Here is a 72,089-nt window from a genome sequence, read left to right on the forward strand (position 1 = left end):
AATCTGTTCAGGGCACGCGCGTCAGTGTATCGCTATTTGAATAATGCGCTTGATAAATGGAGCTACAGTTCGATATCTCCTTAGCCCTCATCAAAATTCGTTAAAAATTAAGTGGCATCGATCCCGTATTAAAGTTCTTGTCCCCTATTCAATATTCTTCTAGTAAATTTCGAGTTACGTGAAGCTGGTATCCAACGATTCCAAACGCGAGAAGAATAGCGGTTGTTGCGAAAAGGGTTACAAGGCCTGGCAGTCCACGATCCAAGAAGAGTGTCCATCGATCGCGAAGGAGCCCGGGACAATCTTCTCGGACGGTCTCCACGAATCGCCAGGATGTCCCCCGCGCGTCCCCCCGTCCGCGCTCATCCGTAGTTTTGCATTATCCCCATTACTGCTGATTCACACGTCCTCCTTTGTGGGCTTTGTGCGCGGCGACAATGCGGGACGGGGCATCTCTTCCTCTCTTTTTCTCGCGCTTAGAAAATACGAACGGCCCCGTAAGAGCGAGCCGGATGACAAACGACGCCCTGGCCGTACCCCATCGACCTGATACAATATGCGACTTCGTCCTGGATAGTCCTCTCTATCGCTCGCCTTTCTTTTCGATCGCCTCCGCTATTCCCAGACCATCCGTCCTCGAATTAATTGTAATTAGCGACGTTTGTTCGCGTTGTAGTTGCGAGGTGATAGATTTAGACGTGTCGCTTCTTTTGGGCATTACAGGGTGAATTCGTACTTCCACCTCCGAAACTGTTGTATCTTGAATGGCTTTTAACTGTAAATTCGTGAACAGAGAAGTCGATGGCTTGGGAGTACTTCTCAAGGGTCCACCTTCTGTCGTCTCTTTCGAACGGTACAGAGCGAGAGTTAAACTTTTGGACTCGAGGCCTTTTCTTCTGGTATCTACCGGCATTCTATTGCGACGAATGCTAAGCTTGGATTGACTTCGAAAACGAGATCGCTAATTTGAAATTTGAGAATCAGGTCGCCTTTGTCTCACTCATTTATTGACATTTCGAGTCGTGAAGAAATTAAACCTAAGCAAACATTATTGCTGGTTGATTTGATGCGTTAAACCTAGTGGTGACTTAGAGTCACCTCTCGAGTGCAAAGGGTTAAGAGTTAATTAAGTACAACCCAGTGGACCTCGCAGCCCTTCCACCATCGTTGTACATATGTCGAACGTCTCCTAACTGTAACCTCGTGAACGAGCAAGTCGACGCCTCGAATCAGCTTCTCAAAGCGTCCATTACCGCCCGAGGGTCCCGGTAGCCGTCTCGTTCCCCGTACAGGTGGTCTTGCTGGGCAATTTCGGGCGAGGAATCCCCGACAATCGAGTATCGTTAAACCCTGGATTCGATCGTCATCCTACGAGTTCCGTTTCTTTAGCGCGGGGCTTGTTTTGTGCTCTCCCGCGCCCATAATGACAGAGGGCACCCCTTCGCCCCTCTGGTACCTTCATCGTTGCTCGTCCTCCCTTTACCCCTGTTCATTTTCACCGTCGGCCTATCCGCCGCTCCTCCGAGCGATCGTGACTCCGCGGTACGATTGTTCCCGGTTCGATCGCTCCCAGGTGGCCGATGACTACAAACGATCCGCGTTTACGCGATTACACCCCGCCACGCCGCGAAAGAAAGACACCGAGGGAGAAAGTTTTCGTTTACGGGCTCCTTCTGGCCCTTTTCCAGCCGGTAATGAACCGCGCTACCGAGAAGGTAGCAGGAGGAGCGCCATGTGGGCTACAGGAATCCCCGCGCGAAACTAATTTCTCGTTTCAACGTTGCGAGACGTTGTACTTTCTGGGAGAATCGCGCGGACGCATCGCTCGGATCCTCTTCGAGGAAGGGGGAGGTTTAGATTAGCACGGGAGCGGGGACCACCCACGGATTCCGAGTGCTAAGAATGTGATACGAATGGAGACTCTGTTGACTAGGGTGGTTGAAACGAAAGCGCAAGAGGGACGTCACCAAATGCCACTTCGATGGTTATGGGGCACTGTTGTGCTTAATTTAGTTTCGCTGTAATTTATAGATATTCAGAATTGTATAAAAAAAAAATACTTCACTTTAATTTTCATAAGATGCAAAAGCACGAAAGTACGAAGGGAGGAGCCCCGATCAACCCGATCTATACTATTTGGGAGTTCGTTCTAACTCTGTATTCATATAAAGGGGTACGAATTAATCCAATTTATTCCAATTCTGAATTTAATATAACACGACTCCCGTGTAACATTCTAGAGCCAATCCAGCTCTTTTCTTTGACCGTAGCCGTCGGTTTTGGTATTCCGCGTCTCTCGGGATGAAATGAAAGCCGAATAACACCGGTGGCCTTCGCTAGACACCCACTGGGAGTTATTAAACGGTTCACAATGCTTGTTGCACCGTCACCCATCTCTACTGGCATCCGTACGAAGCCGCCACGGCACCTTCAGAAGCCGTAATCAAATTCGTCGGTCGATAATTCGTGGCGGGGATCGAAGAAGCGCAAAGGATCATTCGCTTCCCGCTGATCACGTTCCCCGGCCCCCATTGTGGCCCCCTCTGCGAAAATGGGCTTCTGTTTCTGTTCCGGGGCCACAATGAGACTCCTGATACGCCGATAGGTGACGAGTGGAATCGCGCTTGGTAAATTAACGCTTGACCACTGCCGTGGAACCAATGAACGATCGCGTTTCGAAGCGTTTGTTAGCACCGACGATTGATGGATTGGAATTACTCCGTCGAACGGACGGAGGTGGGCTACTTTGCTTGTTAATAGAGGTCGGTGCTGGACCTTACACGTAGGATCGATACTGGTTACCTGCGGGCGCAAGGAGAATTATTTAATTTGTTTATGACTAATTCAATTGTTCATTTAGACGGAATTAACCCTTTGGACTCGAGAGGTGACTCTCAGTCAGCGCTAGGTTTTCTTTAGGTTTAATTTCTTTGGAACTCGAAGTGCCAATAAAATGATTGTCGTTGAGGCAAAGGTGACTTGAATCTTAAATCGTAAATTAGAAATCTCATTTTCGAGGTCAATATAATCTTAGCATTCGTGGCAACCAGGAAAAAAGGCCTCGAATGCAAAGGGTTAATATAGGTAGAGAAGAAATATTTACCTAAGTAAACATTTGTAGCAATAATTACCAATAAATCGTCTGTGATATTAATATCAAAAGGCAATTTATGTTACTGGTTATAAGAGACCATTTGCACCAATAATTATTAAAGGATATTTATGTTGTTAATTATAAGAGACCATTCAAGTAAGAATTATAAGACACCATTTATCACCGTGACTACAAGATTACCACTTACAACGATAATTCTAAAAGACCATTCACGCTCAAAAACAGCATTCACGATCAAAACCATACCCGAAACATCGAATTACCACCGCGTTTCGGTTCCTCGCATCGGAAACCAAGCTTCGAGCATCAATTAGTCGAGAACGAGGCGAAGTCGACCGCCGTTCTTGGTCCCAGGCGTTCGTTTGGCAGCGAAACGTTTCCGTGGCGCAGCAAACACGCGCCATTCACGATAAACACAAATTTTCAATGCGTCTACCCTTCGAAAATTCGTTTTCTACGAGCCAACCCCCCCGGGCAGATATCGTCGCGTCGGTGCACGAGCGATCGAAAGGAGGGTGTCATTGTTGCAGCCCGTGCGAGCAGCTTTTAAATCGCGAAAGGGCCTGGCTGCGAATTCAATAAAGTAACGATTCACGCCGTTATCTGGATCCCGCAGATTGGGGTTCCGCGCGTTGATCTGCTCGATACGTGCGGCCGGATATAACGAGATCGCGCACTTACACCCCCAACCCCTGTCGTCTCGAAACAAAACTGGGGAAACTTTGAACATGGGACGAGGAGCCTGTTCACAGAAAAATGGTAGACGTGTCCTTGAAATAGCTACTTCTAAACAGTTTAGGAGATAGAAGCGAGCAGTCAGTTGCTCCAAAATAGAGTCTCCTTTGGGAATTAATTCCAAGGAAGCGAATGCAAATTTCGATTGTTCCTTTTACGTGATGCTTGAATGTGCTCTGGAGATCAAGAAATTTTTGTTTCGGTTATGTATGTAAGGGTTTTAAAAATGATCCGGCGCTATTGTTCACCTAAGGGACATTTTTAAGCAGCCTTGTTGGTTTTTCATCGATCGGAGCTTTAAAAGCAAAGGTATTCAGATTTCCACGGAGTAACAAAATTTGCTTAGTCTTCGAGGGACATACGAACACTACGCAAAAGGGAAAATCACGAGCTGCATTCCTGAAGAAGACTCAAGCCAATATGCTAAATAAAAGTAAGAATATTTTATGAAGTGTAAACTTCATATTTGCCTCCTGTTATTCGATACGTATTATTTAATACGTACTGCCTTCAAGAGAATGGCTTATAATAATGTATCGGCCACTATGGAAGTGTTCACCAGTTGGATCCCGACTGGAAATACCTGAATAGAAATGATCACGCCAGGTCAGTTTGCAACGTCACCTCGCGGGACGTCGATTAAAGGATTCCGAAGGTTCGTGAATTCTAAATCGAGTATCGCGTCGGTTCTTTCGCGTCGACTAAGCCAGTTCGTTTGGACGGTCACGTGCGAGGCATCGATCCCTCTTTTCAATCCTTCATCCCCCGGCAACGAGCGATCCTTCGTGGATGAGTCACCGCGTCGCGATGTTCGATTCGTCGTTGCCGCTAGTAATCGACTCGACAATCGATCGTTTAATGCGACAGAACGGCAATCAATAATCTACTCGACAGGTTAAAAAATTCACCGTAGAGAGAACCACGGCCATCGCGAACCCAGGACCGCCATTGTTCGTTTCTCTTGTAGACGAAATGTTTAATACACTGCTGGTAAAAACAGCGGTTTATCAGGTTTACTAAGCGTTGATTAAATCGAATTCAGTCCTGTAATAGAGGAAAACAGAAAATGTTGAAGCACCTAATCGAATTACATCGACGGACAAAATGAAGGTGCCAGGGAGAATATTTTTCGTGATCCCCAACGCCACGAATTAATTCTATCGATCGTATCGATCCGAAATCTACATGGATCCACTTCTACGCGTTACATTAATATAGATTCAAGGTTCGTGTGCCTTTGGAGAACCTGCTGCATTGTGCAGCTGCATTCCACCAGCGGAGGCCTCTTCGCGTTAGTCTCTATCCACTCGTTTCCCTTCGTACTTTCGGCCTCGGCGTATCTTAATTCGACTGTCCATTTAGATGGGAATTAATGTTTCGAAAAAAAAAAAATATTCTGTCGTCGTATTTACGACACAATTGGCTCCTTTTCGTCGACCTGGTTGCGGAGTTTCGTGTTATTTTAACGAGCGAGTTGATACGGGAACAATGGGATTAATAAATGTTATAGATAGATTTAAATATCCCGCGTGAAATGTATCGCAGATACAAAAGAATGTATGCGAAAAGACGAAGAATGCGGCTTCGCGTGTATAACGATCAACGAACATCGTACCTTATTGAAAATACTCACGTGGGATGAATTTACACTCCATACATAACGATAAAGTACGATGAAAATGAGGATTCTTTACGAAATAAGGCGAATCTACATATTTCTAAGTGATTTTTGTACTTGTACGTTGTTCTCGAAGATGAACTATCTATGTTATATCGACTATCTTAATGTTGGACGATACACATATTACATATTTGTACGTGGAATAAAAATTAGACGAATTGGACGTTTGGGAAATGTTCGAAGTCATCAGACAGTGAAATACTGTTAGAGGTTTCGCTATGCTCTGAGATATAGTGATTTTACTAATTTCAAAGAATAGTAAAAGAGAGTTTAATCGAAAATAAGTATAGTGGCTCCTAGGGCAATCAGTCTACTTATTTATGAAATATAGAAGGCAGTTCTTTCGTCGAATCTGTTCCACGTTTATTTAAAATCGACTCCTTGTTTTCGTTGCAGTTTCCATCAAGGTCGATTATAAACGCCATGGAAAACGGTCTTCGACGAGAGGAGCGACAAAATGAAAGGACTCACCTACGAATCGCGGTGGGACGTCGCGGTGGATGGGATCCACGTATGAGCATCCGTGCAGCGGGAGGCCGCGACCAGGTGTACGGGTGTGAATAGGCCACTGGCTAATTTACATACACCGAAACCGGCGTGCCAGCTTCTCGATGGCCTGGAATTCCCGCCAACAAAGCTCCTCCGTTTTATCCAGCGGGCGCATCTCGCCCCGCCGTCTGGAAAAGAACACTACCTGTTAGTTTCGATGAAAAAACGTCGAAGGCTTACCCCTTTCGACAAACTTCCGTCACGATTATAGTACTCGAGGCTTTTCGAGCTGTGGAAGCGTAATGCGAATCGAAGAATTATAATAGTTACACATTTTTATACTTAAATCCACGAGAAAGCTGTGTTAATAATTATGTAACATGTTAAATTTAATGAAATGTAACAGGTCGATAAAATTATCAGGTGATTCTGAGCAATATCTGATCGAATTCATAAATACTAAAGACAATTTTCAGTCAATAAATTCCTCCCATAATTTTGATTCTCCAATATCTGTCAACTGAAACTCGACAAAAGAATTCGTTAAAAAAGATTTCAAGAAGAGACTCTTCCGAGACACGTACCGGCAACCAGAACTGTTGCGCTGCCTGAAAAGAAATGGTTGCGTGACGAAAGGTTGTACGAAGCAGCAAATTTTCGATCCGTCAGGCTTTTGTTATCTGCGAGAAGAATGGGATTTCTTCCTGGATCAGGTGGACGTTGGAAGTTCGCGGGCATTGGCACCCTTTTTTCTTTTTCTTTTTTTTTTTTTTTACGGACGGTTCACGGTCTTTACTTAATTCGAATTGTCACGCACGTGTCGGGGATCGCCGCCATAAACCGCAAGTTCAACACACTCGTCCGATTGCAGATACGAATGCAGGATTATGCAAATGCGCTCCAAAGATAAAAACTTTCCACTTTCCATCTCGATATTGCATTACGGCTGTCAGCTCCATTAACTACTGGTTCAACGAAAAATAAATGTGATCGCGGGATGCACCGTGCCTGGATAAATGAAGATTAACAGCTTAGTCATAACAGCGAGCAATTTATTTATGTTTCGACGGTGAGTGCTGGGTTATGTTCGGGATAATAATTATCGGCTCGAATTTCGAGTGATATAGGAATGAATGCAATCTAGTATTTATAAGAAAAGCATTAGAAATAGAATTTATACATTAAGTTGTAAGAGAAATAAAAATTGTACGATTACGAAATTTTCTGAATTGATGATACTAATATCCTTTCTAATCTTTCCATATTCAATTATACTCTAGCATAGACAAAGGATAATTTTTCCTTTTCTTCTCTTAATTTCTAATCATTTTGTCCATATTGTTACAAGACGTTTTGTTCCTTATTCCCTTGTAGTATAATTAAAGAATAATTCTCTAATCATTCTTGCGTCATTGTTTCATTTGTTATATGTTTAGAGAGGAACGAGCACAGTCAGTAACTACCGTTGAGTGCACGAAACACATTCGAGCCTCGAGTTCTGCAACAACATAGCTGGGTGACAGGTTGTTCGACAATTCTACGTTTCCTTACGTAGCATTTTGGCGCACAGTAAACACGACGTTAAATACAAGTTACATTGGCGGGTCTGGTTACTCGTAAGAAGACGTAACGCGTTGTTCTTCGCTTATTAATTATTCACGCGTCTTACAATGTGCCAGCTTTCCCCATGGAACACTCCAACCATCTCCAACGTTCGCTTACTTGCCTCGCGTTCCTTTTGTTCAGTTTAAATAATTACACTGCGCACAATAACTAGAGTATTTGGAGTTTGGAGTTTGGAGTACATACGCTATTTAATTATATTCCAACTAGATTATAACTAGAACTGGGGACTGATAAAAAATTTCCTCCTCGTTAACATTACTATATTAACGAAGAGTTAAATATCCTTGATTTTTATTTTTTTTAATTCTACGTGACTTTACGAAAGATACATTTAAAGAACAAAAGAAACATCAGAGGAAACTAATGAAATAATTAAATACCTTTCGTATTACGTAGGGGTTTAGGGGTTTAGGGTAGAGGAATTAAAATTAGAAGTAATTTTAATTGACCCGTAAATAACAATGGTTTGCTTCTGACCTTTCGTTAACAATCAATTATTCCTGAAACGTATCGAGTCGTCATCGATTCGATGGCGTTCATAATCGATGTGCGCAAACGTCCCAGGGCTCGACGTCGAGCGACCAATTCCCTGGGTTACTATTACTGCCGATTACGGGCGGCGAAGCGCGGTTATGGCAAATGTTTGCCCAGCAACGAGCCCGCGACCGCGTCGCTGCCGCCAGCGACGATTGACTCGCATAAACAACCCCGAAACCGACCGCCAACTCTGCGGACCACCTGCTCGAAATAATTACACGGCAAACAACCGCCCCTGACGCTACGCTTTTGCCGCGATTAGGCGATAATTCGTTAAGCACGTCTCGAGTATCATTGCGGTATTGTTGACTGTCTATTCCCTAGGAGGGAATTGCTGTCGAACGATGATTACAGCACAGTCGCGAGAATAGTCGAATGATATTTTTAAGTGGTTAGATCCGTGTTATTATAAAATACGGTGCGAAGACATTTGTGGATAACTAAAACCTGCATTAACTCTTTTTTTTTTTTTTTTATTGGAATTATATAATTAGCAAACAAAAAAACGATTCCGGTGAAAGTTCAAGGAATTTTTCATAAATTCTTGTGAGATAGAAGGACTGAAATTCGAGAGTTTCGAGAGGATGAGATAATTAGAAGGGAAAACCGGCGCACGGGGGCCTCCTACATTGGATAACACTGTCCTAAACTAGAATATATACGCTTAGATCTTTTAATAATACATTGACTACCACGTTGGCCATTCGTGACTGGCACTGTCAATTTATAATATAGATAACAAACTCTAGCATTTACAATCTTTGATGTCAGGTTACTATCTCTACATATGCCATCAAGTAACGATTCGATGAACTATTGAATCTACTATAGCTTAAATAAATATAATGGATATCGTCAGTAATCTAGGAAAAACTCGTATTAAAACTCCAGTTACCTCTACTTACATCCACGACGGAAAATCGAAAATCAAGTTGCGCCCTCTCGAAGAAAAGGGCGAACCACGACCTACGCCACCGTGTTCTCCAGGCTCTCCAACGTGCAATACCGTGGATGTAATTCCTTTCGGTGCGTGGCACCCCTGGCACGCTGAAAGAAACCAGAAAACATAACGGGAGAAGGAGGAGAGGAGCCCCGTTCGAGTCGATTCACGAGTAGGGGCTGAATCCGCGCGACGAGGTTCAGCCCCGGCGAACAATCATCAACGATTAATTATACCGTTCGCGGCTCGTATCGAGATCGCTCGTGTAAAACGACGCACTCGCGCCGCTACGAAGCGCCAATCAAGAAATTACGCGAGCAAAAAAGGGTGAGCGATTCAGCAGCCGCTTTGTCGATCACCGTGCAGCCTGAAACGGAAGGAAACGCCTCGCCAATAAATCTTAGGGCTGATTGCCAAGGAAAAATGTCGTATCGGGGATCCAGCTTCTTCCCGTGGTCCGTGCACACTTGACAATTTTCTAGGGATGTAATTATTAATATTAGTTCATTGCTTGAGTCTTGATACGATTTATTATTCATATTCGGGTTGATGTTTGGCAATGAAAATGATTCGTCGATCAAATTACATAATTCTTTTCGTGACTTATGCGACGACGTTATATAATTCAAGACCTCAATCATTAACATTTTTGAAACAAGTACTTTCAAAAATTCATAATTCGAAAGATTCATATGGTCCACCTTTCATAGAAACTTATCAAACTTACAATTTTGGTCCAATAAGTAGAAGAAATATAAAAATATAGTGAATATATGTAAAATATATGTCAACTACACTTCCGATCGAAACGATAGAAAATGAACCAAGTCAAACGAGGTCTATTTCACGTACCAATCGCTAAAAAACAGATCTTCATTTTATTCCGTTTACAACTGTGACGTGGAAAGCTGTAACCCCAACCGACCCGATCGTCGCGTTCCCTTCCAACGACGATAACATGTTTCAGCTCGTAATTTCAGTTAACATAATTGCTCGGTTAATTTCTAGCGGCGCGTTCGACGGCCAACGGTTTTAAAATAATTTCCCCCGCGCATCGAATGGCAAGAAGAGAGGGCTTTAAAGCGCCTAACACGATTACGATTATAATTTTCCATCTTGCTGATAGCTCTCGAAGACAAAGGTGTTCCCGGCGTTTAAATTGCGCGATCTCGAAAGTAATTAATCCGTCAGAGCGTCGTGTAGTTCGGGTCGCGAGATGGGAAACGGGACTGCGGGCGGAGAAAAATCGTCGACCGGAAGTAGAGATTCGTCAACGCGGTTGCCACGACGGATGAGGACACCGAAAGGCTCGAGATTCCGATGGCGGAACCACGCTAATGAACCCGCGAGGTGCTGGACCAGCAGCGACTGATTTACATTCCGGTTAAGTGATTTCAGCCAGCGTCTCTCAACCTACGCCTTCCTCATCGACAGAGAAAATTGTTTGGTGGACCCCTGGAGTAGATACGATTAAATCAGGGACGTGAGTTTAATCAGAGTTTCTCAATCCCTTGTGTTTATTGATAAATGACTATTTTGAGGGTTAGTGGAGGAGTATAATTAAATTATGTGATGTAAGCCAACACTGTTCTTTTTCATCTTCATCGTTTCCTCCTCAAGAAAAATTATTTGGTGGACCTCGACAGTAGATGCAATGAAATTATGTAACTTAAGTGAGAGTTTCTCGATGTACACCTTCAAGAAAAAAATCTTTAACTGACCTCCAGAGTAGGTATTAAATTACGTGATTCAAGGGAGAGTTTCTCAATCCCTTATTTTTCTGGGTAAATGACTATTTTGTGGATTAGTGGAGGAGTATAATGAAATTATGTGCCATAAGCCAACACTGTTCTTTTTCATCTTCACCGTTTCCTCCTCAAGAAAAATTATTTGGTGGACCTCGACAGTAGATGTACACCTTCTCGATCTACACCTTCAAGAAAAGAATGTTCGACTGACCTCCAGAGTATGTAGGTATTAAATTACGTAATTCAAGGGAGAATTTCCCAATCCCTATTTCTTCCCTTGATAAATGAGTTTTTGTTAGGCACTTGCACAATTCAATTATTATTTGTTCGAAATTAAGAAAGTAATGGCCAAAGTAGTAATTTGTATTAGAAACGTGATTCTACTTTCACAATTGTTGGAGCATCACCACTCCTCCGGTTTCCGAAGTGTTTACCTATTGGCCTATCGAGTCCATTCCCTCGTGTCTTACATTATTGTTGAGGTGTACCAGAAAACCCATAGATCTAGAAATTGTGCCCAAAGCCGAAGCAAGCGGTGACTTTCTTGAAGAGCTGGTGAATCCCCTCGGAAGACCCCCGGGATTTGAGAAGCACTGAATTAAGGTAACCAAACGAAAGGCACTCGTTCAGCTCTTCTCGTTGCTCGTCGTTCTATAATGAATTTAATGAGAGAACCGTCCGCATCGTCTTTCTGAAACGCGAATGGAAGGGAGGTGGAGTACCTGGCTCCCGCGTCGTTCGACTTCGGTCCCGGCCTTCGGGGAACTGACAGGACGTATAATTAGTAATTAAATTATTCGTCGTTCGCGCCGAGAGCACCGGTAGCCGAATTCTAGACAATCAACGGCGATTTATAGCGATTCATAACGGGAGGAAAGTGAACGGCTGCGCGTTCGATTCGGGAGAACCTGTTCCGTGGACGATGACGTTGTCGCTACATCTGCTTTGTTACTTTTCGGCTGTTGGCTTCTCAAGGACCTTTACCACGGATGTCTTGTTGAGTGTTGTAACTTGTCTCGATAACCTGACAGACTAGCACGAATGATTTAAGCGGTGTACTGGGTGACTCGTGAAGTAAAATTAAATGTTTTCGCCGGTGGCAGCTCGTTCTCCACTTGGGGAAGGTTGTGGGGCGCACCTGTGTTTCATTTGCTGTCGAGGTGTGTCGGATACGATGTACGATTTTCCCCCAAAAAATTGTTTTCCGTTTATGTCACGGCGAGAATTTTTGTAGGATATTATTGTTATCATAATGGAACACTATGTATAACATTAGAATTATCGTTTATATGAAGTTTGAAACAGAAGACATTAAAAGTACATCCGAAGTGAAATTTTTCTTGTTGCAATAAGTATTGGATGCTCTCAATAATAAACAATAAGATTTTAACTATTTGTATCCGCAATTGCTTCAAATTTTTTTAGTATTTTTGTTTTCATGCAAAGAATGTAATGATACTTCTGAGACACGCCGTGTATATCATACATATGTATTTCATCGTAAAAGTGACAGCCTCGTTATTTTGTTTCTGCTTTCTCGTAGCAATAATTTGCTTCCAGATGAAACCGAAAGACATTGTACAAGTTTGTCGTCGTACACCTGCAAAGTTAATTGGGTTCGGTGTCGCATTGAGCGATGCCACTGCATTTGTGATATGTCATTTCTGATGTTATCGTTTGCGTATCGCTTGCACCAGCTGTTCTTTGCGTGACATTGCTGTGAATCTTTGACTAATAGGTATGCAGCGAAGATACGTGAGGCTACTATTCATTGGTTCGGTTACCTTGATTATAACAAGAACTTCGATTATCGTAGGAATCGTCAACCCTGGACCTGTAGTATCTACGACATTTCTAAGTCTTAATGACCTACTGAGCTATAAGAATCTCTTTGTTACCTCGTAGAATAGTCTTCCACTTTGATTTGAATTATATATATCAGATAAAACTACACAACTTCAAAGATACGCGAGGAGGATCGAGGATAAGTCGACGATTTCGTTCTTATAGTATACAATCGTCCATCGGCATACTAAGAATGATCAAAACAGACAAATTCATTACACCTGTCGTCAAGCACCCAGAACCCAGCGTGTCCATCTTCGCGTCTTCTTCCCTTTAACGAGACTCAGCATTGCTCCTTCGACAACAAAAGCCCCCCTAAACCCTCTCGATCAAATCCCTATCAGCCATTCACGCCTCCCTCTGAATCTTTCTCAGCTAGGGGAATCAGGAAACCCAGAAAAAACGAAATCCACCGGTGGCCAGCACCTCTGCGGGTCCTCTAAGCGGAGCATTCCAAAGTCAGCAGGTACTAATGAAGTCGTGAGAGGAGTTGGCCAAGGAACGGTGCAACAGGGTTGAACGTCCTCTCGAAGGCTCTGCCGTGAACGTGGGATAGAGAAGGACGGCCTCTATCCTGGATGATTTAGATTCCACCTAAACGATCTGTCTAACCGTTGGAGAAGGAGAGGCCCGGGCTTGACGGGCTTTCGGGTCGAGTTCATCGCTGCTCACTCGGTATAATGGATTTAATGAAAAGGTAGCCACTACCTCCGCCGACACGTCCTTCCTTCCTTCGGGACTTGCCACGGGGGAGCGTGTCCCTCCGACGTGTAAACGCGTACGCTCGGTGTCTCGGAGCGGGCGACAGCATAATGGCCCTTGGGAGATCAGAAACAATGGCGCCGGCACTCGAGAGGATAATGACGGCGAAAATTGTCAGTTTGTCGTACGGCGAGTGGCGTAAGTCGGTAATCACCGTTCTCGCAGCCTCGTTATCGTTCGATCAACGAGGATGCTACCGTGCGCCGATTCTCTCTCTCTGCTGAGTTAGGACCCACGGGCCTCTGAATGGCGATGGTTTGTTTTGCACACCTGGCCAACGACTTGTTTGCTGGACTTTGAGTGACTTGGAGCTGAGATTTAAACGCTGGAGATGGACAAGAGATGATGATTAGTGTTTGTAGACTGTGCTACCCTGGCGAGAGTTCGGTAACCTTATAGGGGATTATTTTAAGCTTCTTTGAACGTGTTATTAAGAAAACTCGAGAAACTTGTCTGTCCTAGATGAATTAGACGAGGAAGAGACGTCTAGCTTTTACTCTTGTAAAGATGAATCTGATTTTTCCTTAAATCTTGTTTTGCTTTAAAAAATAACATTGATCGGTGGAGTATCTATTTCTAGGCCACGAGGATAAACATCACCTTATTTCGATACAAACTTCAGGTAAAGAGTAACAGGTGAACCACTTTGATTTTATTAATCCTTTCACCGAAATAGCAACTGAATCACTGAAAATGAAACTATATTCAACGAAAGCTCGTCCAAGTCAAAATCAGTGAATATTCCTCGGCTCAAAATTTCGTCCATTTCTCCTCTTTCTCCTAATCCGGTGTTCACCTACAGGATCGCCTACAGTTTCCATGAGGAACGGTGACAGAGGTGCGAAGAAACGAATGGAACGGCTACCGTGATCGCCAGCTGTCCCTCCTGGATCTTCGACAATGAGGATCGAGAACCTTCCTTCCATGTTTTTTCTCCTTCGACCGCGTGTCGAATTTCGATAGACATTGTGCTCCGTTAACTTGGCCGAACGGAATTCCTTGTTTTCGGGGATCTAGGCGAACCGGCCGCCCTTGAAACACCGATATCGGATCTCCTGTCTGACGTTCGGGACGTCTGAACGCATTGTTCGGGGTCTCTGAATCGGGAATGGAACGCACATCCCCTTGGAGATCCATTCGATCGGAAGTCGTCTCTCTTCTGAAGTGTGAAAATCCCGCGGTTCAGTGTGAAAGAAACACGACTATTTAGAAACTTGGGTCGATGCCGGCGACCCAGTGTTTAATTTAAGACATTTCGGCCGGGGATCCCAAGGTATATCTAAACAAAGAGAGACTTTTGATCAGTTTCTGAAATATCGTTTAATTGGAGCGTCCTATAAGTGATGTTCGTTTAATTTTTATTTACTTAACATTGTCACGATTTAGGATGATTCTTACGAGACAGTAGAGTCATGTAATAAGATATTCCAAGTAAATTGTGCACATGGTATACGTATGTAACCTGTTACGTTTTAACTTAATTCGTTGGTCTTCTTGTGTAGATCTGTCTGTATTAAAAATTATATTAAAATTATTTCATGACTGGTAAGAAGTATCGAAGAAATACGTAAGGTGATCAAGACGAATGTCGAAGAAAATAAAAAAGGAATATTAGTAATAGGATAAATATTTATGAAAGACTTCTGCGAGGATTGCAAAGAAAAAAGAGCAAAGAAAAAGGAGGAAAATCGGAAATAGTCATACCGAGGGTGGTTCGAGAAACATTTGGTTAAAGTTTCCCAAGAATCACGAACGGAGGAAACGAAGAAGAAATACCTGAAAATAAGGACAGACGAGAATGTCGACATCGCAAAACTGAAGCTGGAAACGAGACAAGGGTCGGACGAGCGATTAAACGGTGTTCGGGCCACTTTCGAAGGATAATACTTAACGTTTATTTTGCTGTCTCACTTACAGTACAATATTTATAGGTTACTTCTGCCGCTTTAAATGTAATACTCGAATAATCGGTACAGTTTAAGATTTATCGTAACGATACAAATACAAAGGTTACACGTCGTACAGCGGGGCGTGAACGTTTCGCCAAAGCTCCCTAATTTTTCATTATAACATTCCTCCTCGCTCTCTCACTTTCTCTCTTGCTCACTCTCGCGAAACATCTATAAAATCTCTCTCACGTGAAATCCTTCAACCGAACGTACGTAAACAAAACAAGGAAAACCAACCGCGGGAGCACTGAGTGCTTTCGTTCGCGGGGAACAAACAAAAACGAAGTCGGAGCGAAGTGATGCAGAGGGGTAAATAATAGTTTGGAAACGCGTTTTTCGACGATGCATAGTCTTATCGGTGTCACTGGACGATTACACGCCATCCCGAGGGACCCTCGACTAGAAATAGACAGAATTCCTGTCTGGATGTAGTCCTGTCTCGAGTAAGGAGTAAATTGGTCGTTGGATAAACGTTAAAATTTCAGTTATGGAATGGAACGAATAAAAATTTAATCGTCACAAATAAATTCTTGTAGGATGAGTTTACTCGTTACTCGAATCAAATTTTGTCTGCTTCCGTCGACGAGTCCAGCGATACCAGCTCGATGAACAACGTATACAACAAAAAGTTTGGAGATAATAAATAAGCTAAGAGACTCTTTAACTTGGAATTAAACAAATAACAAATGTCCGTCGCACCGCGTCCGAAGCTACGCGTTCACGTGACATCAAGTCACGATTCTTGTTGCGACGTCGTCTCCATTTTATTATTAATTTCTTCATTTTTCATGTAAATAATTTACTTAAAAGCGCTGAAGAGTCGCTAAAATCGCGTCACCATGATCCATAAGTAGTTGTATTTATTAATTCTTGTGTTTTCATAGAGGTTCGTTTACGATAACACAGTTGATAATACAACACGAATGATTTTGGCGGCTCTTAACCTTTCGAAAGAAATTATTCGTACGAAAAATAACAGAATACACGCCGGAGGGAAATTTACACCATGACAACCCGTCAGCTGTGATTGGAACGTCATGCTAACGGGACATTCAATTTTTCATAATGGAAAGTACGTAACATACACAACGTCACGAATTTGAAAGTTGTGACACTCGATGTCACGGGATTAAAAGCTGTGACACTCAACGTCACGTGAAAACGGGCTTTAAGGATAGAGGGGACAGGGACCAACGACGATCGTCGTTGGGAAAACAGGAATGCGAGGAAAGGGCGCGACATACTTCGACGAACTGGAGGGAATCTATGTACAGCGATTACGATTCGAACGTCCGCGCGGAAAACGCGTTTCCTGTTCAGTTCCTGGCGCAAGAAAACGCCACCCATCTTGGGATCTGCGAAAGAGAATCCCATTCACCAGTCTAAAGCCGTCCTCTCGCCTAAACGATGCGATCGGACACATTGCAATAAAAAAAAAAGTGAAGAACAGAATCGATCCAAGTATCAAAATAATCGATAAGAAACTGTCAAAGATAGATGTTGTCATTATTGTTATGTATATAGTTACATAGACCCATCGACTCATCCAAGAACCTTCGATTCTGAATATCAAAATATAGAGATGACTGCGAGACAATTGTTTAATAAAAACAATGAAATTAATATTTGAAACAAACCAAACTGCATTCGTCCACGGATTCGGGCAATTTCCATCATCGCGTCAACGTACAACTCGTTCAGTCGCGTCGGTCAGGTACGACAACGGCCTAAGACTGCCGATGATCGTAGCAGGAGGTCCTGGCACCACGTGGGTGTCCTGGAAGATGTAGCTGCCTCGAGGCTGCGGGACACAAAAGAACGCCGGGAACAGGGCTGAAGGAAAACCGTTTTCGAACGTCGTGCATGTTAATAATCCTTGCTACGCTATTTACACGAGGACTATGTACAATTCTCTTTATAATTTCGTCCTGGAAAGGCCGAAACCTATGTCTGATAAATAATCGTTGCTCCGGGGGGTGATTAGAACGGAGTGTTTCAATTTCGTTGTTAACGTCAACGATGCGCACCGTTGCTGGCCCTGTTTTCGCATCGCGTTGGCCCATTCACGAGGTATCCGTTCCATGGGATGTGCATTCACGGGTCCTGGTCTTGAAAGTCAGAGCCGTTGGTCTTAGTCGCGGCGAGATTGAAGCTTCGAACCGTGTCACTTTACCGCGTTCTATAGAAATCGTTGCTCCGACTTGTTGGACTTTGAAGGAGGTCCGAGGTCTCACAGGTTGAACCTTTGATGCTGGATTATCAAGATACGTTAAGATCCTATAATATTCATTTTTCATTTCGATCCATTCGCGAAGACTTCGATAACAACTCCCTGTGTTTCAACGTGAACAAATACAAGGAAGCCTCTTCGAAGCCTCTTCCAGTCATGATCAGCTTTTCCTCGATCAGCTTCGTTATTCGCACCGCCAGGAACCCTGTTCCCTTCGTCGATCGACCTCCGGGTCATCGACGATGCACACCCAAACACCTCCGGAACGCGACACTTTCGGATCGGACTCTAGGGCAATTGCTCCTCGAAGATGGATCAGAGCTACGTTCTATCGGGTCAGAAGAGGACAGCCAATGGTCGTCGGAAGGACTCGTTTCCAGGTGCGGGGGCGGTTTGATAGCCGCTGTACTGGCTTATCTGGGGTCCGAGCAGGCCGCTACTTTGAACCGAGCCTGGATAATAAGCCGGTAGGCTCGCGCCAGGACTCGCAGCCGAGGAAGTCGACGTGGAACTCGCGCTGGACGAGCCTTGCTCGGTCCTCTCGTGTTGTTTGCTCATGTCGGGTGACTCTGCCGCTGGGGACCTCGTCGAACCACCCCCGCCTACCACGCTACCAGGGCTGGACTCCTCGTAGAGCTTGTTGTGCTCGTAACTGGGCCGATTGTAATCGACTATCGTCTGCTTCTGGTCCATGTAGAGCTTCGATTGCTCGAAATACGCCTTCGCGGAGTCCAGGTAGCTTCGGTCCAGGTACGATTTTGGACTGGAGTCCAGGTACTTGGGGTCCGAGTACATGCTCATCGCCAGGGTGCTGGGTGGCATGTAGGCGGCGCGGTACTTGTCCGCCTCCATGGAGTACTTCATCGCATCCATCGAGCTCACCACCTGGAACAAGGAAGAAATAGCTGGGTTTGATTCGTGGACTCCGGGAGTTTATATAAATTTTGGAGTCGGTACAGATCGCGTGGTAACGTAGACACAAGTTAGGTGTTGTTTGAAATCCTTGGCGAAACGTATAGAGACTTATGCCGATGATTCTATGAATGTTTATATGAAATGTGTTTGTTTGTGAGGTGTTAGAAAAATAATTCTGCTTTCTCTATAATCTTAATTATTTTCCTATGAATGATCATTCTCGGATAATTAATTACGCATCGAGTACAGCTCAAAATGCTATTAAAAATGTATCCAAAGTACCTTAGACATTAACAAATATCTACGCAAAATGTGCAGCCATCGTATCTACAAATTCGATTCGAATAAATAAACTACTCACGGAAAGACTTAATTTGGTCTCCCTATTCCACCCCTTAAATTCTAGTACCGCCCGAGGCTAATGGATCCCGTGTCACGTTTCCCGTCCGCCAATCAATTTTAATAAATCCATACGACAAAAAAGGATCCAGAGGAGTTCTCCTCGTTCGAGAGAGAAGCTATTTCCAGCCAGGCCTAAAGAAACGCCACCGAGGAGGGACGCATTCGCCTCGGTCCGAGCCGCAAATCGCGAAATCGGCGGATCCGCTACGAGGACGACCAAGAGAGCTCGGAGATTTGTTCTACGCGGAGGACAAAGCTGCCAATGGCTATAAATTTCATAACGGTGTCCCAACGAAAATCGCCACGTGAGAGAGGGGGTGTCCGTCCGCGTGAAACCGCGACGATACTTAAAAAGGAAAAGAAAGGGTCGACTCCATCGTGGAGGAGGGCGCGTATTCCCGATTCTATAATTCGTGGACGAGGACCGCGCAGGATCCTTTGTCGGATCGTTAAGCGGCTTTGTCCGGATGATTTACATCCAGTCTTAGCCGCCTCGCTCGTCTCACCTCCCTACTACGTCCAATTGATTACCGCTCGGTTCCTCTCGCCTCGAAATCCTCCTGCGAGAATCGCGAATCGGACCTTCGCAGGGCGACGTCTGCTCCCTGGGCCACGATGGATCCGGAAATTAAGTGTTCCTCGCATTCCTCGCAGCTCTGAGAAGCCCTGGGAAGGATCGCAGGATCGTTCGTGTTATTTATCGAATCTCAGGTGTCACCGGCGCTGTTAGCGAGGTGATCGATCGACTATTCGGTTATTTCTTACTCTTCGGTAACCGTTTTCGTAATTAGGAGTATTTTCGCTGCTGCTGGAACTTAATGCTCGTTTAATACAACGTTTCAACTCTTCCATTCGATTTTTTGTCAACGCTTGCTAATATGTGCACTCACATACATTTGGACTACCTGTGTCTCAATAACGAAGCCTCGCATTGTAAAATTTTCGATTCGTTTTGATATTAAGAATTAAAGAACGAAGGCTCCACATTCTATTCGAAGGCAAACACAGCCAATCACTTCATTTAATCTCAAATATGGGATTCCACCCCTTCGTCTTCATTCTCCCGCCTCTATGACCCTCGAATTACATCCAAACACCCGCTATCTCCCACATAATCTCCATTTGTCACCAAGAGGGAAGGAAAGCTCGGTAGCAACCTGAGTCAACTACCTCGGCCATTGCTCAGCCTCTCGGTGACCATGAATTTACTGCCGAAACTTTCCGAAGCACCGCCAGAGATTACTCTCTACGAAAGTTGCCTCCGACCGAACGGCTTCGAGGATAGAATGCACATAAATTCGAAGAACAAAATCCGCGTTTCAATCGACTCTCCGCTCTCGCGGCGGCATTACTCCAAGTCGGATCCATAAGGACGCGATGTGGGTGAAATATTGACGAGCCGTTGCAACAATGTCCTCGGCTGACTTTCTCGCTCCGGCAAACATTCCCAGCTCAGCAATGGAGAGTGGGGCCATTTGGAAAATAAAGTGCGCTCCTAGCAAAAGACGTTTCGCGTTCTGCTGCTCTCTCGCTCTCGCTCGGTCACTCCAGCTTTCCGCTGTGGTTCTGCATTTCTGTCCCCGGGCCCCTCTTCGTCTCCGACGACACATGGCGGCGAGGAGAATAGGCGCTTTTGTAAATGAAAACAGAAGAGAAACGGTACGACGTTATTGTACGCTTGAACGGCGACACCGTGCTGGTGCACGATAATTAAGTCTTGCCTGACGAGCCATGGACGAACGGCGCAAGCTGGGATGCTTTTTATCCATTTGACGCTGGCCGATCCACGGAGCCGCGGGTTTTTCGGTTCATTATTTTTGGCATTTCGTCGTTTCTGAAGATGACAGGTGATGGAGGTATCCTTTTTTATTCTTGAGCGGATTTGTGTTTGTTGGAATTAAGGCGAATAATGAATCGGTAACGTTCGCTGTTAAAGCAACAAAGCCGAGTGTGCTGTATCGATTCGTGTATATTTGAGGTAATATTTGATTGATACAGGTTCATTCTGTTGTATGTAATCGATAATCTTATTCAAATTTTACTTTAACGCGCCTTTGTATTCGTTCGATTGTGGCTACCAAAGGAAGGATTTGAAACATCAACACTGTAATACCCGGATCAAATAATGGTCCATAAATCGAATCGTATGCATTTGGGTAATCGTTGTTTAATATGAATTTATTCTACCGTATATTTCTGCCAGCTGTTACGTTATTCGAATCTCGTATTCGATGAACCTGTGGGTTACAATAATCGTGAGCTGCTATGCGAAGAATTTATAGCATTCAACCTGGGCATCGAGTATCCTGCAATTGTATCTTGTCAGGTCGTTTCAACGATAAACGTGGAAGAGACATACTCTTGACAAATCTCGCGCCTTATTTCGAAAATCCACAAAAAGAAAACCACCGAACATAAATATTCAACTTGACAGATTATCGAAATTCCTCGCATGAGTGTAAGAACATAATACGATACCTTAGCAGGTGAATACAATAATGGGCTGAAGAGATTAACATCAAGAACTGGTTCGTAAATTTCCAACAAATTCAGAAAATTCACAGAGAAGAAATAAATTATCCTGTTAAGTAACCTAATCACCATAGCAGATTTAAATAAGGCGCGTAAGATGGTATGAAGGCAGCATAGCGTATCAGTACGCAAATTAGAGTATTTACTGGCGTTTTCCTTCTTCTTCTTCTTCTTCCGTTTGTTTGTTTTCCGCATTGTGTATGTAAGATCTCTCTGTACGACGAACCGCGTGGCGAGAGTATAAATTTATATTTTTTGGAAACCGGTGAATATTTGACTGATCACTAATTGCAATGTAAACTCTAATACATCCGAACACCATAAATGAAGGATTCAATGCTACAGTAATATCTAATTCAATGTCAAATTTCAGGGCACCGCAGCTCATTCTTTCCCTCGGATCTGCTTTGTAACTTCTAAGTAATTTCTAGCTGCAGCTCCTTCCGGAGTCGACATCCAAGGAATGTACCCGAATCTTACGGATCGTCTCGAGTCGATGGATCTCCCGAAACGGATATCTTCAATGACGGGCCCCCAGCGACGGCGATGACGATGCCGTTTCGTTCCAAGGGACGATAACAGAAACGGCGTTGGAATTCTTCGCTCGTGCTCGCCGGTTCGCCAATAATAGTCGGGGCTGTATCGCGTCGGTGCGTCGTTCCAGACGCGTCGGCCATTCAGCCGTTGAATGCAGAAATAACTAGCTATCTGTTTGTCTCCCGTACCCAGCTGCGGAAATTCATACACAGACCACGGTCTCCGGTTTCTGTTTGCGAAGCCACCCGGGGGCCCCTTTGTTGCGACAACGAATGAAACGTACCTACGCTCGTCCTCCGCATCGTCCTCCTCTTCTTTCTCTTCCTATATCCTCTCTCGCTACTCCTGCTGCTTCTCATCAGCGATCTACCTCCCCTTTTTTTCTCCCCCTGTCGTTCCCTCGCTTTCATTCGGACCCCGTGGACGATCTAGGCCCGCGAGCCTCGCCACGAATCGAATCACGATCCGCGATATCCAACGACTCATTCGATTCGTCTATGAACCAATTATTTACTTTGTATCATGATCGGTGTATGAAGTATTTGAAACAATAAATTGGATCTTGTATGCACGAGGAGACCAAGTGGTCCGTCACAGGAATGTTCGCACTCCTTGAAGATAATGATTGTTCCGATTCAAATGCATGCTACTTCCTCATATGTAAGTCGACAAATAATTCTTCCTATTAGATTAGATTTATTATATTCTTTGAATACCCGAAGTTTTAAATTTAATACCGGACTTTTAAATCGAATTGTACGCTTGCAATTGGTTTGTTTTTAATATTTGGCTGTATGTATGTCACCACTCTTTGGAACAAAAGTTACAAAAATAAATGTCAGCTGTCAAAACTGTTCAAATAGTAAATACATTGATATTTTTAAAAATTTAATTTGGAAAATCAGATTTCTAAGGGATATACATTCATTATATAGTAACAAACTAAATATTACATACGTACAAAGTCCATTCAGTCCAAATAGTACTTTTCAAGAGAATACGTACTGCCTAAGGACAATGATTGTTTAACACAAACGAATGTCGAATAATCCTGTCTATTATCTAATGCAGCTATTCTTTCCGGTTTCAAAGATTGGCGAAAGAAATGGACACGCGAAGAAGGCGAATAAAATTTCGTCAGGGGAGGAGGCGATCCCGAAGAGACGCGTGAATGCAGCGATAAATCTCGAGATTCTCCGATCGGGTCTCCCGACGTCAAATTCCGCTGAATAGGGACGCGAAAGAAATAACCGCGTGGGTGGCTCTTTTCCGCTGGCATCTCGATAACGCTCGTTCCTACGTGCCCGCGTCTCACGCATTTTTCGTGGCTGACAAATCGCAATCGTCGATGCCGCCCTTCTCCGCGTGGACCGACCTCGTTCTCTAATTGAATCGTCCATTGTCGTCTCGGCGATCGTTACTTCTCGATTCCCTTCCACGGAAACTGCGGACGCTTTATCGCGAAACTATGGGGTTCTATGTTATATGAGCGATTTTGGAGAAGCTTCGAAGAGGAGTGTTAAAAAACTTCTCGTAGCTGGAACTTTCATAGCTCCAATTTCAAGGAACTACGAGGAAAGAAAATTTACTTTGTTTGCATTTCGACTTCCCATTTTCTAGATGCACCTTTGAGACGTTACATTTTAAGACACCTCACAAGGAATTCCCATATTTTAGGTACACTTTTGAAACATTAAATTTTAAGAAGTCTTGAAAGAAATAAAATTCATTATCTTCACATTTAATTTCCTATTCTCTAGGTACACCTTTGAAACATTAAATTTCAAGACACCACAAAGGAATTAAATTTACTTTGGTTTCCATTTCAACTTCCCACTTTTTAGATAGATCTATGAAATTGTAAGTATCAAGAAATCATAAAGAAATAAAATTCGTGCCCCTTACATTCAATTTCTCGATTTCTAGGTACACCTTTGAATCATTAAACTTCAAGTCACCGCAAAAAAATAAAATTTATTCGCTTTCCATTTCAACTTCCCATTTTTTAGGTAGACCTTTAAAACCTAAAATTTCAAGAAATCAGAAAGAAGTATAATGCATCCCACCCCCCCGCCATAGGCACAAGCAAATCCTGTTGTCTCCTACAGAGTTTTAAAAGACAACACGCGTTCTCTCTACTCATGCTTCCTTTTCCATTTCCTTTGTTCTAACGTCTTTAACGTTTCCAGTCATTGTCTTCTGAAAAAGGGGGAATGTTCCTCGTTGTTCGAAGCCTCGTTATCTATCGCTGAAAGTGCCACGGCACTTCCTCGTTTTTCGCAGCGTAACGGCACCGCCACGCTTCAATTGTGCAAACCATGAAAGAAAACGCAACGTGCGCCGAATCCGGCCGCGAGGCAAACTAAAACGGACCTTTCCGCCAACAATGCGCAATTAAAATTCCGTGCAACTCTGCCCGCTTTGTCGCAATATTTCGAACTATTATTCCCTCTGTATCGTTCCGCGTCGTCTCCGTCAGCCTAATCGCGACAAGGAAAACTGAGAAACGTGGCCTCTGTCCCGATGAACATCTACGATTTCTTCTTTCGACTCGCTTTGGTTCTCTGGTACTCTGGTTCTTCGTTCTTAATTTGTTCTTCCTCGATTTCCATTTGTTTCTATAGGTATGAATATTCGAACGATATTTAACGTCTAGAAAATTCAAGAAGAAGCCTCAATCTTAGACTCGATATTTCCTGTGGGGGTGGAAATGTCGGAGGAATTTCGAACGAGAGGATTGCGAGACACCAGCGGTGCGGGCATCGTGAATGGCTTTCGTTACGCGAAAACAAGTATTTATTTACTAGAAACGTCGACTCACCTGAGCAGGTGCTCCGAGACCGGCGGACATCGCCGCTGCAGACTGCTGGGCAGCCGCAGCCGCCGCTGCGGCCATGCTTGCTGCGGAGAGAGAACCATAAGCCGCAGCGGGACCGTAGTAGGAACCCATTCCAGCTTGTCCCATACTGCCAGCCATTCCTGCAACATATAATTAAAATAACATGAAGATAACAAGAAATATAATATTTTGCATCAGTCGAGCATCGATTGTTACAGTCTTTAGGTAGTTCGTTGAAAATACTTTTCAGGCGTCGTGCTCTTAAAAATTGTTCCAACTGCTAGCAATTTGTAGAAGATTTGTAACACAATTTACGGTATCACATCTCTGACTCAAGAGCGGAACCACTAAGAATTTTCAATTTTTATCTTGACTGGTTTCAGTTTCTATCTTCGGACACTGACTGAAAATTTCAAAATTTGAATTTAATCTGGACCCAAAATTCTGGATGGACAGCATTAGTTCATACATGGAAAAATATACTCTCTGACTTGAATATTCCAAGGATCTGCGATGTGTGTAAGTTGAGTTATAAGCTTCAAAAGAATTCCAATAAATAAATTCCAATCAAATTTTAATTTGTGCAGAAACCTTCTAGCCAAGTGTACATCTACTGTTTGTAAACGTTTGCAAACTTCCTTTGAAAATATATAATAACACATATAAGCAGGCAAAGGGTGCCCACGAGATCTACAGCTGCGTATCGATCGCGAGAGCCTAGTTCGTTTTCCCTAAACGCGATCCCGACAATAACGCAATCGATCGTTCCTTCATCTTCGATTTCGACCTTTCGACGATCGACAATGCCAATGATTAACCGAACAAGCGGGCATTTTCGTCGAGATTAATATCGAGAGCCGCGCGTTCCTCCGACGTGTAAGAGCGTCGGATGCTTATCGATCATCGTCGCCGAACGACGGAAACGCGGCGAAAAGAATGCCTATAGCAACGAACCGCCATTGTCGAAGCGTCGTGAATCTTTACGGTGACGAAGAAACGTCCAAGAAGAAGGTCGTGGATGATTGGCGGCGAGATTTATGACGACCGACAACGAGGAATTCACGAGCATCCGATTATTAATCGTGCGATTTTGTAACCTCGCGTTCCGTGGTCTTAGGTCCGTGAAAATTACGAAAACGAGCGTAGTATGTGGATAATAGATTTAAAATAATGTAACAATAGTAGGTCTTTACAGTAAAGTTTGTTTCGGAGATAGTATTCGGAGGCAGTATCCTACAAATTTTGTTATCATTAGTTGAGATGAAATTGTAATTCAAAGTAGCGAGATTTACAGTAATTGAAATGAATGTTAATATATACAGTCTGTCTCATAAGAGCGTGTTGGCTATATTTCTGTGAATGTTTATATATTTGTACAAAATTTTATAAATTTTACTTCCATAATGAAGTACAAACTAAGAGGAAGGTGTATCACCGAAATAAGACCAATTGTACACCATATTCGAAAGATATGGAGGTCGTTTCCAGCATCTTACCCTGAAAGGTTAATAGAAAGCATGCCGAGACGGTGCCAAGCTATAATTGCTAATGGGGGATATTGGAGACCTTACTAGGTAAATGAATATTAATGTTTTAAGTGTAAATTCGACCCATGTAAAACTTTGTACAAATATATAAATATCTACAAAATTATAGTCGACACGCTTTTGTGAGACAGACTGTAACACAACATGGATGGATATACATATAAATAACATAACCCAGATCTAACCGAAAATCAAATTGCACGAATTAATCGAATTAATTATTCTCGTCCCTTAGTGAAAATAAGTAAAAGCACCATTCGTATGAATTTATAATTTACATCTTAGAAAGCATGTACCAGAAAAACTTGGTAAATTAGAAAAAGACGTATTTATAAGAAAAATCGGAAGAGATTCGTCCGACTTTCGAGCCCAATTTCAGCTATAATTATCCGCGAAATCGTCGTCAATTGCGCCTTATCTCCCGTGCGTCCCGAAGTTGGCTCGCACAATCGCTATGAACAGATGTTCGATGGATTGGGCGCGTACACACGAGCTACACCCCTCCCTCTTTCCGTTTACACAGATTTGTTTGACGTTCCAGCCTCCTCATTGTTTTCATTGTTTCCCGTCTCGTACCGGATTACATAATTTTGAATTTCTCCGCGGCGCTCCCGGGTCAAAGAAAAACGGGAGGGCGGAAACAATGGCGCCGAAATTATGGTCGTGAATGGCCCCCAGGTCGGAGGGCGGCGAACGAATAATCGATGCACGAAATTTCCATTTGGTCGCAGCGCGGGAACAAATAGTTCACGCGAAATCGACGCCGCGACCAGAATATGTATCTGGATTCCGACGAATTTATCGAGATTCCCGGTGATTAGATTCCGGTTAAATGAAGTTCACTTTTTCCACCGTTCGACGAGGTGCGCGCGCGGAATGATCACCGGTGGTAGTCGATGAATCAGAAAGTCGAGCAGCTCTTTCCGTTTTTCTTGAAAATTTTATTTCTACGCTTGAGATTCTTTTCGTAGTAATTTTATTCGTTCTAGTCTTGCTATCCATTCGTACTCTTTCATATCCGTTCTAATTTTACGATTTAGTAACTCACCAAATTACTCGTTTAATTTTCTAATCGTTCCTCTAAATTGTACAAACTTTTTCATTCGTTAATTGTCGCACATTTCCTCCTCCAACAAGATCTTTGAAGTCCCCTATAAATCCTGATTATAAAAAATATAGAAGACAGCAAGAGACTATTGAACATCTACGCAACAATCGGATAAAAAAAAAAAGGACCTCGATTAAATCAACGAAAAATAATTAAACCAACCCTATACTGACTTTCATCTCAATGAAGCCCTTGTCAAACAACAACGATAAAAAATGCAAAACCACGCGAAAATCTACTAAGTCAGGGTTCGATAAAAAAAAATATAAAGGAAGCAGTCACGCGACGGCTCCGACGTTAATTTTCAAAAACACGGGTCAAAAGTCAGCGTACACAGGTCTGTATCTCGGGGATCGGGGCTCGAAGCGCTCCGTATAAATCGTCGAATAATTCCCTTCGGCGCGGAAGGGTAGCGCTTCGTGGGGGCAGGATTCATTAGGTTTACGCACGCGAGAGCATAAACATGTCGGTGGCCCATTATTTATCGAATTGTCTTAGTCCACGACGCTGTTACGTACGAGGTCGCCTACGATTTTGCCCTGGGCCCTTCGACGGAGGCACGTGACTATGAGGGCTTGGATTATAAATTCCTCGTTTTCTTTTTTTCTTTTTTGCGTTGGAGGTGATCGAACGAAAGATTCGAAAAATTTACACGCGATTTCGATAAGAGGGGGCGATAATTGGATTAATTTTTCATTTTACTCGACGAAGCATCGACGACTGAGACAAAGCTCGTTACGTAAGGGCACAGGTTCGTTGTTTTAATTAATGATAGTATTATTGCGACGGCATGAAGACGCTCTTACGAACGAGTGGAAACGAGTTCCCGTTCTTCCGATTGCCAAGAGCCGGGAGATATTTAAAATGAGAGTTTGGTGTCAGACTTGCTTACGAATGCAAGTCTTTACTATATTTCAAAGTTTGTAAGGTATCGTTGTAAATAAATATTCAAAGTTATTGTCGACCGTCGACCCCTACGGCGCAACAGTATAAGTATCGATTCGGTAAGAAATCGCAATCAACGAGGGTGTCTTTTATTGGAAGAGGGTGGCCTCTTCTTCACGCAGTACCCTTATTATCATCCATACTTGTTTTATGCTTTTATTGGAATATTCCGATGATAGAATTCATACAAATAGCGCAGTTAATTTATGTTGATTTATGCTATTATTATCAACAGCAATAGGCTCCTTGGGATACGTATCACTAGAATTACAGAGGTGAATACTAAATCGTATCTCGAAATAGAGATAGCATTTAACGCAAACAAGGAGGAAAGTAGAAATCCGACCAAATGTAGAAATGGCGTCTCCCCTTAACTCACGCGCTTAAGTCGCTATCTGTGCGAGCGGAAACCGCGATCAGAAATTCCAGCCTAAGCTTATAATTTATCCCAGTCACCCACGCACTTGTCTTATGCGCGTGCCACTGTGCGGGGACGTGCTCGCCAACAGCCGAGCCAAAACAGGGACAAAAAAGGGTTTAGGTAGAACGAGAGACGGGAGTAGAATCGGTAGCCCGATTCTCTTGTAACTATTTTCGAATACAAATGGCACCTTCTGCATTAAACATTTGGAGACAGTTCGCAAAGATACTATGAAATGCGAGAATTTAAAAAATTGGTATATTTATATGCCAATTCGAGGAAGGATACTTATTTTCCTGGCTTTGGAGTCGAGGGATAAACATTCATTATTGTTGATTGCTTCAAGTACGACGCAATGAAATAAAATGCAGTGTGTGTAAATTATTGACGTTCAAAGTAATGTACAGAAAAATATACAATGAAAATGATAGACAAGAAAGTTTCTTGAAAAACTTAGGAATAATATTCCAAAAGTGTACATTATTGAACATTGTGTGATAATGTATTAATTCCGTACTGTTACTTCGAATGAAAAATTTGGAGTAACTATATTTATAATGAGCTAAAGACAGGTGAGTTTTATACGAGTGGAGGGATAAATATTCATTATTGTTGATTGCTTCAAGTACGATGCAGTGAAATAAAATGCAGTATGTTTAAATTATTGATATTCAAAATAATGTACAGAAAAATATCAATGAAGATGATAGACAAGAAAGTTTCTTGAAAAAATTAGGAATAACATTTCAAAAGTGTACATTATTGAACATTGCATGATAATGTATTAATTCTATTCTGTTACTTCAAATAAAAGATTTGGAGTAACTGTATTTATCATAAGTTAAAGATGGGTTAATTTTTGATACTAACGATTAGTTTACTTATCGAAAACTATCAGATTGCGATTAAATACTCGAACCTGTTCCAGATCTGAATTTAAAGTTCAAAAATGTCTACTTACGAAGAGAGTGGATGCTTCCAGAGACTTAATGGGACAAAGTAGCATGTCGCGAAGGGGTAGAAAAGGGAAGAGTCCGAGGAAAGGAGGCAATGATAGTGCCCGAAGAATGGAGTAAAAAGATAAGAAGAGTGGACGCGGAGTACGAGCGATAAATCGAGGATTACCGATCACTTTTCGAGGCGTCGCGTGGGCGAAGAGATAAATTCAGGCTTTAATCGGGCCGTCGCCGTTGCCGGAATTAATAATTTTGTTCGGTTATGCTACAGAATCACGGCGGAGGGCTCGTGAAATGCTCGTGAACGCGATCACGTGGACGAGAAAACGAGTTACGAGCCCCCTCGCGCCATACTCGTTCCGAAACATTCGACAGAATTCAAATAAAACGACGTCGATCGACTGATAAATCGAAGAGGTTACTCCGAATAAAACCATAGAGATAATACAGCCCTTAAGCGATTTAAACGAAGTGGCACTTACGAAAGACTCGAAAGGAGTAATGTTTCTAATTAGGTAGATATTTTCCTGAAGAACGTTTGGTAAACGAATTAAACTGTAATAAATTTAACGAGTAATAAATTTACAAGTTGCCGCGATATTACTAATTAGGAAGAGACTTTGCGAAGAACCAGCGTTTAGTAAATCGATCTGTGATAAATTGAATCTCGAAGTTTCCGCGATATTTCGCTTTAAAATGCATGCAGAATTTCTGTTGATGATTCGAGTGCAAAGATGCCTCGATATTTGTAATGCATTCATAGACATAGCTAGAAAAGTTCATTATTGTTTCAAGAAGCACCAAGACAAACATCACTGGTACAGTCACCGTATTTACATATCATTGCGAACAGTTACAGTGAACAATTATTAGACGTTTCCATAGAAGAATGAAAAGTAACATTCCGCTGGAAACTATTTAAAAGTTGCACAGGACATTATCCTCGAAGGTTATCCAAACTATATGAAAGACAAATTGTGGCCCTGGCACGTATTAATAAAACAGTATAATATGTTTCACAGGTGTTCGCATTAATTTACTCATTCTTTGTACTCTCGAGCTTCTATTTCCAGTTGTAAACACATCATCAAACAATCAACTACAATCTCCTACTCGCAAATACTTGCAAGTACAACCTCCAACGTATTAACCCTTTGCACTCGAGGCCTTTCTTTTTGGTATCTACCAGCATCTCGAGATGCTTTCTCAGCATTCTATTGCCACGAATGCTAAGATTATATTGACTTTGAAAATGTGATCTCTAATTCGAGATTTGAGAATCAGGTCATCTTTGCCTCAACGGCAATCATTTTATTGGCACTTCGAGTTCCAAAGAAACTAAACCTGAAGAAAACCTAGTGGTGACTGAGAGTCACCTCTCGAGTACAAAGGGTTTAACCTCCATTTCAACCTTAACCTCTACTCCCCAAAGGTCACCTCCTCGAAAATATGTTAAAACCCGTATCATCCCACATTGTTTGCCCCGATGCGATCATTTACACTAGGAACCGTTCAAATCCGCCTAATCTTTCGACGATCTAGCGACGAGACACGCTCTACGTTCCCACGAAGTCGAGAAGAAAGAGCGCCATCAAGGAAAACCGAGCGAGCGTGAGGTCATCGATGATCGCAGTTCAAACGCAAGTGTTCGTCTCGGTCCGCGACTGTTTGCCCAAGTGCATAACCGACAATAGCTGGACGTACGCGGGCAGAAAGGCGCGTCGGGAACGCGTCTTTGACGCGAAACGGGCAACGCGCGAACCATTAACGAGACGCTCGAGAAAATGGCAGAGGAAACGAGAGTCGGGGGCGAACCTCGAAGAAATCGCCATTATAAGACTTCCGACCACGGATCCCGGGGGGCATCGCCGGCAACAATACGGCTGAAACGCGAGCCGAAAAGATAAGAATATCAAAGCCCTACCAGACGAACTGTTCTTTCCCTATTGTGCTCCGGCCGCAACTGGCGGAGCACACCTTCGAGTCCGTTGCCGTTCTCTTGGATCCGCGAAGGATCGATTCCGCCTTGTCTTTTCCTACCATAATCGCATTGTCTCGCCGATATCGTAATGGCAGACCGAACCGGGACAGATAATTGCGGAGGAGAGCCGAGAGTCTTTGGTAATTGCAGGAGAGACGTTGGATAGAGAGCTTGGGGGAGTCCAATTGGAGATGGAAACGGAGTATCGATAAGAAAAATTAGTTTGCGATTGACTGTGTGGCGATGGACAGGTTTCGAGTTGGAAACGTATGGTAGGTTAAGGAAGATTCTTGTTTGTCTGTAGCCTTGGGTCTTTTGGAGAGTCATAGATTGATAGGTAGGGTACAGACCTAGATTTTAGGTAATAGTCCCCGACAATTACTTCACGCGAGAATTTTTGTAAACTTACCGATTTATTCCCTTATCGATAGGTCTTAGATCTGTTCCATGTACTGTATCGAAAGTAGTGTAAAACTATGATTTAGGTTGCCATGACTCTGAATTTAAATCGTCTATACAATTACGCTATCTAATTAATATATAAATATTACATATTTCTATTCAAATTTATTTGTTTTAGATTCTCTTATAACTCCCATTACTTGACTCCAATACCGATCAATCTTTATAGATAAAAGCATGGGTTATTTAATTTACCAGAGCGTTAATATTAGAGACTTTTATAATAGAATGTTTCCAAAGAATGTAGCTCATCAGTTACAGATTCTAATATAAATAAATACAGGCATATTAATGCTATTGACGTAGAAATATTGATTCAATGTGACAGTAGCTTTCTTTGAAAGACAATACCGCAGACGAAAAAAGAAATTTAACGCTACCTAACATATGAGAAAAGTATTATACAGTAGTACTGTATAATATAGGTCAAAGTTTCAAAGTAGTAGCTTTTATGTTTGGAAAGATCGACTTACCAGCACGAAGCGCATCCATGGGCACGCTCGGGTACGGAATGCTGTAAGGGTAGCCCTCCTTCCGCAAGGTTTTTGGCTTTCTTCTGGGCCTGTATTTGTAATCAGGGTGTTCCTTCATGTGCTGCGCCCGTAACCTCTTCGCCTGATCGATGAACGGCCGTTTCTCGTCCTCCGTGAGAAGCTTCCATTCAGCGCCTGGAACAATAGATTTCGATAATTAGAATCGGCGAATTAACAAGTTCCAGCGTTGAAAAGTTTCAGCCCCGTTTGGAGGGCTCGGGAATTTTTCCCCGACGAAACTCGATCGGGAAGTGGAATTTTAACGAGAACTGTGGAAACATACGGGAGAAGAATCGATCGCGAGCAAAATTCTTGTGAAAATTTTCTTTCAGAAGTTTCAGTCGGGGAAACTTTTATAACAGTTTGAACTCTCAAGACTCCCCACTTTCGAAGGGTTTCGGTTCCACTTGGGTCAACGCTAACCCCCGATATAATACCAGAAATTGATCCTCTTTCGACGGAGGAAAATGGAACTAACATTTTTCTTTCGAAACGGAGATGAAACAATCGCCACTTCAAAATTGATATCGCTATTTAAATCAACGTAGGATACGAAAGCAATTTGCACGTACATAATACTCTCGAACGAATTAGATTTAAGAACTATACTAAGGACAGTTACGTAATGTAATTAACCAAGAATACGTAATAAATTCCAACGGTCCTGGAATCTGAGAGGTAGAAATGCAAGTGGTAAGAAATTTGAAATGGACTTGCAAAAAGTATAAAAATAGGCAACACTGAAACACTTCACCTTACCATTGAGGCTCGAATAATTCCTAAAAAATGTTAACGATACTGTTCCTACCAGAAACAATGTCTCTAGGACAAATAGGAGCAACATAGTCAGATCATCGCAGAACCTTCGAAAAAGACACTCACGGTTATAAAGCAAATAGTAACTACATCTCGAGACTCCGACATACCAATTTAACGCACTGGAAACAGCCCATCGAGCATCCCCAATTTTAATCCGTATAAATAATTTTCTGAATACCAAACGAGCGATTTTTATTCGTCGATAAAACCGGGCATGGAAAAAAAGTGTGGCATTCGCGAAAACAGAAATAGGGACGCGTCGCGATCGAGTGGCTCTCGCGTGTTTGCGGTCTGTATAAAGCAGTTTGCAAACGAACGATAGGCACTTGGATAACGCGTCCGATCAATGAGTATAAAAGGCATTTGGACGCTGTGTTTACCCGGTGAAACGGCCGTGTTGTGTGCCACCGCCGGCAGAACCAGCCGTTATGGCTGAATTATCGACGAGCCCGCGATCACGCCTCATTTAAATCCGACTCGTTGACGATTGTCCGCGCGGAAAATTGCATTTGCATTTTCCCGTCGAAACTCCTATCGAACGACTCGTTGTTTGTATCGTTCAAGACGATTGTTCTCGTCGCGTCATCACGGTTTGCATGGGAAGGGAAAAAAAAAGCACCATTAACGCGTTCCTCGCTGCCACGTGAAATCGTGTTTGTATGTTGGGATCTCGTCTTTGAAATATCTATAAAATGATTACTGACGATGGAATTATTGGCAAAATTTATGTAGCCTGGACATCCACATTTAATAGGTCAATTTTTTAATAAATATTCGAGATTGAAACAAAGTTTGTAATAGAATATATCATCGAAGTTTTTCTTTTACAATAGCTCACGATAAAAACAGCGAAATAAATAAGTACAATTTAATTTAAACCCAGAAAGTACTAAAGCAAACGTCGGGTCTGTCACGGAAAATCGCGAAACGAGACAGTAGGCACGAGGAATGAAACAAGCATGGCGACGCGTTCCTCGCAACCAATTTTCGCGTGTAAACTGTTTGACGAGCGGGAGAGCCACGAAGGGAGAACGCGACAGAGAAAAGGGAGTCGTTCGCCCCGAAACAACCGATGTTTTCGCGGCAAAATGCTCCAACATCTCTCTCCTCTTTCCACTCTTGGTCGTCGTTGTTCCTTCGGCGGTAGAAGGTCGATTGTTTCGCCGAGAATTAATTACCACTTGTTGTCGGGGGTGCAAGCTGTAGCGGCGCGGACAAAGCGCGAAGCGCTTGCATCATGGAAACGGAGCCCGGGGTTCAAACGAGAAACGACGCCGACGCCGTGCGAAGTCCGTCCTCTGCGGTTGCAGCCGCGAAACAAAGGGCGCAGAGGTTGCCCCCAACTCGAGCCAACAATGGTTGCCAGTGTCGAGAACGCCTGGCGTCTTTCGAACGACGATGTTTGATCTCGCTTAATCGGGGAATTGGAAGAACTATGGTTTGATTGGATGCCGTTTGATTCACGATGAAAATGTTTGCCGGAAGGTTTTCACGCGATTTGGAATTTTTTAAATGGCTCAGATACGACGATCGCGTAGAATGTTTAATGAAATTAAGGTGATATGTATCGGGGTATCGGTGTCGAAGCGTTTGAAGCCTTTCGTTTACCGATGTTTAATTCTGTCTACCGGATCGGGGGAGATTTGATAGCTTTGATTTGTGATAGAAATGCCTGGGAAAGTTTTGATTGTACTCGGCTTCAAGTTTGTGTCGTCTGACGTCGTTTGATTCGTAAGGAGAATGTTTGATGAATACATCTCTTAGTCGTTCAAGATTCAACATTTTCGAAACGATTTTACGTGCCAGATCGCAAGAGTTCTAACATTACCAGGTATTCGTAAATAGTCAACATGGCTTGGAAGACACACATTTCCGTAATTACGAAGAAGTTGGAAATTGGGTTGCTAAATGGATAAGCTCGAAAGATAAATTGTTCTTTCGTCGCGGAATTCAACTTTTGCCAGAAAGGTAAGAAAAAAGTAGTAGCTTTTGAGGGCAAATATTTCGATTGATACTTTTATATTACTATTGAAATAAATGCTTAAAAAATACGAAAAAACAGTGGCTTTCAATGCAACCTCCTAATAATATTACTCGATATAATTAAGAACTCGTTACTGTTTAGTCAGATACGTAACGCTTCGATGCACGTATCCGAATAGCAAATATTGCGTAACAACCAAAGTTCCCGGTGCTCCGAAATCGTACGTTTCAGGCCACGAGAAACCACTCTGTCCCGCCTCAAAGCCCCACGGCCGGAAGTTCCAAAAAATATTCAGTTAAAATTGAACAGGGAACGCGAGTTCCCCAAAGGAGAGGGAAAAAAAAAGGAATCAGGCCAAGGAGAGGCGCGCGACAGTAATATCAAGAACGAGCACGTTCCAGCGGACACACAACGGCCATGCCGGAGGAATCGCTCAAGGGGGATGAAAGTTCTCGATACAGAGCGGAGATACACTACCGGAAATTCGAGGCGCACCGGTGCAGATACGAGGTGGAGAGAGGATGGGATTCACGTTGCCCGATGGATCTTTTACTCTCCTCGTTATTGTTGCTGACAGCAGCCAACAACAATGAAAAGAGTTGCTTCGTCTATAGTAGAGCACACACAGAGAAAGACGGGGAAGAATGGCGAGAGCGGGCTAAACAATACGAACACGTGGTGATTCACAATGAACTTCGTGGAACGAGAGAGAACCGGAAGGAAAAAGAGGAAACGTGGAATCCGAGATGTTTGTCTTCCGGGACAATGTGGAGCGCTGATAACGCATTCGAGTCCAGCGACTGGTGTCGGACCATTCTTAATCCCTGTGCGGAGCGTTTCCAATACGTTCGGAGAATATGGAAAGCGCAGATTCCGGACGAAGATGGGCGAAATCCTGATTCGAGCACAAAATTTCGCGTGACGGATGAAAGGTAAGAAAGTCGCTCATTGCACAAATCGATGGATTCCATAAAATATTTTTTAAAACTCCCTTTATAACATGAATTCAAATAAATATTGTAGAATGCATAAATATAGATGTAGCTTTCATTAAACGGTATATAAAATTCATAAGATAGAATAGCCAAAAAATAATCGTCAGTAATATTACAATTTCTATGTGACCAGTGGAGTTAATTGATTTGTTTCAACGGCTCAAATGTTGAAATTAATTGGACGGGAATGGCTTCACGGTGAAATGTTAGGTAAAGTGTTCGAGCCATACAAGCTTGTGAATAAAACAAAATATTTTAGCTGGCTGAGATATAATTAAAAAGATACTTTGCCTCTGTTTTATCTCTCATTTTGCAGTCACGATTAGTCACAGCTACAGTCCCTGAGGAATAAAATCGACATCTAGCTTTCCAATCCAAACTTCGCCGAGAATCCTCGACCAACAGCCTCGGATCTCGGACAGAGCCGTCCTCGCCACTATTCTTAAGAACCTCGAGGATCACTCCTCCCCGATCTTAGACATCGTAGCTACTCGTCACGAATTCGATCGATCCTCGAGGACGTTCCGACGCACATGCATCGCCGACGAAAGGGGTTTCCTTCTCCGCTGTTTACATTATAGCCTATCCCAATCGATACACGTTTTCCCGTCTAAAAGGCAGGTGCCACGAACGAACAAGGGACCGGTTGGAAAGGGGGCGGTGGTGTGGAGAGGCGACGAACAGGGCTGGACGGGGGTGGAGTCGGCGTATTTGTTTAGAACAAAGGCTTCCCGGCACCGGCGGTATTAGTAGGTAGGTATTCTCGGCCAGTACTCCTTCTTTCTCTTTCCGTGCTTTCGGAGGGGACCCACGACGACGACTACGACGTCAACGACGACGACGACGACGACGATGAGGACCAAGCTTAAAGCACAATGGCGCCTGCTTTTCAGTCCTTTCGCTGGCGAACAATGCCGTTTATTTAACATCGTTTAAAAGTACAAAGCCTGTTAATTAATGGACGGGGGTCGAAGGAGAGAAACGAAGCCGAGGAAGAGGAACCAGTAGCGGGAGGGGGTGGTCGGAGAGGACAGCCATGGCGACGGAGCCATTGCTAGCGCGGCTCTTACCACACCACCGACGCGCGCTATTGCTCTGGCATTGCTATTTCTGAAGGCAACCCGGCATTATTTAGTCCACTGCTACCAACCCACCGGCTCCTTTCTTCCCTCGTTCCACTCCTTTTTACCCGTCCTCATTGTCGCGGGGGGAAAACTAGGCTACTACCGCCGCTACTACCCGGCCACTGTTTTACTCGTCTTCTCGTTCTTTTTTGCCCCTCCTGTCTACGGTTGTTTGCGTTTGTAGCTCGCGTGCCTTCGTTGTCGAGGGAACGCGCGAATATTCGTCCCCCTTGCGCGTTTCCTCGGGTTTTTCAACCGATCCGAGGGAAACAACCACCCCTGTAAATCACGACAGACGTGCCTCCTCTATTCTAACTCTCTATAGCGTGCCGAGCGAACTCGTCATTCTTGCTTTTTGACGTTTAACTGCGGCCGAAGGTGACTTTTTAAATCTTTGATTCTTGCACGAATTTCTCGACAAAGTAGGTGTCCTTCGATCTCCTGTTCCGTCCTGGAAGAGAAATCTGTTTCCATCGGATGGCCCTCGGGAAATGGTCCAACTGTTGAGTCCTGCAGGCACGTGTTAACTAGCAGAAGGTCTTGGAAGGACATTTTATGGGGCTCATAACTAGGGGCTCTGCCATTGTAACCTCGCTTTCCACTGGTCAATACGTGCTCTGCAAGAGGTCAACAAATTTGGAAGCATCCGGGTCTTCCAGAAATGGAAACGATTTTTTATTAGACCTATTTTTTATAAGACCCTAGAATCATTATTCCAAAGAACGGTATTCTATTCGTGATAAGTTCAAAGAAATGTGATCATTTGATACAATTCACGTTTAGTGCATTGATATTCTAAAGGAAAGCTTTTTAGGTGTCCGCCTCCGATTGTTTGGATTTTTGGATATGTTTGAAAGGACCGAAAAATAAGATATACGTATTTTTTTTATATTGGCCCGTTTTCACATTTAGGGGTTGAAACGACCCCCTAAAGTTTCAGCTAAAGTAAAAACATACGTATACCTTATTTTTCGGTCTAAAAAGTTTTCCTTGTAAGTATCATCATTTATAATATTATATATTCATAATAGTTCTATCTTCATCTGTTTCTATCATTCTGTTCAATGAATATCCTGCTGCTACAAACAGAATTTTCATGAGAGAAACTTCAGTTTGAAAAATATTTCACAGACAAGCACTTTTAAAAAAGGAAATGCTGCTTAGGAAATAATTTTCAAACAATTCCTCTTCTTTCGTTCCTCCTTGTATTGCTCGAAAAGAGTATCTATTGTATTCTTGCCAAATTATCCATGTACTATTCCGTCCATGCTCAATTTAAAAAATCAACGAAATATTCGAAACGTGGATGAAAAGAAAGACTCATCGGACGAGTCAATTAATTAAAGAGAAACGTATTTTTACTCCGGCTACAAAAGCTTACAACACACGTCCCTCGACAACGAGAACACAGATGATTTAACGCGACGCATGATCTGCATATTTCTCTCAAAAGACGGCTGACAATTACATCGCGCAATGCCGTTTCTGCCCGAACCATTTACAAGCGCAAGACAGGCAACTTGTTCGAATTAGATTCTTTGTGCGCCAAAAATAAATTACTATGTTGCGCGTATAATAACGCGACCTATTAATCTGCAATGTGCACGGCTCATTAATACAACCAACAGTCTTTCACGTGGAATAATAGATCGTCAAGGCCGATAAGCAGCCTATTGTTTCCCGTCAGCAACGCCAACCGCGTAGACCTATCATCTAGATAACGTTGCTCGAGGCGCTAATTTATACCGTGGAACATTTCTGACGAGTCATAAATTATTTCGCCACCGCGAAGAAAGAGGAAAGAGATCATCGACAAGGAGGAGAAACAGAAGAGGGTGAACCGTTGTTCGATCGATCGATTTTTCTCTCTCTCTGTCGTAATGAGTCGTTAATCGATGATGGATGTTTATTTTAGGTTCGTCTCGAGTCACCTAGGCGTGTAAATCATTTTACGTTTTTCAAGAGCGAGCTAGTCGAACGGGTGATTTATAGGGGAAGATTTTCTGTGAAGCGGTTGAACCCTTGGATAAAAGGAACATTCTATATTTGCTGTATTACGAATGATGTTTATCGTCCATTCTACGTTAAGAGATTAATAGGTGAGGTTAAACCAATTTGGACTTGACCTATCGGAGCTTTATTCATTTTTCTAACCGACAAATGCAGAAGACGTTAAACAAACATGCTCCTGTAGAAACACACCGTAAACAACCCCCAAGTAAAAATGGATCCTGCAGAACGCGACGCCTCCCCGATACGTTTCACGCGGAACATTTTCACTCCACTTTGGAAAGATTGCTCCAGTTGCGCTAAGTTGCTCGCGGAGCGTGCACATCCAGCTCGCAGGAGGAGAGCTTTCCAAGCCCAGGGAGCTTAAAGCTTGCTCGGGGACGATCATTTTTAATCACGCGGAGACAGAGCACGGGGAGGGGGGGGGAGAGGAGAGAGGGATGGTAGAAAGTGAGGAGGGGGAGAGTGGCGGCGCGTGTACCTGTGTGCAGGCGTTTTGTGTTCCCTCCTTTGTCGCGACGGCGTCCATTGTTCCCGCGATTCTATAGGATCGCAGTGTCGGGGCCCTCCGCGAATTGTTTTCTTCGCGAATCTTGCGCGACGAGCACACCCCCTCCCGGTGTCCTAGACACCCGATTATGTCCACTTTCGTCGGGATTACGTGCACCCCCTCCCACGAAAATCCACCCTCTGTCGGCATTGTTCGTTTTCGAACGTTCCTTGGGCGTTCAATTGAATTTTCGACAGGAAGGGAAACTTTGTGTCGCTCGAGGGACGGGTGGGAGAGATGCTGTATCGCTCGCGACGGAAACAATTGGAAGTTCCGTGACGAATGCGAGTCGACCATAAACGGAATTAACATGCGAACAGACGTCGACGGAAGGCGCGAATTTAACGTTCTTCGAGTTAGCGATGGAACGGTGTTGCGATCGTATTCTTTTTTGTTCAGAGGAAAATGACCGAATTCAAGCCATTATTCTTTTCTTTTCCGTCAAGCACAGTGGAGACACCCTAATCGAGTGAAAAGTATTTATTTTTCAAGTAGATTTCATTTGTATCCGGTAATTTATTCTTTGATGAATTTTGATGAACCCCACAATCCTCTCAGGATTATGTGTTAACCCCTCCCCTCTCAATCACATTTTGGCTTTTCTACACCAGCCACTGATTAAGTGTACCCAATGATCAAGGAATTTAGGAATAACAAAAATTCACCAAAGAATAAATTACCAGATACGAATGAAATGTACTAACAAATACTTGTTACTCGATAAGGGTGGAGTCCTTGTAACTGACCCCCACCGTGCTTGACCTCTGCACCTCTGCATCCTACGAAAACTCCCCAAGCATTTGTCCAACGCCAAAAAAATACAAATTCTCCATACCGCCAAACGCTCGAGTTCGTATCGCCATCCTTCCTAGAGCCGCCCTCGTCGTTCGCCGGACTCAATTACTCAGAGCTCATCGCGAGGACAGCCAGACGAAACGACGATCCAGTCGTCCCGCCATCGATCGTTGTAATTTCCCCCTCGCGTGCGCGTCCTTCCTTTCCTTTTTCTCGCCCATCGTCTAAAATACCCGGGCCTATTGTCGCGACCGGTAAAAACGCACGAGAAACGCCACGCACCCTTAGAATGCGAAAAAAAAAAAAAGGAAAATAAAACGCGTGCACGTGCACACCGTCCTCCCACACGCGCGAACACAGACGCTTGTACACGCGGAAGACTCGGCGACAAAACGAAGAAAGGGGGAGGGACACGGACGGGGGTTGGAAAAGAAAGTCGACAAAGAGGAAAAGGTGGTGGATGCGGCGTATATATAGATGTATCCGTCGACGTATTCCTTGTACAAACACGGGAACAGGGATGCAGAGACACACAAGGGGCGGGGGTGTGGGGTGGGTGTGAGGTAGGAGATAGAAAGGGAGGGAAGAGGAGACTTGAGAAGGTTGGAGGGAAAGCTTTCATCGTAATGAAGTATTTCTGCCGGTTGCCGTAGCCTCTCTTCGTCCTCCCGAGTTCTTTCGCGTGCGTTAAAGAAACGACTTGTCGGTTTTGCGCGCTCATCGACGTTGAAGCGAATGGAGCACGAGGGAGGGACAGGGACGGAGAGGACATTCATCCTCCCGCGCGCCGAAGGACAACCCTATTTAACCCTTCGAGCACGGGAGCCAGCCAAGGGACTCCGGAGCATTTTCTACTGTTAACCCTCCCGGCGACTCGATTTCCCTTCTTCGCCCAACGACTTTCTCCGGCTGGTCTGAAAATTGCTTCCACGTTTTGAGGCTTATCTCGTTAACCCTTCCGGGGAGTGATGAATTTAGCACGTTTGGCAACCGCGTGGTCTAAAAACGAGAGGTGTTATATTCGTGATTTCACATTTTTCGGGAGACTGTATCGCAGGGAAGTTGCTTGAGCTGGACCATTTTTGTTGTTCAATAAAATTGTAAGGTGTGTAATAACTAGACTGCGGAACTTTATGCATTTATAGGAAATTTGAATGTACAAGAAACTACAAAATGCAAACAGTATGCAAGAATACAAAAAAGATTGAAAGTAAAGTTCATGTTATGATATTTTTCAGAATAAAATAAATTCCTATTTAGGTTCAATTTTTGTAGGCATGTTCGCGAAGATTTTATTTTGCATAAATATCCGCAGTCTAGTAATAACCAAATGGAGGATATTTTTAATATTTATTGGGTGATGCGGTAATAAAGAGGGGCATTGTTTAATTTTTTTTAATTTTAAAATTAAATAAAATTGAATAAATTAAAGATTGGTTTAAACATACAGTCAGACCCTTTATATCCATTGAAGAAATTAATTAAATACGTACATGAATAAACTTTACACGTATATATGTTTATAATGAAACATTTATTTGAAAACATCAAACCTATCACTTAATTTAGACAAATTTCTTCAATAGACATAAACGGTACGAATACTTATGAGACTGACTGTAAATATGCGTACATATTTACTAATATATTTCTAGTATATATTTCCTTTCCTCCTCTCTCACAATAAATACCCCTTCAGGTACGAATTCCTTTGTATCAATTAAATTAAAATTCTAATCGATCTATTCTTACTCGATTAACATCCACCCAAACTCTGCTCGCATAAAATAGGATCAACAAAACTAAACCCCTTCCACGCGAGGGATATTCTGTCGCCAAGCAGAGTGGAGTATCGGACAGGGAGGATCGAAAAGTTTACGGAACAGAAACACGCCACGCTCGCGACGGTTCGCAGGAACATCCAATAACCAGATTAGCTTCGACCGTTTCCCAATGGACCGCTTACTCGACAAACCGTCCCGACGCACCCTCAATCTCGCTTCCGGTACAGTTTTCACTCTGAGGAAGATCGTGAAACGTGTCCAACTGCCCAGCCGAAAGATAAACGTTGGACGGTCATCTGCTAATCGACATCGTAAAATTGGCACTGAACGGCGGCTATCGATGACGTTTCGCCAGTGAAATGTCCACGCCAATGGCGACATGCCAATATTAAACAAGACCGACAACGATAATAATAATATTTTTTTTGCAGGACATGTCGTAGGGAGAATTTAAAAAAAAAATTTTTTTCAATACTTGCGATAGCGAAAGTTACGCGTTCATTAAATGTGAGAACAATTGATCCTTTGTACAAAATAAAGTAGCTACTTGAGATGTTGACAATTTAGTAGCCAAAGGTGTTATTTAAAATATGAGAAGGTCTCTTTTACTCTTAAGTCAATTTTTCTTTAATAATTCTAGATTTCTTTTCCTCAATTATTTATGTATATCCAAGTAGCCACGACTATTGCAGATTGAAATTCTTTAACTCTGAAGATGATCCTGAATCAGTGGACCAAACCATCGGAATCGACGCTTATTTATATTTTTATCGGATCCACAAGGGTCCGTACCAACACCGATAAAATATATTATTTAAAACATCCTACCTCCCGATATGTTTAATTTGTCATTGATTTTATAGAATATTCGGTTAAACTTTGTCTCGTAAGGAAACGCTTCGAACACGTTTACTTTCGATATCCGCGATTGTAACACGCGAATGCAACTTGCTGCACCAAGTGACCTTCTATTATACGCATGAATTTTGTTCATCCACTCTAACACACGTGCCATTTAACCGTAAATTATTTGCATTGGGTTGCTACGAAACCAGAAAATGAGTATTCAATTTTTTTAAAGCGCTTTTTTATTCGCATTTAAGCTGCACACGTTCGAACGAGCCTTCTCCGCGCGGTTTTAGAATTCATAAATTCGCCATTTTACAAAACTCGTCAACTTTCGCAGCAAGTGAAATTCCTATTTAGAAGCCGTTTCGAGTCAGCGAGCGTTCGTTTGCACAGGCTTGACAAACACTGTCCATTTTTATATAGTCACTTGCATCGAAGCGTGAGTTGCACAAGCACGTGACTATACGGTTCGGTTAGTCGAACGACCGAAAAGTTTGCACTTTGTTGACAATTAAACTAAACGGCTGGTCAAACGCGTTGCAGGCTTCGCGGTTGAACGAGTTCGTAGAGTAAATATTCTAATTTCTCGATACTTTTTAATTACTGTGATTTGGTAGAGAACTGTGATAGAGCAGATTTTAGAGCAGATAGATTTTTATAGAACTATAAAAATCAATTGGGGATTGAATGGCAAGTTTAAATGCATGCTCACGAAAGCTATGCGTACGTGATCAAAAGAAATCCTGCCTACGGTGTTTACATTCATGATGGACGCTAAGAACTTTTCAGACCCACCTACTTACACCATCCTAGAAATCGCGAGAGTATTTTGCAAAAACCGATGAGATCCTCTAAACACCCTCTCACTTAAGAAAAATAAATCTCGCTTTCAGTGTTGACATTAACGATGGAGACCAAGAACATTTCAGACCCACCCTCTAGATACATCTCGGATACACCATCCTAGATATCGCAAGAAAATTTTGCAAAATCTGATACAATCCACTCCCCTCCTCCCAATACCTCCCTCGGCGATTAAAAAACATTCTATTTCCCTGACGATGTATTACACCCTTGATTCGCCTCCCTCGCGTTCTACATGCCAGCAAACGCTCGCAGGAAACCGACTCACAGGAGTTAACATTTTCCTCGCGGTTCCCGAGGAGGCATCGAAGAAAAGCGGACCCACGGCATTCCAGCGCGCGATTCCAGCGAACGAGTCGAGAGTGCTCGGCAGAGTACATCGGTTCCTCGAATCTTTTGTCGTCGTCGTGGCTGATCGTCGCGCGGGGGTAGTCGGGGGATGGCAGCGGAGGGCGGATCGTGCGGAAAAGGAGCGACCGTGGCTGGAGGAGTGGCGGTTCAAGCTCGAGATGGCGGGGGAGAGGGTTGCAGGATGAAATTTGCAAATGCTCCAACAAGCCGGGAGAGAGAAGAAGAGAGAAAGATATCTGGATAGAGAGAGAGAGAGAGAGAGAGTAGGGTTGGGGGGAGGTGTAGGAGAGCGTAGTTGTATATCAAGCAGAAATATACGCAATGGCAGGGACATGGCGGTAAAAGAGCGACGAAAAAGTGTCGCTTCAACAAAGGGTGTAAGCCAGGGAAGAGAAAGGGGGAGGTGGGAGGAGGAGGAGGACCAGAGGGAGAGGAGAGCCGCGAGAAACCCAAGGGGGTGGAATCCCGCGGCGGAGGGAGGTGGGCTCGAGCGTGCGCGCATCATTTTTGCCGAGGAGCAGGCACTTCCCTTATTCGTCGTCGCCGGGGGAACGTGAAACGGGGGTAGAAGAGGAGCTCCAGCCGAGGTGGAAGAAAATGACGGATAAAGAAGCTTCGAGGGGAGCCGCGGGAAACGGGGCTTTGTCGATTCCCGGGTATTTAACGGAAATACCAACCGGAATACCTTCGTCCCCGTTCGTCTTTATCTCCTTTCTTCTCCCTCGGTACACTCGTCTGTATCGCGAGCAACGAATTATTCGAGCGCGTGTCGAGCGCCGCCGGACCGTCGGGAGCGCAAAGCAAGGAAACTTTGAAAGGGATGAATGATGCGACGACGAGAGGAGAACCGGGCGCAACACAGAGCTTAACTCGCGCGCCACGAATGAAATCAACGCTGGCGTTCGAACGTGTAACCATCCTCGGGGTTTGATCGTCCAAAATGCGATTAATGCCGTGTGTTTCCGGCGACCGTGTTTCTTTCCACTCTCGCTCGTTCCCGGGAACGAGCTTTTGCTGGCTGCGTTTTTGCGGAGGGAAACGCTTTTTTCAATGCTTTCTATCTGGCGTCGCGCTTGGCTGGGAATGCGCTAGGGCAAACGGAAGAGAGTTTCGAAAATCGCGCCACTTAGAGGTATGGTCGGAAATTGTATCTCGAGAAAATCCTACAATCTTACCGTTCTGAAATCATTCCTGTTTCTAACTACTTCAAACAAGATTTACCCTTTCACTAGCCAGACTTATACATATTATACATATCATAAATAGGGTGAACGATAACATTTACTTGCAAGCAACCACCGAACGACTAATACTAGGTGTATAACACGACTAATCGACACTGCCGTTAAAATTAATTCAGAAACATTGAACCTAAGCATCTAAGAACCTAAACACTTAAGAACTTAAGCAGACCTAACCACCACCATAAAATCAAAACCAACAAGAAAAACAATCGAATGACTTCACACGCGACATTTAGTTCAATTTCTTTCTCTTTTTCAAGTACGAACATTTTGTTCCGACTCTGTTTCCTACAGAACACGACAAGAGTCTTAAGTTTCAGAAAAGCAGTCGTGGAAAGTTCGTCCGGGCTCCTCTATTGACACGAATAGCCATGTGCAGTTCCTTTGCTCGCGCAATCGTTCACACGGGTTTTATTTCCTGTTGACTTATGCAAATGACGAAAACAGAAAAAGTTAGTTCGTGAAATTACCAACCAGCGAGACCGCGGCTAATTGAGAACAGCGGTGGGTCTAATATTAGCAATGGGATCATGAATAAAACCGAACTCGGGCGAACCGAACAAAGTTACGTTACGAATAGAAATGGAAATAACAAACGGAAGATATGTAGTTGAATACCAAATGGAACGCTCGACCATCTTCGACGATTCCTTTGTAGTCTAGAGTTGGCTTTTCTTTCATCGGGGATGACTAAGTGATGACGGAAGTTATATAATGTTTGACAAATAAAACTATCTGACAAACGAATCGTTAAAGATATGCTAACGGTTACGTTGCTGTGCTTCGATAAATACTGTGTCGCCAAGTTGCAGTTATAAAACAATTTTCAAGTAGGTACTGTGAATATTATTCCAGGCTGATTAATAGGTCAAGTTTTGATAAAATAACGTACATAGGAAATGTTGTTTAACGATCTGAATTTCCATCGATCCTCCAGGAGTGAGATTCGATACTCGTTTTACTACATGAACCGAACTTGTTTCTTACGAAGATCGAATTTAAAATGCAACAATTCTTATTTTACTGGGCTATCAGATCAAACTGGTCAGTGAATCAACTTCGTCGCGTACTCTATATCGGATTACATACAAGAGGCTTCACATGTCTATGACAATTTTTTTTTTAACGAATCCTATCATCTATCTATACTTGAAAACCCTCGCATCCTAGTGAATCACTCTTGTTCCACAGCCAATCCCAGCTATCAACTGCGTACTCTTACCCTACCTCACGAATCCTAGCTATACATTATCAGCACCTTCCGTAGCCTGAAGGACGATTAGAGAAACTTTGAACAGACATAACCACCACCATAAAATCAAAACAAAAAAGAAAACAATTGAATGACTTTACACGCAACATTAAACGCGTTAACACTATGCCATCCGGTGGCACCGCTGTGGTGCCATGCAAAAACTATGGGGCAAATGCCGGTGGCACCACTGTGGTGCCATGCGAAAACTATCAGTCAGTCCTACCGGCGCCAAACGAAAAAATCTCGATTTGACCTGCGGACGGCACAGTGTTAAGAGTATAAGGCCGATCGCACACGGCTCAACCGATTTGAAATTAGTGTTGCAAACCGTTTGCGCTCTTTGTTTTACCTATTCCACTATCTTTATTTTACCTAGATCCACGGTCGCATGCAACTAGATTCAAAGTGGTGTGAAACTGATCGGTTGCGCCGTGTGCGATCGGCCTAATACATTTTCAGATGACAGTCCTAAAGTCCACAGCTGAAGTCATATCAGAAGTCGTATCACTCACCAAGCCTCTTCGAGATCTCGCTGTTGTGCATCTTCGGGTTCTCCTGCGCGATCTTCCGTCGCTGTAGCCGCGACCAGACCATAAAGGCGTTCATCGGCCTCTTGATGTGCTCCACCTGCGCCTTCTTCGTGGCCGGGCCGAGAGGGCTGCCGAGGCCAACCCCCATGGGTCCAACCCCCCCGCCGCCAGGAGGCGACGTGCCCGACATGCCCTGCATACCGCGCAGGGTCTCCGTGAAGGAGCCGTCGCACATGTTGCCACCGGCTCTGTAATTAAACGCAACCCACCAATTAGTAACCCCAACGGGCGAGTTCGTGGGACACGCCTACGCGAAAACGGCCACGGCCACCCCCGAGTGACCGATGGAGAGGAGAGATCTCGAGAGTCTATTGTTTCGACGCACGCCGTCGGAGACGAACCCACTCGTGATTCACGACCTCCGCGACGTTATCTCGCATATTTAGTCTTTGAGTAGGTCTCGGGGTTCGTTGGAAGGATGTTTCTGGACCAGAGTTTTTGCAAAACGGTACGACAGGTAGTAGATAGTTATGAATAACGAAAGGGAATGTTATTTAGTCTCTCGAGGAATATTGACACATGCGCGTACGTTTGTTTTGATATTAAAATTACCGTCATTTACGGTCATCTTTAGGAATGAAAAAATATACGATATTAAAGGACGACTGCGTATTTGCATGTTAACATTGATTTACAGGTAAAAATTGCTTTGGTTTGCGTGCTTTTAATTAATCAATCAGCTGTGTTTGACGAGTGTACTCGTCATGGAGAAGTGGCAGTATTTTGTACCGTGACGAGTATACTCGTCCATAGATGTATATGTATGTAGCCATTGCTTGATTCTCACAGCATTCATAGGTGCGCACTCTGAAAAGAGGACGCCACAGCTGACTGGTTAAAGCTAAAGGTCCATTTAAAATTCGTTCTACGAGAGGTTAAATATAGTTGAAACGAGCATAGTTTATTATAGATGGATGTTGCGACTATTATAATTTAGTAGCCAAAAAAGTACTACACACGTTGAAATACTTTAAACCAACCCCTTCATGCTCCTTATTGAAGTAACCAACAACGCATATACCACTTTTCAAACAAATGAAACCATTGCATCTTTTCATAGACATAAATTTCGCAAATCCTTTCCATGTCCCAGTTTACTAAACGCAATCCCGACACTTTCAGATTCTAAAGCCTTCAACTTGAAGGTTTTGAATCCTCTAGCTTCGTATTCATATGCGAGAATCCTCACCGCTCCGCCTCCGCGTAATTAGCCGGATATCTAAGAATCGTCTAACCTCGAAAATCCTCCACGAATCCCGTCAAAAACGTTTCGCCTTGACTTCCCCTTGGCCGCGTGGATTTCCATAAACCCACGCGCTCCTCCGGTTCGGTGGCTTTTAATTGTGCGCCACCGACACGCAGAAGAACCGAGCGAGGGCACTCGTGCAGCCACTCCTCACGGTCCCGGTAATTGCTTATTCGTTTGCTCTTTGATTCGCAAGCAAATTAATCTTATCCTTTCCTCGTATCAAAGCCATTAACCAATCTCAGCTCGTCGGGTTGGCTGGCGGCCCTCTCTCCTCCGTCTTTTTACCCTAAATGTCACCCTTCGTTCTCGGGGCTTCTACTTCTCGGGTTCGCCCCGCGTGCACCCTTCTCTCTCACCATTTTGCGTCTCCTCGAGCCACTCTCTCTCTCTCTCTCTCTCTCTCTGTTTTTCTCTCTCTCGTTTCTCCTCTCGAACTAATACAATTACGCGCGGATCTCCTTGAGCATTCATTAAGAAGAGAGAAAAAAAAAACCTGTAGTGGTCGAGGGAGTTAACCCGGGGGCGGTAGTTACGATTTTGTAGGGTTAGAATCACCCCTCGGGCCACCCTCGAGTGTCATTCAACCCTGGATTAATAGATACGTTGGTTAGCGAGGACCAACGGGGTGGGAGAGCAACGAGCGCGCGCGGTTGCTTACGAGTGAGACCCCAAGAGGGTGCTCGGGGGTGGGTTCAACGGAGAGGAGAGAAGATGCTGGAAGTAATGGCTGTTGACAACGAGCGACGGGGGATTAGGAAGTGCTAATTGAATGTTTAGACCCCGGCTCGAATCGCGCGCACGCGTCGCAATTTATTTTGCGCCGCTCTATTCGGCAATTTTAATGGAGAGCTGGACGCTGCTCGTACGCGTAAAAGCGAGGGTGACGATTAGTCGTTAAAGTCATGAATTGATTTTGTTGTTCTGAAATTTTGTGACACTACGTTGCTTTATGGATTATCGTTGATAGATTGACGTGGAGGAAATTTGAGCGACTGTTCATTTTGGAGTTCAAATTAAAACTGTTATCGATGATAAAAGACCAAATCGGTGTCGATGATTTATGCATCCAATTCGATATCATATTCTAAAGTGTACTTTATCATTAACCAGTCAGTATTAAGTAGTATATGGTTATCTGGTATTTGTATTACAGATGAAAAGAATAGCGACGACTCTAAAGGGCTCTGAAATGGTCGTTGAGAGGAGTCCTCGGAGACCGAAGGGTTGTTTCGCGTGAAAAAGAGTCGACTTGAATTCTAATCAACTCGCAATTCATCTTGGAACAATGTACTAGCTGTTACAGCGCAAAACAAAACTGTCGCTCCAAAGTGAAACAATAGAACCTACGCGTACTCGATCTAGTTATATCAAGCACCGTATTTTGCAATGTTTCTGCCTTATGGCGCCAGCTCCTATACGTAATACACAAATTGCTGTATAAAAAAAGTATATATAAAGAGTATATACCTATATATTATGAAAATGGTGCTATAAAGTAAACAATCATGTATTTGCAACTCATATACTTAAATCTTGTAGAATAACCACGAAACGGAGAAAATAAATAATAACCAGGAGAGGTATGCAATTGGTTACATTTATGAAACGGCAACATAATTCCGCGTTCTATAATATTATCATTTATGCATCATTTCTTAAGAGCAGTACAGTAACGACATATTAAAATACAGTATATTCAGCTTATGGCTGAATTGAATATGTGTTTCACAAGTTTCAATACAACCTGTTAGGCAACATGAATAAATGTTAATATCATAGAGCAGTGGTGAGCAAATAAGCTAGTCTCTATGTAATATCCTTTCGATCGCGAACAGAAAACACGTTTAAGTTGCTGATATACAAGGAGCGTAAACAAGGAGCATCTGGGTCACCGTCGGCGTTGATAAGCACCTAACTAACCGTGTTTACATCACCAAACGCGGATTGAATGGTCGACATTCTGAGAATTGTCGGGTATTAAGCGACGATGTAATCAAAACTTTACACGAGAACTGTGGCGCGATAGGAAGTACACATTCTCAATGACAAAGTAAACAGGCCGTTTTGAATTGGAGCGAAGCGCGAGATTAAAATTTTGTCGGTTCTCGACAATCTAGAGTCACTTTGAGGTATCATTCGAGTAGAATTGCTACGTGTTTGTTTCGTTATTGTTTCAATTCTTTAAAGAGCGAAGAGTTATAGTAAAAGGCTATTTTGTAAACATTATTCGAGCGAATTAGTACTTTTAATAGATATTTTACATATCTCTAAAGTTGTCAGTTATATCGATTAGCAGTTATCTGAATGGATACTGTAATTGTTTTGCGTCGCACAGCGATAATAGTAAAGGATTCGATATAAAACGTACGGTATTTCGGATTATACTCGGTGTTGAATTAACCAACGAACTTCCCACCTTAGAATTCGGTCTCTGCTCCGATTTGAAAGACGCTCCGAATGGATTTCAGAGGCTATGAAATGGTTAGGTACACGAAACAAACTTATGCACTGTAAACATTTCGAAATTTAGCAAACGGAACACTTGTAACGTTTAAACATTGGAGCACAAGATCGCCTTGAAACAGATGCTTATAGTATTTTGAGTCCAAAACGTGAACTCTCCCTGTTACATAAACGATCTTATAGAAACTTCCAGAGTGCAACATGATAAAAATCCTCGTCTAAATAAAATTACAAGAGTCTACAAATTTCAACCCTTAACTTCACTCGTGACAGGTTACGTAAAATGGGGTTTAAAAATCGACAACTCTCTTCGATAATTTCAAACAACTACTTCGATTTCATATTACCACACAACACTTGATAAAAGCACATCGATTCGATACCCAACGCGTACCCTAAGCACACATACACGGACACCTGTAGTTAACGGTCAAGTATCACTGCTCCGAAATCAGCCGTTCCACTTAAGGCGCTAAAACTCACCTCATAAAGTGGCCGGCGGCCCGTTGGTGCAAGTCCAGCTCAATTTTGCTGCCGTGGTCGAGACTCTCGTCTCACTCTGTCGTCTCGAACGTTTGAAAGGTTCCCTCGGCGCGTCCAAGACGGAACGCGAATACGATAAACCGAACAACAACAGCGGATTCACTGCACTGTCATAAATCAGGCCATCCACTCGAGTCTCGATCACTGTGTTTTCCACGGGCACACTAGTTCGTAGCTTCTCCTCTCCGTCGGTGTCGATCAGACGTCCGCGTCGCGACGCGTGACCATCCGTTCGAACGACGGCATTCCCGATCGGGGGTTGTCGAGGATTAATTGTCAGCGACAGGGGAAGCGAGCGTTACGGTGGGATCGCATGGAAACTGGACTCTCGAGGAACACGAGGACGAACGCGACGTGAACGACGTTCAATGCGCCACCGCGGACGATAGTTTTGGGAGTGTGCACGCACGACCCGTCACCAGAACCCGATCCACGGCGCGCAGAGCACACAGCTCACCCCACCACGGATCCACGAGCGGGAAAAGCGTACGCGGTCCAATAAGCGACCAGGATGGGCGGGGGCCACGAGGTAAACGCGGTATCGCTGGCCTCTCCCATTGGTTGATCACCCTAAGCCGTCGATAACGAGAACGACCCGCGTTTCCCGTGTTCTCCCCACTCTCGTTGGATCGCGCCGTCTCCCTCGCAGCGTCGTTTTTCCCTCCGAGTTCGCGTCAGCAACCACCCTCCCGCGTTTTTCTCCTTGTTTCGCCCCGTCTTTCCGCGAACTCGCGGCCACCGCCACGCGAATCTTCTTTCCGACGATCGGCCATCCGGGTGCTCCTTTTTCCGTTACATTTTCGGCGGACAAAGGTGTGAGTATCGACGAGAGCGGTTCTTCGACCAGTCGGTCCCCTTCTGTGATCTGGTTTCTTTTTCAGGAAGAGAAATGTCTTACGGTATTATAGGAGGGGATAACGAGACTTTATCGGAATATCGTTTGTTCCTTTATCGATTGAGGTGTTGTCAGGTGGCGCGAGATGTAGCTGACTCGAGTATTAGGAAAGATATTCATAGAAAGATGGAAATTCTTAGGGAGGATTACTTGGTTTATTATCACTGTTGACCTAAGCCTGTTAACTAAGATGTTTGGCACCCCCTGTGTTGCTACTAATCGACAGCCATAAACTGCACCACCTGTTAGCTAATGACGGTCTTGTCTCACAGGCATCCTATTACGACCCTCTCTTAACGCACGAGTCCCAGGTCAAGTACACGCAAATACTAAGGTAGTCACAGAAAGAATAGAAGGCATTTGATTCTTAGTCTCGCTCAACACATTAATCATCGCATTGCTCGCATGTGTAGATGACAGATCCTTTTTACTAAGGAACTAAATAATTGTGGAGATGAGGTATTATGGAAATTAAATTTAAATAGTATCCGCAAAGACGATGAGGTTAAAAAATAAAAGCACAAATGCTAGATGGTCAGTCAAACTGGCCCAGACTACTTGGTACTTCCATCATTAAAATACTATCAATACTAGATTAAACATCCTTAAACAATCGAACTTAACCAAAATTGTATCAAAATTTAAACTTACTCCATTTAGCTTCCACTTACTTTAACCTTAGCATAGATTTCTTACTTCTTACTCACTTCTTTCTACCAATAAGACTCAAAAACCAGGGTCGAAATTTAAATCAAGTCCAAAATGGATACCCAAACAAGAATTCAACGATCGACCCGTGAATAAACAAATTGACCGTATCCGTTCCAGCGACTCCGAAAAATCGCTGTCTTGGAGACACAGCAGCAGATCTGCGGAGAGCAGAATTTCCCGGCAATAATTTCCGATTCTCGACGATAATGGAGACCTGTTTGCGTCCACGTAATACACCGCGTCGCGTCGTTGCACCGAGCGGATACACGCCGGGGGTGGGTCGTGGTTTCAAAAGAGAGAGAGAGAGAGAGAACGAGATCGGCCAAGGTGTCGAAGAGAGGCGAAACGAGGAGGAAGGTGGGCGAACTAGAGCCAGGTAGAGCTACCGCCACCACTGCCACCTCCACCGTCGACCACGGGTGCCAACCGATCCAGCCCATGCGTAGTGGGGACTCGTCGTGGAAGAAGGTGGGATGCTGCGAGATGGTGGCCGTTGGTATTGCCCAGTCGAGATTCGAAAGAACGCTGCTAAGAATGGAAATAAGAAAGTGACTTCTCTCTTCGATACCACTCACTGGCATCCACCTGCCTCCCCTGTCCCACCAAGACCCTCTTTCCGATGGTCGTTTGTCTCGCTTCCACTGGCAAAGGAGGACATTATACGACTACTACCCAGTTCACTCAACAAAATGGTAGCTAGTAGCGTGTTGCTCTTTCGAGCGACAGGATGGGGGGTCTATGGAGACCCACACACCCGGTTAGGTGGCCCACGAGATGCGCTGATTCGAAGAAACGCGTTCGCCACGCGTGACAAGAGCGATGGAATCGAGGGCAGGATTCCTAAGTTGGCGGAGAACGCGATTGGATGTTCCTGCTCCAGTCAGAGGGATTATTATTCTTGTTTAGGTCGATCTGGAGGTACTGGGCAGCGCGATCGCGGAGGATTTCTGGGGCGGATTTGGCTGACCGAGTAGCTTACTTCCTCGTTCTGTGCATTTTAATTAGTTGCGCGTGATTAGACAGAACCGTCTATGTATACTTTTTACCAGCTGTGCCCCGTGGTTTCTCCCGCTTGGAATTCTTATTCTATATTACATATCTACATGTTAAATTTGAAGTTTCTAGATACAGAAAAAAACAACGTCACTACAGTTCTTCACAATAAAGATCTAGCTACGCTCCGCGGTTTCACCCTCGTGAAATACTTTTTATTCGATGTCGTTTGCGTTCGACTGACAGTTCAACCACGTGAACATCTTCGCGAACCAGTCAGTGACTGTCTGTTGTTTTCCGTAACACAGATGCTTCAATCGATATTTCTGATTCTTTATTTACTATATTGAGATCTCGAACCGAAACCTTATTTTTATCAAAATAAAATGTAGCATGCGTCCTTATTGCAGCTAAAAGGTGACACGTGAAAAGGTAACAGACAGACGAAATTACTTTCGCGTCTCTAATATTATTACGGATTACTCTAGAAAACTGATGCAGTATTTCTCAACGCGTGCTTAAGTGAGACAGATAATAGCAGTAAATACTTCCAAGTTGCGTACAACACCAAATGTGCTCCATTTGCTTAATTCCAACCCTCCGTTTCAGAATACGTCTATGAAGAGTGAAAGAGTTACTCGGACAGTCACCCCAGTATTCCCGAAAACGCCAATTTCAGTCCGAACCCCGAATGATCGAGTCCAAAGCGGGAGCGAGTATGACCAACCGATTTTCATCGATTCCACGTACCGCTGAAAAGGTTTCGACGGCGAACGCGAAGTGGCGGCGATTACAAAAGAATTTATAGAGCGTTCGTTTTCTCTATAGACACTCGATTCCACCCTCTTTCGTCCATCGATCGCCTCTTGTTTATTCTCAAGTGCCAATGAGGGGCGCTGCGTCAAAGGGGGTTGACCGCGTTCCGGTGACCCCCTCCGTCGCTGATCTGATAATTTCGCCGCAACTCCGCTCGTTTTCCACGCGGATCGATCTATGCGGCGTATTCGACGATTTGCACGGTCATCCAGATTGGAAACTGGAGGTTTTACTTGCAAGGTATGGTTGATTTTCAACCCTTCGAGAATGGCCACTTCGAATGAACGCAGAAAGTGGAAAGCAGAGAGAACAAATTAGCGAAACTCGAAATTTAACTGGAATTAGCAATGGTTTGGAAATGTTTGATTAGAAAGTGTACATCTGTAAAGCATGGTAGATTATGAAAGTTTCGTTACGAGTCCAGCTGTTTCATTTGCAAATGGATGTACACTTTAACGAAATTTTGCAATCTCTTTTTAAACACAGTTATTCTCAGTGTGTTGTGGACACAATGCGCCATGCGTACTAGTCCGTTTTACTGAAGGTATACCACGAAAGTAGTTCTCCAAAAAATCAAGAACTCAAGAATGATAAGTTTCACTGATCAGACGCTTTAGCAACCCAAACCGAGAAAATTTGAGGCTTTCCGAAGCGAACAGATGGAAAACTCGGCACAATTGTTAACCACTGGTTCATTAAAAAATCGAAAACTCCAAGATGATAACTTTTACTGATCACACGCTCAAGCAACCCAAACCGAGAAAATTTGAGGCTTTCGGAAGCGAACAGATGGAAAACTCTGCAAAATCGTTGCCCAGCTCCATTATGCTGTTTTTTTTATCGTTCGCCCCCGCAAGAAAAAGTCTCTCGACCCCCGATTTAGAACGAATCGCCGCGCGACGGATTTCGACGCATTAAACGCGATGAGTTGCGGATCCGCGACGCACCGAGTTAGCCAATACGCGCTTTGTGTCAGGCGTGCACAGCTCGTGCACGCTTGCTCGCTCGGCCCTCCGTTCACGTCGCGGCGTAAAAACGCAATTTGCGTGTAATTCTCGCGGAAAATTGTTGCGCGACGCTGTTAGGAGCCGCATTAGCGACGGCCATTGAATCGTTCGCACGTGGGAATAATTGCGCGGCGAAGCGTGCGTGGACGTTGAGCAAATTTCAACGCGCTTATTACTCGCACAATGCGCGGGACAGATGCGGGAGAGGATCCTGTCGTTTTATTTTCTGATTTCAGACGAAGTTGCGACCTCGTCTCGGATTCTGGTCGAGACTGCTTTCAGGGATTGAAGATACCGCGAGGGACAATTTTCGTGTGCAATTTGCAGGGAAAATCGAGTTAAGGTTTCCGAAGGTAGCGATTTGAGTAGAGAGAAATGATGTACACAGTTGAGTCGTGTAGGAACCATTTACTAATCGCGACATCTATTATGTATATTATAAACTTAACGACTTCGAGGTCTTGTGTTGTCCATTCGTGTTCTGATCTCCGAGTCATACGCTCATAGAATTAAACACGTTAAGCAATTACATATTGTGAGTTAATACGTATAATATAAACTACATCAAAATCCTTAAATAACTATCCAACAAGTCGAAATAACGAAATGATTGATATGTATAGGCTACCAAGTAAATATGTCATCTAATAGGTACTGTTTCAGAAAAGTTTAGCCATGGAAGAATGACAAAAGACTGACACTAAGAACCTGTATTAAAAGAATCTTCAACTGCTCATCATCCTACAAAACCAGGATCTACTAGAAGATCTACTACAAGATTATGTTTATACAAGGTTGCCGTGGTTTCGTAACCGTTTCAAAGTAATTACGAATACAAAAAAAAACATTTTTGCTACCTGATTTCTTAGATGGTCAACCGCTGGTGCCTTTCACGAAAAGAATAAATATTCTCGCGTTGATGATGCCGGAGCAGTCGCACTGTTTATCGCTCGGAAGATTTATTTCCCCTCGGCGGCGAAGCACGTGCTGACTCCCCGTGCACGGACCAGGGTGCGTCGATATTGTTGTACGCGTCGTGGAACATGTAACGTATGAATATCTAATGCACCCCATCCACAATTAAATTCGGACAATATGTTTTGTTTCGCGAAGGGGCTCCGTCCACCACCCTCGAGCACCAGGGGTCGTCTACCCCGCGCGGCTCTCTCCCCTTTTCGAGGATCCCCTGAACATTGAATAACGCCCTAAGTGTAAATCTCACGCTGTACACGCCGATATGATGAGAGGCGATAATAACTTTCGGGGCAAATCAGGACAGACCGCAGCCTCTCCAGCCTGTCTGACGTCGAGTGAAATTGAACATGTCGGATCGCTGGAGAAGCAGAGATCCCTCTTATTAATGGGCCCTGCAGCCGCTTCGAGAATGTAATTCGTCGCTGGCGGGGGATTTGTGATAGCGGCGAGTAGAAGTGGGTTGAATTGTCTCCCTAAAAGTGGGAAGAATTATGTTTCTAAATGTTGGAGGAATTGTTTCCGGTTGCTTGAATATCGAAGGAATTTGTTAGGTATTTTTGGTACTTTATCGTTGATATTTACAAAACTTTTTACGTTTATACTCGTTATCCCCTTGCGATCCTATGTCGAGTGAGGTGCGATAAAATTGTACTGAAATCAGAATAATTCGGACTACAAAGAGTTAATATAATGTAAAATCGATAATGCACCGAGATAAACAAACCAATGTCCAAGATAAACTTGTCTAAAATTAAAGGACTTCTATTATAAAACTTCTAAACGGAATGTTGGAAGCTAATTGGTCTATAAGTACTCTAAAAATGAATTAAAAGAGCACCATGAAACACATTCATGAAAAGAAAATTTAAGATTGTTGGCTGGCTCTCCGATAAAATCCTTAGCGCGGAATTTGATTTATATTTCCTGTACAATGTAAGGATTAATAAATGTTAGTTCAATTTAATAATATACGTTCTTTTATAGCGTCTCGTCGTTCTCATTCTACGTTTACGAAGTGTCAATGAATTATAGACCGAAGCGTATAATCCAGTACACAGGACCTAAATCTTAAATACTGAATGCGAATACTTGGCCTTCTTCAGATTTAGAATGTCATCGGAAACCGGTAACGATTTTTAAAGATTCCAGTTACACGAGCAGTAATGAATCGATGAATAGAGAAAGGTTCTAACAATCTCGAAAACCCTGTAGAGATACTGATAGCGTGTTGATTTGTCGAAAGACGCTCGCAGCAAATAGAGAAACACGCTCGTGAATATGTATATTAGCCTGGCAAGTTTGAAATGGAGGCTTGAAATATGTATTCAAATTTCATAAACCTGTTGGGTGCCAACAATAAGTTGCCCGGGCGTTTGAATAACAAATATCGGAAAATGATGTAATAGATTAAAGACTGTGATTCTAGAAGACAACATGAAACATGAGTTCATGACATGAATAATACTTGAGATAGCTCTCTAACACTTTGATAAAATTGTCATACAACGTGATTAATATTCCCTGTATGATATAAAGAATTAGCAAGTGTTGGTTTGAATTAATTATTCAAGTTTGATACATGGAAGTAACCGTTGAAAGTAATACGAAGAAGTAAATAGTCTAAATTAAATTGGAGTTACTCCCAGTGTTGCCTATAGGGTACATCAAAGAACCATCTCTAACTGTTGGATATTTATGTTCAAATAAATAAATAGACAACAGAGTCATTTTCCACTGCGTATTTATTATTTATTATTAGCTGACAGTGTCACTCGCAACCACACAACTTTGTACCTATACTTATCTTCTTTTGTTTTATTCATAATATTAGATGTAGAAATAAGTTTGGTGCCTTTACATATATTCAGCTGTAATTACGTTTCAAATTGAAATTTTGTTCCCGTCGATCGGTGTCTTAACTTTAACCTAATTGGTATATAACCTCAAAAAACAATACTTCGCACCATGACGTTTCAGAAAGAGCACATTAAACATTGTATTCTTTTTGCATTTGAGTTGAAGAAAAATACTGCTGAGGTTACAAAAATGATTCTCATTCTGCGGCGCGTTCTCCAGATATGGCCCCCCTCAGATTACCATCTTTTTCAGTCGCTACAACGCCACTTAGTTGATTCTCATTTCAAATCTTTCGAAGAGGTCGAGAAAAGCATTAATGAGTTTATTGAATCCACCATTTTTTTATAGAAACGAAATCCGCCAACTACCCGAAAAGTGGAAGAAGTGTGTAGAAAGTAATGGCGATTACTTTGAAACATAACGTGTATTCCTTTTTCTTATGAATAAACATCGAGTATATGATAAAAGGGCACTTATTTGTACACCTAATCAATACGCAGAGGAAATTTACTGTATCGTCTATTTATTTATTAGAATATAAATATCCAACACTAACATAATTTCCTCCCTCTAAAAAAAAAAATCTATCGAAATGTCCAGCGACAGTCAACCTTCAACTTCGTAGCAGAGCGCTCAGATGGTCGGAAAACAGTCCAAGCCCGAATCCGTCACCGAAGTTTCCGTCGTTCCTGTCACCTGGCGAGGTGTCGACCTTTCAAAGGAACAACCGTGTCATCCCGAACGATTGTCTCGAACGTACCCCGCTGTTTTGCGGTGATGAACCTGGATCGTAAACGCGAGCCTGCGCGGACACAAAAGACGGCCACCAGCATTTGCAGCAGGTCCGGCTGATCGCAGGGAATCGCCAGGGTCGAAGAACGGGGCGGGGGAGTTCTCTGTTTAAGGGAAACGAAGGAAATTTTATTATCCCCGTTGTGCCCGACGATTCGAAGAATGGCGGCCGGGGACACCGGCTCCGTCCGCTCGCAGCTGATCCTGGAATCGACGATCGCCGGGGCACGCCCTTGCCTTTCAGCATTGTCTTTCTGTTTTGCGGAAGGGGCAGGTGTCGCAAAAGATAAACACAATGGCGACAATGGACGGCCACCGGTAAAACTTTGCCCGTCCAAAAGGCTGGTGAGAATTGTCCGACGCGCAGCGGGTCGTCGCTTTTGGTCTATCGCCGACCGGTGGCTCGCTTGTTTCCACCTCTTGCGAGTCTTCCAGTGAGTCTTCCAGCGAGTAATTTAGCTGCTAACAGTTTAATAAGAACGAGCGGTTTCCAAGTTTCGTGCGAGGCGATGCTTCCTCAGGAGTTGGTCTTCATGGCCTCTTCTGGGGGATCTGGCATTTTCGGTTTCTGTTCAGACGGTGACTTCTGACTGCTTGGAGTTTAATTCTTATAAATTTATTGGAGTTGATTAAGATCCTTTGCTCGCTCCAAAAGTTTTATTGGGTAGCCGTCGAACCATCTTTTGTAGCAGTAGCAGCACTTTGAACGTTATCTTGTTGGGATATCGTGTATCATCATCCATTGTCGTTATGAATGGCAACGAATACTCTTCTAACCCTGCCACTTCTTTGCGTTTGTTTTTCTACTTAAAATGCTATTTCTGATCCCTCGTTCCTCTCGATCGCCGCCCGTACCATGACGCCAGCTTGTGGCTCCATATCCCACAGAGAGGCGTGATGAAATTCTTCTCCTGTTTCGTGCGTCATGGCGATATTAATTAAAATTATCAAGCTAAATACGACACGTCAACAAAGGTGTTTCCGATTCAAAGACAAAGTTTCCAGGAAATGCAACCCGATATGGCACCAAGTGGTAGATTTTAGAAAAATCTAGTTGGACTAGGGTAGGTTTTATATTATATCCAGGTATGTAACGGGCGACAAATTATTTTTACACCTGCCATGGCAGGTTCCGAAAGTCATGAAACGTAATTGCCGTACAAATCGCTCGTTACAACTAGAGAATCTAAGCAAAATGCCCTTGGCCCTACAATTACTGTATTCGACTTTTTAATTGCTGCGCTCGAATTCATTCGAGAACTGTTAACAATATCATGCTACCTGCTCAAGAAAACGAAAATATAAAGTGCATAAACAGGGCTTCTCTATTTCATCTTTAGCAAAGAGACTTTCTTCACCACTTATCGTATAAATTATATCAATATTTCCTTGATTAGAACAACCAAAATTGCTCTCGCTACATTATACACAAAACTGTTTTGCAGCAAAATATTAGGGGGAACAGAAAGTGATGTCGTTTCTGCGAATGTCGATACTCGCTTATTGTTTATCAGCTCGCTGTGTACCAATTAATTTTTATATATCAGATATCAAAAATGTTCACGTTATATAGCAAAAGGGTCTGTTGATAACGAGGACGGTTACATAATTGACAAAAAGTAAAAACATATTACTCGTTTGAATTTAATGTAAAATAATCGACATTACTTTCCGGTCCCACTAATAGATGAGCAAAGCCAGACTGCAAAATCATCCCCGAAAATGTTCCCCCGTCATCGATCAGAGCGTACTCGCGGCTCCGATCGTCATCATCGGCGATCTTTCGGACAGGGGCAGATTGACGCAATGTAACCAGATTGAAAGACCAGCCGTGCCCACGGTGTTTGCACAAAATCACCCCATTGTTCGTCGGACTGGCCGAGCCGTTGTTCGACAACGGCACAATAATCGGCCTGCTCGTGGCCTACAGGTGTTCAGGGGCTCGTGGCCCCGGCCAGGCCGCAAATAATTAATAACAGTCGAGCGACAAATCCGGGAACCAGCGGCGCATAGGCATCACGCTGGAACAAAACCGAACCGTAGGGCTAATGCCCAGGCTAATGCTCGCGCTAAGCCCTTTAAAAGCATCCACGGCAGCCTCCTCCCCCCAGGGGATCCGCCAGGATCGTTCCATCACCTACTTACATGCGAATTTGCACCTACAAAAGGTCTGCCCGGTGTCCCGTCGCCACCGACAAATGTTTACGTGTTTTACTCAGCGGGACGCGGGGTAGTTGGTATCGTTAGAGAAGGTCGATCTACCGGAAGAGAACCGCCGCTGGTCCCTGGTACCTCTCCAATTAATTCTGCAAGGAGAGTTGCGCATAATGCCCGGTGGTTTTTGAGGATTTCGTTATGGCGGACTAAAGGGGTGGGCGGAGCAGGCATTTCTTTTCGGGATGAGAGGAAGATCAGTGAATTTGGATGACGAGGGGGTTGGAATTGTACCGGTAAAGGTTTTGTGGTGACTGTAGTTCTGTTCGAAGTGGAAGGTTTGAAGTAGGCTCGTAAGCGCGTGTTGTTTACTCTACAATTAGAGCATCCCCGCGTAACTTATCCTCATCATGGAAAACGTTAACCCCTTGCGCTCGAAAGCTGACTCTCAGTCATATTTTGACGTGATGCAATAATTCGAGTGGTGACTCTTGGTCGTCGTTAGGTTTGACGCAGTAAATCAACTAGCAAGTTAAGTTCAATTTGATTGGAACTCGTAGTGACAATGATTGTCGATGGTGTAAGGGTGACCTGATTTTCAAATCTCGAATCAGAGACCATCGAAGTCAATCTAAGCTTAGCACTCGCGGCGATAGAATGTTAAAAAAGCATCCCGAGTTGCTGATGGATACCAGAAAAAAATGCCTCGAGTGCAAAGGGTTACATTACCATTGCAACGTATCCAAAACATCAAAGGAACCATGCGCCAAGACTCCGTAACTCAGGACGACATCCTACACCGTTCGGATATACTTTCTCCATCTCGTTGGAATTTTCAGTCCCGCTTTCCCCACAATAATCGAGGTCCCAGCAAGTTTCTTTGAATCCAATTTCTTTGAATCGTACCAGAGGTGATCAGCTGGAGGTTCATCTCGAGTCCGCGGATCCCTGCGACGCGTATCTCGCATTAACAAGCGCGGTTGACGACAACAAACTCCCGTTATCCCTCATCGGTTCCATTTTCCCCGACGTCGCGTTTCGACGGCGAGGGTGGCGGAGGCAAGAAACGGAGGCAAGTTCACCTATTTTCGCGGCACGGCGGCCGAAGAAAGGGGGCCGTGCTTGCGTCGCGGGAAACACAATGTCGACGCAAGTAAACCAGACGAATGGCGACGACGACGACAACGAAGGCAACAATGACGTGAAAAAAAAAAATCTTCGACTCCCCCTCCCTCGCAGCCCCGATTCCCCTCTCTACCAATCCCTACTCGTCGTCTCCTTCGCGCAACGCTCTTTCGCGATACGTGGAATTGATGGATGAGAATACGACAACACGAATACAGAATACACCGCCGGTTGGTATTCCCAGCGCGGAATACACGACGGCTCTCAAGCTTTTAGCCAGGGCAAATAAATCGCGGGTTGCGAGGAGGCGACGTTCGTGGATAAATTCCCGTCTCCCTTCTCTTCCACCCTCCCGTTCGCGCGACACCCCCGTCGCGCATTTCCCTCTTCTTCACGCGGTGACACCTTACGGCCCTGACGTGTGCCGCCTACTCGAGAAGAATCCCGCATTTGTGTACGCCGAGGTGGCGGGATCCATCCAGCCGACGCGACGGTCCGTCGAATTTTCCGCGAGGAAAGCTCCCTGTGCAACGAGGGTGTTGCCGTGAACGCTATGTTTTTCATTCGGAAGATAATTGATTACCGAATTGACTCCATCGGGGTTCATCCACCGTTTTCTCGATCGGTAGGAATAGTTTTGAACGAGTAGAACGAGCGAATCGATGTCATTTGTAGCGGGTACAGGAAGGCACACGATTCTGTTTGGTGAGCCGTTCGTTGCACGAATCGATTAACTCCGTAAAACGAAAAGTGGAGAAATGCGATGAAATAATGTACATTGACTTTTAAACTTCCCTTTATAATATGTACCCGTAATTATGAAAATGGACTAAGTTATGCATTTCTAAAATAATGTGGTGTGATATAATTGATAAATTCATTTTTTTTTTTTTGTTGACTTAAGACCAATTTCATAATTATGGGTTCATATATATTCAAATAAACATTGTAGAATGTATAAATACAGATGTAGCTTTCGTCCAACGATAAAATAAAATTAATAAGAAAGAATAGCAGAAAAAATAATCGTCAGTAATGTTACAATTTTTATATGGCTGGTGGAGTTAACCCTGAATGCCTTAAGTTTCAAATTTGATACCAGATTTTAAAATAGAATTGTACACTTGCAATTGGTTTTGAACAAAAGATAAACAAATAAATGTCATTTTTTAAAATTGTTCAAATAATAAATACATTGATATTTCTTTCAAATTTAATTCAGAAAATCAGACTTCTAAGAGTTAATCTATTTGCGCAGTGAACGGCTCATTTGTGATTAAGCTGACGTATAAAAGTGTGTGCTTTTTATATTGTATATGTTTCGTATATTTATCATAAAGGATCCTCTTAACAAGTGGGTTTGGAAGACACACATTTCCGTAATTACGAAGAAGTTTGAAATTGGGTTGCTGAACGGATAAGCTCGAAAGATAAACCGTTCTTTCGTCACGGAATTCAACTTTTGCCAGAAAAGCGGGAAAAAGTAGTAGCATTTAAGGGCAAATATTTCGATTGATACTTTTATACACTTTACTATCGAAATAAATGTCAAAAAAACACGGAAAAAACTGGGGCTTTCAATGCAACCTCCAAATAATATATAAGTATATCATATAAACAAAGATCATTTCGATCAAATTTTGTGAATAAAATGCTTCTCTAAATTGCCAATTCAGTAAAGATAAGTTCAAAAAACCATTCCTCTCTTCCGTACAGCCTCCATCATCTCCCCCCGTGCCCTTCCATCCCCGCCCTCCCATAATACATCCAATATCTCAATCGATAGATTAACCTCGACCCCAAGAAATCCACCCCGAATCGGAACGTTTCCGCGGCGAAATGAACTCTCGCGAGTTCCAAAGATTCAAAGATCCATCGATTCCCGGTCATTTCGACAAAGCGCGAGGCAACGCGAGGGCAAAGGTCCGCGGGACAACGGCTCGCAGGACAGCCATCGGATTCGATAATGTCGTAAGAGGATCCCGAAGGAGACGAGAGCTTAATTTCGGCCCGGGAATCCGGAAAGAATCCTCGGAAAAACCGTCGACGCACAAAAAGACGGACACACGCGCGATTCCCGATGGGAAGCTACCGACCGCTGGAAGGAGGAAGAGGAACCTCGTCCCCTCCCATTTCCTAAATACGGCTTATCCTGGATTTCTTTCTCGGCTCGCGCGCGTCTGCCTCGACGGAAATACACCTGCTCGCGATCGGGGACCACTTCGCCCTTCAATTCGGCGTGCAACGATGCGTGGCATCGAATTCCATTTCGAGCCGGTCTTCTTCCGTTGTTTCCTCGGCTTTGCTAGTCGCTCGAAATTACGGAAAAGCGATCGTTATCTTGTTCTTTTACGCGAAGCTTTTCTTATTGATTCGTTCGATGCAGAAGGAGACTGGATATGCCTCTGTCAGACTCAATTTCGTGGTTGGAATGATATTTTCAAATTTGATTAAGGGAGGCAGATACCTCGTGCATGTTTTTGGAGGAATGAAGTGGACCTAGTGAAATTGTTTTTATTGATAGACTTGGTATTAAATTTTATAGGAGGTTCGACGTGGGGATGATTTCACGACACCGAAGATGGAGGTTTCGGATGCATGGTGAATGGATTCGAAAAGATGACACTCTGTTTACTTTGTACTTAGTAAGTGACTTTTAGCCCTTTGCACTCGAGGCCTTTTTTTTGGTATCTACTAGCAACTCGAGATGCATTCTTAACATTCTATAGCCACGAATGCTAAGCTTCATCGGGTCGCCTTTATCTCGCCGAAAATCATTTAATCGACACTTCGAGTTCCAAAAGAAACGAAATCGAAACAAACAATATTTATAAAATGTATACCTGAAATTCTCTCCTACTCGAGACTTTGATATTCGAGATAGATACACGTCTTTATTTGTCATTAATTTATTGTAAAAACATCAAGAATCAATGAGCAGTTATATCTACCATTGTAATGATTTTTGAGGAAAACATCGACGTACGAGCCACTGGTTATAAAAGTGGTATAAGTACGTTAACATTAAACCTATCGTAGAAAATTCGTAATCCACGGAAACTTAGACTACTTATCCTATTTTCAATATCCTGCTTCAGGAATCCAACTTCATTCGTAAGCGTAACAAATAATTTAACATCACCCTAGATTCGGAACGAGCAAGCACAGTGCGCAGCACCAAAATCCTCAGAGCGCGCCGATGACCAATAAAAAAAGCCCCCAAAAACAATGTCCCGCCGTCTCTCAACGGATTTGCGAAACATCGACGAATACCATCCACGCAATAATTCCAAAAGCCGCGGTTCTATCAACGAAGCTGAACGCAGCCAGGCTTCGAATTAAGACCGTCGATTTTTCCCCGTGCACAACGCCCGTTCCCAAATATTTCGGCTCCTAAATAACCGCGGAAACGTGAAACGCTATTGGACCCAAATTTTCGACTCTGCACGCTGGAAACTGCGGAGCGGCTGCACGACGACGACAACAACAAAACGTCCCCGGGTTTGCACGTTTTCCGTCGATCCGTCTATTTTTTTTCTCTTCCCCTCTCCAAAAATCGGGGAAAATCCGATTCACGAGGCGGGGCTGTGTGCAAGTTCGACGCATTCAGGGACATCTCATTACGCTCGAAGAAAGGAAGTCGAAGCCACCGAGAGATCCGCATCGTGGCGGTAGCTGAAGGATCTCCCACTGTCATTTAACCGTGCACAATGGACGGGACGTCTGCTATCCGATTGTTTGGTACATTCTTTTTTTTTTCTTTTCCCACAAAAGGAGACCAGGGGCGTCCCCTTCCCCGCTTTCGCCGTCGAGAAAAGGGGGAGTCAAGCCGAGTCAGTCGATCGCCAATTGACTGACGTTATCGGTCCATCTTCCAGATTAGGAAGATTGCTTAGGAAAAGGCTGCCGGGAGGATACACGGTGTCTTGCCTTTATTCCTGGAAATCGACCCACCTCGATCGTAATTCGAGGCGAGGGGAGGAGGTGGACGGGAGGGAATCCGAGGGGGCAACGAGATCTCCTTGGGAGTATTTAACGAGTCGCGATTAACCAGAGGGAAATCGTTGCAGCTGCGATGAAGACTGAAAATTGTTTTGTAAGACGAAATTCGACGGTTGATCGTGTTCGAGTTGTATCGATTCCTTGGTGGATGAGAAGCTAGAGAAGCGAGAGTTACAAATAAATTCTGTCTACAGTCGGTCCCATAAGTATTCGTACTCTATAACTGTTGAAGCAATTTGTTCAATATGAATGACAGGCTTCATGTTCCCAAATAAATCTGTCATTTGTAAATATATACGTGTGTGAAGATCATTCACGTACATATTTTTAACGGAAAATTGATTTGGAAGCTTGAAGCCTAGCGTTTAAATCAGACAAATTTCTTCATTACATATAGAGGATACGGATACTTATAGAACCGACTGTATACGTACCCAGAAAAATCCATGAGTTCTCTCACCGCCACAATAAGAATCAAATTTGCAATTTTTGTGGCTCCAAATATAGGAGTTCATCCCTATTCGCTTCGTTCCTCCGAAACACACAGAGTTTCCCTAAATGTAATAGAATCTCTGATTTCCATGTTTAAAATATCAACTGTCTCTAGTGATTTCGAACCGTAGCTTCGCCGATACTCGCGCTTAATTTCACGCGATGAGGGCGCGCGTAGAAGCGACGTATCGCGAATCAGCTCGGCTCAAGTCCGCGGAAGTAAAAGGATTACGATCGGATCTCGTACGTTAACCCGTGGTTACCGGGGTCGTCGATTAAAAAGTAACAAGAGGAGAGAAGCACGGAGGGGCGGAGGGGGTCACGAGGGAAAGCCTCGTAAAGTTTACACGGAGCAACGGTGGGCGTCGAGCAGATCTGCGACAATGGCCCCCGCGATCGGATTATCCGTACATACGTTCGTTGCGTACGTGTAACTTTAAATCGTGAACCTGGGGGGGGGGGGGGGGCATAAGCAACCCCCTCGGCACGGTCGCTCGACCCGCTACAAAGGGGAAGTTATTCTCTCGTAGATCTCTTATCTGCCTCGATCCTCGCGGAAAAGCGTGCAACGACCCGGTAAAGTCTTCTCTTCTGCGACCACAAAGGACGTGCTACTCGCGGACTGGAACCACCCCTCTCCCATGGCTTTTTCTAATTTCATTCGATGTGGGGCGAACTCGCTTCGTGAATTATGGTATCGATCCTAGTCGCGTAAAAATAACGAGACACGCGTGGATTCGATTATCGTTTAGGAATTTGCTCACTCGTTGTTGGCTTTGGCGAAGAATTTAAAAGTCAAGCGTTGGTTGTTGGTATTGGCACTTTAATTTTGTTCGCATCCTTGCTCATTACTTAGTAACACATTCACGGTTCCTCAGGACTTTTCGTACCACGCTTTAACCCTTTGCACTCGAGAGGTGACTCTCGGTCACCATTAGGTTTGACGCAGTAAATCGACTAACAATAACGTTCCATGATCAAACTAGAACAGCACATTCCATTGAATGTTGACGTTTCTACAACAAATCCATGACAAATAAACGCGTGCATCTATCTCGAATATTAAAACCTCAAGTAGCAGAGAATTTCAGGTGAGGTAACTACATTTTCCAGGATCAAACTAGAAAGCAAGAAACCTGATACTGGTACGACTATTTTTCGATATCGAGACTAGAAGAATTTCCAAGCGATGGGCATGGGTCAGCCACTCGAAATTCCACCTCCAGGGACCGCCGAAAGCCGTAGCTAGCCTCGAAGATCCCCCCAGCGTTCCGATAGAAATACCTGTTCCATCGAGGCGTTAGCAATCGCCGGCGCTGTCTGAATGGCCGACAGAATGTCGGACGGTGTTCCCGCCAAAAACGAAAGAAAAGAAGGAGAGGAGAATCCCGAAGCCGAAGGCGCCCAGCGGTCTGGCCGAGCGGGCGACGGAATGCGCGTGGGTTTAGATTTTCAGGCCATTAGGCCGTTTCTACCCACGGACTGGTCTCCTCGGACCAGCCACCCTCAATGAAACTTGACGCCTTCCTGTCTCATTCCCTCGTTCATTCTTTCCCTTTCCCACCGACGGTTCAGTTTGAAACACGCGCGGGAAACGTGTGGTCCAGGGATGAAAGAGCGAGTCGTAGAGAAACGAAAGAAGAGGCTAGATCTCGCGCAGGTAGATCTAAGAAATTCGACACAATGAAAAGGAGTTTCGTGTCACGTGGAGAGTGCAGGTGTTAGTCAGACGCCCTCGCGAGAAAACGAAGCTTAGACACGTTTGGATCGTTAATTCTGTTTCGAACTAAGAATCCGAAAGTCTGAGGTGGACTTCTTGGAACAGAAAATTGCTCCTTTTGCGATTCGAACGGGAGCTCGCGATCTATCAGCGGAGAATATGCTCGTGAAGAATATGGGAATCCACTTAGAATCTACTTCGGCAGGTAAACAGGTGGAAGGACGGTACGTTTCGATGGGAAACAAACGGTAACGGTAAAAGTGGAACGTAGGAAACTGGGAATCAGCTCGCCGCGCTCGAATGGGAAGGACAGAGATTTCGCTTCGTGTAACGGGGCAACAATAAATTCGTCGTGCTGTTAATAAATCCCATTGCCGGCGAGAAGAGAGATTCTGAGCCGCGGCACAAAGGCGCGGATGAACGAGGATATAGAGGGCGGCCCCTTTGCAGCATTTATTGTAGGAAGCAAGCTTAAGTATTGTTACCTGCTGCTACTGGCATTGTCGATCCCTTCTACCGCGACGTTTCCTTCTCGCACGGAATCTTTATTTTCCCTCGTGCCGAAAAACTTTCTTTCAAGCTTACGAGAAACGATTCCCGCTCTATTTTCGCCGCGACCTAGCGTCCACAATCGAGGACACAAAATTTAAAAATTACCGACGCTATCGAATGTCCTTATTTGTGCGCACGTGTAGGTGAAGGAGTTAAACAAAAATATTGCTTCGAAAAATCAATTATGAAATGAGTAATTTAAAACAGAATTCAATCACTTGGAATGGAATCTATATTGACGAATAAGTTATCATAAGTAGATTATAGTACAGTATAGTCAATAGTTCAAAGCAAGAAGAAGAATTATTCCATGTCTCGAGGAGTCGCAAAATGAAAGCAATCGCGAAAAGAGCAACATTTAGAAAGGGAGCCCAGAAATGGTGCCGTGAAACTTACGCACTGGCGCGTAACCGTTCCGTCGTTGATACCACCTAAACTCGAGCCTAACCCAGAAGGAATACGTATCGAATTACCGACGCGGGAGAAACGTTAACGGCCGATTAGAAATTATTCATGCCGTCGGGCAGGATCCGTCCTGGCGTCGGTCGTAAGCGTGCGCGTTACCTGCTTCCGGATGCCTAAATTCTAATCTCGCAGGATTCTCCCCCTCCCCAATTTTTTCACGGCTCTCGTGGGGCCCTTCCCGCCCTATTGTGGCGGAGGGCAAGTGGCATGTGCAGCCAAGGATACACTCCGAATGGAAGAAACTCCTAGCGAATAAAATCGCTGTAGAAGAGAGAGAGAGAGAGAGAGAGAGAGAGTGTGTAGTCAGGTGAAAAAAAGGAGGAACGGAGAAAGAACGATCGATGCATTTGCATCGCAGAAGCAAGGCTGGAAACATCGATTCGCCTCGATTCGATTTAGCGTCCGGCCGCCCCAGTCACCAACCCCCAGGCCCGATGAATGGCAATCGAATCGTGATTTGAGATTTGTGTCGCGGTTTTGCATGACAGTGGCCCGGGGCCCGTGTAAACGGCGTCGAAATGGCGCGCGCCGCGCCAATCGTTGGAATAGACGATGTCAAATCGCTCGAACCGCGCCAATTTCGCGCCGATTTTACACCAATGCGTCCTGGCTTTGTTCGCCTATGCGCGGTGACGTTGTTCGCTCGGTTGCCGGCGAACGATTAGCCGGGTATGGTTACAGACGCGTGGTTAATCGTTCCGAAAGATGCGTTCAGGAGTTCATTTTCATTTTTAAACCATGCAGGCACAGCCTGTCAACCATCCTTGGATCTATTATCGAGGGTTGGCGTTACCAGTTGGAGCGAAAGAGGGAATAGCTGACTCTAAAGATTTTTAATATAAAGGCGCAAGCTCTTTGAAATACACGAAAATGTACGTTAGGGCGAAATAAAGTGTTAATTATAATTGAAAGAGGAGGAGGGGTTGGATAAGGATCACCCTCCATAATCACTGTTTTAATACCAAGTTATTGCGAAGTCGGCGACTGATTTGCAACAGAACGCTGTAATGTAACTGCTCGGCACGAATTTTGCGGTTCGACAGAAGCATTACATCACAAGGTCGTTTTTGGAATCACGAATGTTCTCTTCGAACTCGGCTGAATTCTCTCTCAATGCTTCCTACTTCAGTTCAGTGAAAAGTAGACGATCAAAGAGGTTCAATGCTCGCGTTACATTGCAATGTTCTGTTGCAAGTCAGTCGCCGGCTTAACAGGAATAATCGAGTGAC

At 43.9% G+C, this 72,089-nt stretch overlaps 1 protein-coding gene across 1 annotated transcript; it reads right to left on the reverse strand.

The window, feature by feature from the left end:
- Positions 1–15,349: 15,349 nt before the first annotated feature.
- LOC128886896 (transcription factor Sox-19b-like) lies at positions 15,350–52,710 on the reverse strand. Its single transcript, XM_054142144.1, has 5 exons — positions 52,245–52,710; positions 47,972–48,237; positions 32,776–32,970; positions 24,865–25,022; positions 15,350–18,542 (listed from the first exon to the last, which is right to left on the reverse strand). The coding sequence occupies exons 1-5, from the start codon at positions 52,247–52,249 to the stop codon at positions 17,994–17,996; spliced, it is 1,173 nt and encodes a 390-aa protein (XP_053998119.1). The 5' UTR covers positions 52,250–52,710; the 3' UTR covers positions 15,350–17,993.
- Positions 52,711–72,089: the final 19,379 nt, after the last annotated feature.

Source organism: Hylaeus anthracinus, unplaced genomic scaffold (assembly GCF_026225885.1).
Source record: "Hylaeus anthracinus isolate JK02 unplaced genomic scaffold, UHH_iyHylAnth1.0_haploid 11985, whole genome shotgun sequence".
Taxonomy (NCBI): Eukaryota; Metazoa; Arthropoda; class Insecta; order Hymenoptera; family Colletidae; genus Hylaeus; species Hylaeus anthracinus.

What these genes read in the sequence shown, in the direction of transcription:
- LOC128886896 (XM_054142144.1), bottom strand. An exon ending in CGAGATCTCGAAGAGGCTTG is followed by an intron (nt 32,971 to 47,971) that starts GTGAGTGATACG and finishes CTATTGTTCCAG; the next exon opens with GCGCTGAATGGAAGCTTCTC. An exon ending in GTCTCGGAGCACCTGCTCAG is followed by an intron (nt 18,543 to 24,864) that starts GTGAGTCGACGT and finishes TCCTTGTTCCAG; the next exon opens with GTGGTGAGCTCGATGGATGC.